The following is a 72,089-nucleotide window of genomic DNA, read 5'->3' as shown; positions in this document are numbered from 1 at the left end:
GACATGGACAGCCTGCCAGTCAATTTTCAACTATCAATAAATAGTTAAAATGATGTTGGAAGCAAGCAGAGCATTACTGCATCTAAATGACTGAGTTAAGTTGTGACAACTCTCCACTGCTTTGTCTGTCTCTGCTGCACGGAGGGTTTAGCTCCGCCCTGCTGAGACAGAGGAGAGGAGCCGCTAACGTTACGCCGGGAACACACCGAAAAGCAGCCTGCGGCGAGTTGCCATGCAACCTCTATGTAAAGTCGAGGCGGCGAAGTGCAGCCACGGCAACGTTATGCTGGTTTTTGTTGGTTCACTGTAAGAAAGCAAAGTTTTAATGAGAGATCTTTATGGCTATGATGATGATCTGTGTATTAAAGAGCCGTATGTTTCACCTGGAGGAGCTGAGCATCAGTGTGTGCTGCTCACACAGACGGTGAACCAGGTGTAAACTACTAGAGTAAACAAACAGGAAGAGTCATTTCATTTAATCCACCCAAAAAAAGAGTGGTCACTTGATATTTGTTTTAAAATACAAAATGTAAAATCTTAAAAGCAATTGTAGTTTTTCCTGATCAAATTCGGGATGCACAGAAATGTAAAAATGGTTTGATTTTCTTTTCATATTTAGAATAATAAAAAATAAAATCACAAAAAATGACCCGTTTTCTCATATTCTGAGACTGGATGTTGTCATCAAGGCAAGAGCTCAATAAATATAAATAAAAAATAAAAATCCTGTCTGATGGACCGTTTGAGTTTTTATAATGTTAACTATTTTCTGAAGCCCATAAGGTGCTAAAATAAAATACAAACACCCCACTGTGGTTATACAGACTGCAGTATGCCTTATTATTGCCTGTAAACTTTTCCATTTCATTTAGAAAAGAGCAGCAATGGTTAGTGGGTGAAATGTAATCTTGTTCAGCAGGAGAACAGTTGGCTGTTTCCACCTTGTTTTACCTTAAATCCTAGGAAGCCACCATAAAGAGGTTTCTATGAAAAGGTAGATGGTGAACAGTTTATGACTTGGTCGGAAAAAAGGTTTCAGTCAGAATATTTTTTTTTTTTTTTGCTTTAATCCCTGACAAAGGCAAAGAGCCATCCATTACTGTAGCAGATAAATGAGACCAGCATCTTTTCTCATTCAGGAAGCTCCTTTTCCTCTACGTTTCGTAGGCATTGTGTGTTAGTCAAGCCTGGTTTCACACCTCCTTCTTCTGTTCTCCTCTTCCAGAATTGTGGAGAACGGTCAGGAGCGGGTGGAGGTGGAGGAGGACGGGCAGCTGCGGTCGTTAACCATTAATGGTAAGGAGCAGCTCCTGCGACTGGAACACAAGTGAAGACAGAAGAGTCTTCAGCTGGAGAAGCGTTACCTCAGCACAAACATACCAACAACCTTGAGCTTGAAGCAAAAGAAGAAAAAAAAGCAACAAAACAATGTAATAATAATAATGCTCTACTATTGTTTGGATGTACATACTTAGGTTGTGTCTATTTCCCTTTATGTCCTTTCCCTGCTAACTCATTTGTTAACCAACCATTCAAATCAGACTTTTCTATGCATTTTGTTTTTATGTATTTCTGAAATTGGAATTGTCCTTATATTTTGGCTCAGGGTGGTGTTATTGTTTCAGTGTATGGGACCACAGTATTGTTCTAATGTATATGACTCCCTCTCTTCTACTACGTTCCATATGTACTCCATTGTGTATCAGCCGGTGTGCGGACAGCACACTGCGTTCAGAAAACAAAGCATGACTTTGCTTTTTCATCTGAATAATAAAAAAAAAATAAAAAAATAATTTGATTTTAAAAAGTGGGTAGGCTTAAGTGAAGCATCTTCCCCCTCTCTGTTTACTGCTTGTCTAACCTGTTCTTAGTAATAATTTTTTTTATTAAAAATACAATGCTGGTAGGAGTTATGCAATTTTGTATGTTCTAATACCAACGTGTTTTGTTTATTTAATGATGCATGTACACCTGTTGATGTTGAGTCTTAATGTTAAAGCTGCATTATGATGCACAAATGACGGAAGTCGTTCTATAAATGATATATGAATATAGAAGGAATTTTGTGTACTTTGTAAACCAATAAATATGAGTTTTGTCCTGTTTTCAGGATGCTGAAGTTTTGGATCATGTCTGCTCTGTTAGTTGCATTGAGGTGTGTTCTGATTTTACATTTCATGGGCTTCATCGTGGATAATATGTCAGTGCTCACAGATTAGATTTGATTGATCTGAATCACAAGGCAAACTTTTTCACATACAGCACTGTGCAAACGTTTTAGGCCCTCATAATGTTTAGATTGTTATCCATCAGAGAAGTGTGATCGCTCTCCAAACACACAGTAACAGTCATAAAGAACTACCTAAAGCCACAATAACGAGTCCTGCAGCAGATCAGTATGCCCCCCACAGAGCTATTGAACTTTGTATGAAATTCTAATAAATCAAAACAATGACACATCTTTTGAAAGGAGCCTAACCTTTAGAGCCTAAAACTTTTGCACAGTACTGTATAAAACTATGACGATGAACATTTGATACAGTGAGATATTAAGAAAATGTTACTGTAGGTCATCACCTGACCCACACAGGCAGAGATTCACATCAGCTGGGTGCTTGCATCACCCTGGGCCTCCTCAGAACCCAGCCTTTGATTTGACAGACTGAAGAACAAAAGAGTTTTGTAATATGTTTAGTCTGACCTGAGGGAGTCCCTAACTCCAAATAATACATGGGAGGATCTGTAGTGTTTGATCATATTCTGAACAGTAAGACAATCTAGCTTTAAGCTGAACAGACAGACATTAGTACAATGAAGTGGAGCCATCACACTTCGTATAGTAGAGTGGGCAAATAATTACAGAATCTGTGTTCAGTCCAAATAACCTCAGTTTCACAAGAAAATCAACATGTCGTACTGTGCTGCAGATATCAAATATATGCATACTCCAAGTTAAACCAGCAGCAACATAGATTTATACTTATTAAAAGGAGAAAACTTCAATCTCTGAAGACCAAAATAAAATGCATTTTGTTTTCCTTGGCTGAATAATGAGAGTGTCTCATACCACTCCAGTAATCTCTCTGTGCAGCACCAGTGAATAGCCAGATCATCTTTATTACCCAAAGAAGAAAAAAGTGCATTATTTTTCTTTGAGTGGAGTATCAGTTTTACAATTATCTTCAGAAAGTGCAAAAGTAGAGGTGAGCTCACACAAACCTGACATGCTCCTGAATAGAATGAAAGATGTCTTCCTCCCCTGTGCTTAGATTCCTGGACAGCTTGAGGACGTCCGATATTAAAAGGGAGCTTGGAGTAGAGCCACTACTCCTGGATGTTGAAAGGAGCCAGTTGATGTGGTCCACCATATGATCAGGATGCCTTTCTATCAAGGTATTCTAGAAACGTACAACTGTTTTGGAGACACCAGGAAAAAAATATCACGCTGACAAGATTGCAAGTGGCTGTACAAGGATTTGAGATCCTCTGTGAAGAGCTAGTGAATGTGATGATGTCTGGGCTTCTTTGTTTAACCCAGACCCTAATCATTTTTAGAGGTAGATAGCTATGACCTGGTAGCTTGTTGCATTCCTATATTGCCTTCTTTCCAAATAAATTGCTCATTGTAACCACGCTGTTTATCAGAAGGTACAGTACTTTGATTTGAAGGTGAGGTCTTGTAAGGTGAGGTTAGTTGTTTGACAGTTATTTGCTTGGTCATTACTGAAAAATCATGTTTCTCTCAAAGAAAAAAGGAAGAACATCTGGAAATAAAAAACCATAACTGTCTCTGCTGTGTTACATCCATGGTTGAAATATATCACTTCCTGTGTGTAGAATGAGTTGGGACAGTGTTACAGCACCCCTGTGTGGCTGACAAAAGCAGTGGATTTTAAATTGTCATGTAGCTTTAAATTCAAATGATGGAAAGACTACTGACACTCTACATTAAATCTGTTAGAGCACTGACTATGCCTGCAGTTGATATCTGGTTAGGGTCCTTTGTTACATGTCACTCCCCTTCTCTGTTCACTTAATTCTTATCACATCTCTACTGTCTGTCTAATAAAGGTAGAAAATGGCCAGAAAATAGAAAGATACAAATCCATGTTTAAGGACAAACAGTATGCAAACATCCAAATGATCTGTTGACTATATATATATATATATATATATATGTCTTCAAACTTGAAGTCAGCAGAAACGCTTTCAAAGCTCAGTTACATTATCAGCTATAGCAGCTCAGACCTGGCCGGTGATTGTTCCACTACTTGGCACAGCGAGGATTCATCCACTTAGTTTGAATGGGGCAGACGTGGTGGAAAGTCTACAGTACAATCCACTTTGTGCCCTATTTAACTGTGTCATCATTGTGAATCATGAAGAATAAAAACAGGCCTCCCCATAGGTCACATGTGTTTTGTCAAATATTACACCATCTCATAGTCACTTCAGACCACTGATATAGAACCTGTTGACTTTCAGCCAAAAGTATGACTTCTCTATCCAACAGGTTGGTCCATGCATACAGACGGAGGACAAGTTAAAAGAAAACCCCGTACAGGTCTGAATGCTTGACTCCTACAGTGAGGGGATGTGGTGGCTCTGTTATACTGTGGGGGGCATTTTGCTAGCATGGTTTGGGCCCACTTATCCCCTTAGAGGGAAGGGTCACTACAAATCAATACAAAGTAGTTGTGAGTGATCAGCTTTATCCCATAATGAAACATTTCTATACTGATGGGAGTGGTCTCTCAAGGATGACAAGGCCCAATCCATAGACACAATGGGTCACTGAATGGTTTGATGAGTATCAAAATGATGTAAATAAGATAAGATAGATTTTATTCATCATGCAGATTAAACACTATACAGTGCACATCCACACGACATTTCGTAGCAATGACTCAAATTAGTACAGAATATTAAAAAAGTGCTGATATTGAAATAATAAAACAGGGTAAATTTAAAACAAAAAAAAACTATGTATATATATATATATATTTACCCTCATTTGGTGTTTTGATGATGGTGGTGGATAGCACTCTTTATGATGTAGGTCCTAAATCTCCCATACTGTAGGTGTTCAAATGGTAACTGTGAAGTTCACAATACATTTATATATAGCTATATTTATATATATATATATATATATATATATATATATATATATATATATACACGTTATGGGGGTTTTCCTTTAATTTATCACCTATCTGTATGAATCCATATTTTATATATATATATATATATATATATATATATAATATATATATATATATATATATATATATTTATATATAAATATAGCTATATATAAATGTATTGTGAACTTCACAGTTACCATTTGAACACCTATGGGAGATTTAGGACCTACATCATAAAGAGTGCTATCCACCACCATCATCAAAACACCAAATGAGGGTAAATCTTTTGGAAGAATGGAATTCATCCCTCCAGTAGAGTTCACACAGTGTAGAATCAATAACAAAGAGCATTGAAGCTATTCTGGCAGCATATGATGGCCCAACACGTTACTAGGACACGTTATGGGGGTTTTCCTTTAATTTATCACCTATCTGTATGAATCCATATTTTAAGGCCAACTACAATCCCCATACAAACTCAACTCAGACTTCTAGTTGATAAATTATGAGAGAAATCAAGTTGAGCTATTAGTGTCCTGGTGTTAAAGGACAGGTTCAGTTTTTCAACTGTCTTAAAACAGCAGTCAGGTGTCCATATGAAAAGTGAAAGAGATTTTCCTCTCTGTAATCATTCCTCCTGTTCATACTGACTATTAAAAGAACTTTCAATGGAAGTGATGGAGGACTAAATCCACAGTGTGTCCACACAGTCATTTAAAAGTAGATGATCAGCTTCTATTGAGCTTCATCAGTGTGAGTTAGTCATATCAAGTGATATCTGACACATTTACAGTCTGTTTAGCATCAAACTCCCTCTTAGTGTTTCCCTGTTGAGCTGTGGTGGAAGTATAGTAACAAAAAGACTTTGCTACTAAAAACCCTGTAACGTTGAAACATAGAAGATGAAGATTTGACTCATTTGGACGCTGAAGCTTCATATTAGCTTCACATCAACTTTTTAATCCATGTTTACACAGAAGGAGGACTGTGGATTTTGTCCTCCATCACTTACATTGTAAGTGCATTATGAAGAGATCTTCTAATGGTCAGTATGAACAGGATGAATCATCATGGTAAGAAAAACATTGTTCAATGTTCATTTGGGCTCCTGGCTGTTGTTTTATGACAGTGAACCCGCAACTGTGAACCAACCCATTAAAGTTTACTAGAAAAGAGAGCATTTGATATACAGATAAAGATGCATTAGCAAAGGTTCGAGCATGTAAAAGTTTTCAGAGGGTCAGAATGGGAGGTTGAGCAGATGTGCAATGAAAAATATAAATGCATCACCAATAAGATCAAATCAAGTCAATTTTGATTTAAAAAAGATGAAGGTGGTGCAGGCCCAAGTGTTAGGACCTGGTGTACTGCTTTCAAAACTACTCCATTGTCTGCTCTTCAGGTTGAGAAGCATCTCAGATGAAAACAGTTAATGATGAATTACTGGGCAAATCTTTATTCACCAGACCGACTTCCATTAACAAAGGTACTCCTCTCATGTTGGGAGAAAGAAATGGACAGGCAGAGTGTTTTGTATGAAGCAGTGAGAAACTAGCTAGAGACTTGACACTAACTCAGAAAAGATCTATCCTTACAGCCCCATGACCAGGAACACCACTTGGGCCGTTCGACTCAATGTCAATTCATTACATTTATCAAGTCATTTCAGTTGGGGAAAAAAGGGAAAAGAAGAAGGTACATAAAGGTTTTGGATGTATTGTAGTTTTGGTTAGAGACACTATATTATAAGCACTATATGCATTTGTTCCAGTACATAGAGATGGATCTAAGGATCCTAATACAGGGATTTGATCATTTATCTCTTTACACAGTCGAGATAATGACGATTACATCAGCATTACAATGGATAGAATAGGATCTGTATTAATGTCAATGCAGTCATATACACGCCTGCAGTAGACAGGTATTAGTAATAAGTTATATGAAACTTTGTGTGATCAAATGTGAATTCCAGTTCACAAAAGAATAAAAGCCAATGAAATAGTGAAAGGCACTGAAGCACCAGGAGATCATGGACAGCCCAGTCAGTAAATATGAGTGAAAGGGTAGGACACACCAGACTCAATAAAATACATTTAATAGGCAGACCTCCCTCAGGTTTATGTGATCACTGTCAAATAGAAAAATCAGTGTAGCATGTAATTTGTCACCGCCACAAATATTCCCGAGAAAGAGAAACACTAAAAGAGGGAACTCAGGAAGCTTGGAGTAGGAGTGTCTGAAAAATGTATTTACCATTCATCGACCATCTATTGTTCAGTGAAATCTAGAATCTTGAAAATAATGTGTTTATGTTTTATTTTATTTAGGTGGGGTAACTAACTCATAATACACCTTAACGCTGGTTGCCACTTGCTGTAAAAGTGAAAGAAGAAGAGGAAGCAAACCCTTTTGCTTGAGGAACAGGAAACAGGTCATTAACCCAGGTAAGGCAATATGTGATAGCAGTACTTAGTGTACTATCAAACAATAGAAAACTGGTATGCCTGGTTGTGGTACTGATGATTATTGTTTCATGCTTTGCGTCGGACTGACTGATACAACACATGAAATGGAGGAGAATGTACACAACAATGGAGCATTTGCTGGCCAAGCCCTATGGTCAATAGAGGCAAAGTAAAGCAGATCACACACAGTTGAAATCATCTGTAAATGCCAATTATCACACAGAAAGCTTTAGGTATGACATGACCAATTTTAAATAATGCCTTCCCAGCAGTAAATGTTCTTTTCGTTCCAACATTGACCTCATGTTGACTGGTCCATTTTCAAGGTTTCAAGGTTTTTAGTTCTCCAGAGTTTACAGACTATATACTGTTTGATGAGCTATTGTCAAGAAGAACACACCAATCTGAAGATAATCATTCTAAAAAATGTTGATGTTAGCTTCTAAAAGCTATTATCATAACAGTCCATGAATACTGTTCATGTAAATAAGATTTAGGAACCTCAGATGGGTTTTAGCTTCCTCTGTATCCATAAATGTAGAGCTGTCATTAGTGGAAACGCGTAGGCCTTCATCCCCCTCCCACTGCTCTGTATGCGGTCCTGTAATAGTGGCCAACTGACTGACAGTAGCGGTATGACAGGGCTCACCACGTGGTGCACCTTAGACAGCGAGCATGTTTCCATGATGCTGAGCATGTTTTAATCTACTGTGGCTTGAATTGGACCTCCTTGGACAAAAGTGGCATGATTGGACAGTTAAAAGCGCCACCTACTGACGCAACTCATAACTACCATACATACATAACATAAGCACCTGGTCACATATGGTCACATATGTTGGCACTGTGTTCCTGTAGTCCAGAGTAACCTCAACACTTCTGTTATGACCATAAGATATCACGTGTGCATTTTTGTCGTAATTTCCTATTTTTTTAAATGACATTTCTTTACATTACAATTACATCATTTGTTGTATGTACCTATTGGTTTTTAATGTGGAACTTGGGCGGAGAAACTAAGACGTAGCAGGAGGCAGGCTGAGACACCTGAAGATCAGGATACTATACTTTCTAACTTACCCTTGTTTAAGCCTTATGAGACAAGATATTTTTTAACACAACAAGACACACCAATCTCCACCCTGTTATATTATGTTGAGGACAGTGCTTCGACCTGTGATGAACCCGCACAGAGTCCTGGGGCACGAATGAACTGTAGTTGTGTTGAAGTAATGCAGCATGACTGCTCTGAGGCGAGTGGGAGTGCAGGTGGAAACAAGCTGTTGATCTGGAGCTGTCCTTGGTGCTGGACGCCTCAATCCAATTAGCGCTCTCTCTCTCTCTCTCTCTCTCTCTCTTTCTCTCTCTCTCTCTCTCTCTCTCTCTCTCTCTCTCTCTCTCTCTCTCTCTCTCTCTCTCTCTCTCTCTCTCTCTCTCTCTCTCTCATCCGTTTATTCTCTCTTCCCCCGGCCGGTAGCTCCCCGGGTATTCTCTTTATCCGCTGTCTGTGTGGGTTTGCTCATGTCGTTCAGCGCTGCAGTCACACTTCTCGGCACGATAGATTTTTAGTTTTAAAGGTTTTTTTCCAGTTTGTTTTGTTTTGTTTTGTTTTGGGGTTTTTTTACCCTAAAATGTGGATCTCCATTGGTCTGTGTGCTCCCGGGAGGCTTCATGAATCCACAACCGGAGGAGAGGTGAAACAGCTGGGATAACTAACTGGGTGCTATGGTGGGACCTCCTGGAAGGGCAACTGTTTGGCTTTACCCAAATATCAGCATTGTCCACAAAGGTATGCTGCACGTACAGTCTTTTACCTAACAGACATGTTTTATGTATTTATTTTGGTAACAGTGAAAGGCAAACAGTGAAATCAAATAGAACAGACCTGGATGTATTTGGTATTGATCCAGACCGTCTCTATCTCTCTATCTACATTGTAGATTTGTTTTTCCTTTTCTTTTTTCTTTTTTTTTCTTCTTTTTTTTAACTTTGTGGCCTCTGGTGCGTAATCACTGGTTAAGCCAGAGTCTCCCTAATCTCTTGACAACGAATTAAAAATGAAAGCTGCCACTTTAGACTCTAATTATGGGTTTTATGTCTGGGATTCAATCCGTCTTTACATTTGATTTGGTTCTGTTTGATAAAGAAAGTGTATAAAACAACAACAATAAACTGTCAGTTGTAATCAAGGTTGTAACAACAATCGTGGTTTGATCAACCCAACATATAAAATATAAATTACAAATGTAAAAACAGTATATTGATCTAAATATTTGTGTGAAAGAAATGTATGGTAAATGTGATTTATTTTGGAGAGGAGAGGGATTTCTTTTTAGTAATGACGTAGCAGCTTGGTTCCTGGCGTAGCCGTGTGTCCTATGAGTGTCCCAGGAGAAGATAGACAGTCTATAATTAACTAAGGCAGACTTGAGCCAGGAGAGACGAAGCCTAATGCCACCACTGGGATTTGTGGAACTCCATTACACAATCAGATAAAGGTCCCGCAGTCAGAGGACTTCTAATGGCAACTTAAGCCTTCATAGTCCAACAGGAGAAAGGCTTCCAAGAAAAAAAAGTGCAGTTTAGATTCATTGTCTGAGAAAGGATTACAATTGATATTCATTACATAACACACTGGTGAAAGAGATGCAGTTTCTGTATTAGGTGCTTTAATTATGATTGAAAATTAATCTTTCTAATTAAAAATACCGAAATTCCGTTCCCCCCGGTTTTTAATCAGTCTCCAAAGTTCGGAGGGGCTGTGTATGAATGTGTCAGAGTGCCAGTATTTCCATACATAATGTGAATGGGAAATGACATTACTTTCAATATTTTAATTGGTTTAAAATTGTGTTATGTAGTCTGATCTAATTCACTATCTGGTAGCTTTTCCATGTGCTGTGAGTTGTAACAGCCACTATCAAACATGTATCATTGATCTGTATTATTATCAATCAATGTCTGGATTATATAACTCTGAAGAAGTGGTGTATACGTCCCTACAGTCAATTCCCCTGCAGACTGTCCACTCATGACAAAATTGTACTTTTTATGACTTTATCAAAAAATGAATTTTAGTAGATTTGACATGTCCAATGACAACCAGTATATTAGCTGACCTCAGATCTGTTCTGCTGTAATAAAACAGGTAGGAATGAGCACCATGTAAATATAATATCAGATCAAATAAAGGCCTTGGAGCCAAATGAACAGTCAGTTTATTTTGTACTTTGGCGGTGCTCATTCTTAAACCAACTGCCACAGTGAACTTGGGGTGTGATATTCTAATATGCAAATTAGTAGAATATTTGTGAGAATTAAAAAAACATTTTCAATACTAACTTTAAGATTAATAAGCGTGTGAACATGTGACACACAGAGTTTCAAAAGCTCCAGCCTCTCTGTATGTCATCTAGTTTATGCTAATGAAAAATGTGTTTGGGATTATGCACCATTGAAGGCCCTTAAGATGTCTCCTGGTTTATTACCTGAACATGGGGCTCTGTCTTACTAGTTCAAAATCTAATTCAAGACCATCATTATTTCAATTTTGTATTTATTAGTTGTATATTCTGCAATGGATGTGTGTATTCCAGCTCTCTGGATTGGAGAGACAGTGTTCTCCTGTTGAAGTGTCCTTGAGTGAGATATTGAACCCCAAACTGTAATGTGATTTGGACAAAAACATTTGCCAAGAAATGAATGTAATGTTATTCATAGGGACTGGGGGTTAAGGAGGTCCCTCTAACAAGTTAGTCAAGCCAGGTCAAACAGGGACATTGTGTCATTTATTGCCTTCACAAATGCTGATAGTAGTACATTGTCTGTAATAAAGTTGAATCAAATTTGATGAAATTAAACAGCTATGCTACAGATGAGTGTCAATTAAGGACAAATGTGTGCAAATATGGCAGATTTGGGAGTGATGTAACAGATCGCTGTCATAAAAATCAGCCAATAAGAGAATATCCATTGGAAGAATGATGTCGGTTCCTCCAGTAGACGTTACACACTGGGAGAATCTCTGACCAGGAGCACTGAAACTGCTGCTTGTGTGGGAACATGCATGTTGGTTTTTCCTTTCCTTTGTAACCTATCTGTATGATCTGTGCATTTGAAACCAATGTTTGAGAATCGTATTTCTTTCACTCGACTCACACTTGTTTAATTAATATATGCTGTCCTGTTTTTACAGTAATGGATCCAGCTTGGACTTCAGTTGTCTGAACACAGCCAGGTGAGCTTGGTGGGCTTGGAACACTTTCTGCCCACCAACCACCACCATAATCATACTGGGAAACATTCACTCCACACACTCACACACATCCTCTGAGGTGACCCTACATTAAGAGAGCAACAGCCCACACAGAGCAATCATGACAGACAGAGGGAGCTTCACCACATCCAAAGTCAACGCCCGGGCTGCTGCGGGTCCTGTACTCCCCCCTGAACCCATTGACATCATTCGCATCAAGGCCCGCTCACGGAGGGTTAGACTCAATGTTGGAGGTCTCACCCATGAAGTCCTGTGGAGAACACTGGACCGGCTTCCCAGAACCCGTCTGGGACGGCTAAGAGACTGCAACACCCACGAATCACTACTGGAGATCTGTGATGATTACAGCCTCACTGAGAGCGAATATTTTTTCGACCGGCATCCCGTGGCCTTCTCCTCCATCCTCAACTTCTACAGAACAGGAAAACTGCACATGATGGAGGAGATGTGTGCCCTGTCCTTTGGCCAGGAGCTGGACTACTGGGGTATTGACGAGATCTACCTGGAGTCGTGCTGCCAGGCGCGGTACCACCAGAAGAAGGAGCAGATGAATGAGGAGCTCAGAAGGGAGGCAGATTCACTGAGGGAAAAGGATGGGGAGGAGGAGGAGCATGGCTGTTGTCCTGACAAGAGACAGAAGCTCTGGGATCTGCTGGAGAAACCCAGCTCATCTGTAGCTGCAAAGGTAACAAAGCAGCACACACTCTGTAAACACTCTGGTAAAGGTGATCCTGTGGTATGATCATTCAAATGTATGAACCAGTTACAAAATTCTTAGTTCACCAGCAGGCTGTGTGAAACTACATGACCCGGTCCTATTCAACCTGCATGGGAAAACTCCCAGATGATGTCCTGGTAATGACACTGGGTTCATTTCCGTTTGGGCTTAGATACTATATATTTATAACATAAAGTCTGTGTTACAAACTGTGGAGTTTCAAAGACATGACCACCTGGCAGGAAGGGGGATAATGAGATTATGCAATTGAGTTGCATTATGGGAAATGTAGGATGCAGTGTTATTGAAGCTTCATACGAGGGACTAAAGGTCACGGTATCACATCTGCTTTAACACAGATTTGAAACATGATTTCATAGTAAAGATGAGATAGGAAATGATGGGAGGGGTGATGTGCAACAAAGGTCTTCAGCTGGACTCAAACTTAAAGACAGTGAAATTACAGTAGTCATAAATGCTAAACTCATGACCCTTCTTTTTTAAATCTCTCTTATGAGACCATTAACTTTAAGGAATTGATACTAAAATCAAGCCTTTAAAGAGATGTATTTATCATATATGTTGGCTGAGTTCAGGTCATTTAGTTATGCCAGTCAGTTCCATTCTATTTCATGCTACATTCTTCTGCATTATGTGTTTCAGAGTAGGAAACTGGACCTAAATGGTACAAAAATGTAATTCACTGTATTGTATATTTGGTTCTACTTTGATACTTCAAAATGAATGTACTTTGTCAACTTTTTAACTGGAGATGTTATTTCCCTCAAGGATTTGGCAGAGCTTCACACCTCTGCTAACATGTTTGGACTTCCAAGCTGGTGGGCAATAATTTGACGTATATGATTTTAAACAACAAGTTGTGTGCCTGAATTTGTCTGGGATACAAAGCCCATTAACAGAGTGAAATGCTGCCACTCTGTTAAATGCCTGTGAATGTGATGAATTCCTGTACAATGATAATGGCAAGTGAGGAAAGTAACTCTTTGCATTTGCTCCGGTGCTTTCTGTTACTTTAACAGATAAACATTTTAATCTAAAATATATGATCAGTTTATACAATATGATGCATCATTATGGAATAAACAACAGTATGTAGTTAGATTCAGTATCAACTCAACCATATACTACATTAGAAAATCTGTGTCAATAATTAAAATGTAATAACCATATAACCAAATAACCCCATGAAACAGTCCATTCTTCAAAATGTGTACTTTTACTTTTGATACTTTAAATACCTTATACTAGTTATACTTTGTCTGCAATACTGTTATAAGTAAAGAGTTGTTTTATATTGGTAGTATCCTAGTATACTATATTTCATCATTGGTATCATTTCTGTGCTTGTGAAGCAGTATATTTATATAGAATATATAATTATACTACATTTATATAGCTTTCTAGTCTTCCAATCAGTCAAAGCGCTTCTACACTACATACCACATTCACCCACTCACACACACTCACATTCATACACTGTTGGCAGAAGCTACCATGAAAAGTGCTTGCTCGTCAGGAGCACTTTCTAATCACACACACACACACACACACACACACACACACACACACACACACACACACACACACACACACACACACACACACACACACACACACACACACACACACACACACACACACACACACACACACACACACACACACACACACACACACACACACACACACACACACACACACACACACACACACACACACACAGCCTTCTGAAGCATTTTGGGCTTCGGTATCTATCCCAAGGACACCCTGATAAGCAGACTGGAGGAGCTGGGAATTGAACCGCTGATCTTTCAATTAGTGGATAACCTGCTCTACCTTCTGAGCCACAGCTGCTGTTGTTCTACACTGAGGTAGTAGTGTTTAGTCTCAATCATTCCTGGAAGAAAGTCAGATCTGTTTCCTCCTGCTCCGTTGTGCTTGTCCCTTTAATTGGCTCAGATCCATTATGTAAAAACATCAGAGGCCATTACAGAACTATCAGGACCATAATCCTCCTTCACCTATAAAGTACTGAGACACAGAGTAGGAGGAGGATGGATTAGAGCTGCGTATTCTCCTGTCTACAGGCTTGTATTGGACTTAAGGCCTCTTAAGAGAAAAGCATGTCAGGTTTATTAATACTGAAAGGATCAATTCCCCCAAATTATAAAAATAATTTTCTATCTTGTAAAGTCAATTTTATTTTTTACAGCCTATTATCATCAGAGGATTTTATAGTTCATCGGAAGCACCTTAAAGTCTGATCTAACATAGCTAGAGAGCTAGTGAAGGGAGGCTAGAACTGCTGTAATATGATCAAATTGTCTTGTTTTTGTTAAGATTCTAGCTGCACCATTTTGAACCAAGACTTTGAGTGTCTCATAGAAGACCTGAAAACAGAACATTACAGTCATCAAGTCTGGGACAACCAACAAAACCAATATCATTTCTCAGCACTGTACTGCTTTTGAGTCTGGGATCAAAATGAACTCCTTTGAGTAGTTAATACTGTGATTCACATTTGCTTTGTGACTCCTTCAAATGTATTTTACAATCCCATTAACCATAGGCCCTTATATGTGTTATTATTATTATTACTCATATATTGAGTAGATACTGTTATCAAGACTACAGCCTTACCTTTATAAAAGAGCTATAATATGATGCATAGTAGAAATAGTCATTTCTTACACATTGATATATCTGAATCTGATGTTTATTTCACCACAGTTCATTCACAAATCATAATTTGATGGAAAGTGAAAAGCTGAGTGTTGAGATAATCTAGCCTATATCATCACACCTTATTCTAACATGTATATGCATGTATATGTGTGTGTTTGACCATTTGTTTAGCTTAATGACCTTACTGTGCTTGTTTTATTGTCTGCAGCAGAGTAGATAGACAGCTCCCAAAAAAACAGGAGAGGAGAGGAGAGGAGAGGAGAGGAGAGGAGAGGAGAGAGAGGAGAGGAGAGGAGAGGAGAGGAGAGGAGAGGAGAGGAGAGGAGAGGAGAGGAGAGGAGAGGACAGGAGAGGAGAGGAGGAGACTTATAAATATCTTGCTTTTTTTTAAATAACCATGACCACAAAGTGTGCAACCCTTGTTGCTAATCACAACTCAGATTTTATGATTTAAGAAAAGCTGGCAGTTAACATTCCAAAACTTTCAGTATCATCTATGGTTTTGCAGAATTGTGTGTGATTACAAGGCTTAATGCAATGTAAAACTTTGACTGTTAAGTCATGTGTTACTAACATGGATAGTGCTCAATTGTGTTGATTGGCTGACTTATGTTTTGATTAATCTGTTTGACATAATTACATCATATGATAAGAAAAAAAAAGAAGTGAAAGGAAAGGAAAGCTACTGTATAAAGAGAGGTGGGTGGTGGTGGTGGTGGGGGGGGGGGGGGGGGGGGGGGGGGTGGATGAAGGGGTTATATAGTTAATTGATTACTTATTTTCAGCTGACTGGTTGCAGAGTTCTGATGCCAACTGCATTGTCAGCAGCATGAGGAGAGGCTATTGAGAGCTGTGGGTTTAATCAAATCCATTCACATAGGACCTGTAGAACACAGGGCTGTAATGGCTGAATCAATAGTCCACATGGACGGAATGCTAGTGGCAGTCATAACACATTCTGTTTTCTTTGTGGCTATATTTCATTCATTTCAGTCAGATGTTCTGACATCAAGGATTTACCATTTATAGCAAATGATTTTACAGTTAGATTTGGTGGAAAATATTTTTTTAAGATTCTTTGAGATGTATCCCGTCTTTAATAAACACACACATTATCTTTTTATGTGTAGCTACAGAGCAGTGCACACATTTTACCCTCTGGACATTATTTCTTTACATTAAGGGGAAGTGAAATTTCGGAGGTGTGACAATGTAAGATCATTAGTCTCTCCAACATACCAAAACAGAAGTGAAATTGTTAAGTTGCACAAACAGGAGCCTGGTCCAATTGAAACTGTCCAAATGGAAATTGTGTTAAAGTTTGTAGCCTTAAAATTGTGAGTTTTCTCAACTTTTTTCCATTTTTTATTGTAAAAATGGACACAATGGTTTATAGTGATAAGCTCTACAACAGTGGTGTCATCTCCAATCTTACAAATTCATCAGATCAGAGGTTTGTATAGAGTGGAGAGGCAGCATGTAGCTCCAGAGACTTTTTGGACAGCTGTGAACCATGTTGGAAGTTTTTCATTTCATTCTAAAGTGTGGATCAGAGCCACCACAGTATATATTTTAGTACAGGCAACAATAGCACCAACTTAACTTATTTGGAGAGTCCAATGTATGACGTGTATGTAATATGGTATATAACATATACAGTATAGTTAGTTTTTCTTGATGAAAGTCCAGTTTATACATACTTCATTAGTCTATAAATATAACAGTATTGGCCTTGAGAGGTCCATGTGACCATGTTGGAACCGTAGTGTCAGCAGGAGGGAAGCTGCTTAGGCCACTGTGCACTGACACCAGCTGTGTGTCACTCTGGCAGTACTGATGCAGCTCAGGTCTGAACCAATAGGAGAGGCTCTTCCTGGTGATATACGGCTCAGTGCTACTGCTGATTAGAGCACAAGTATTACCTGGCCGTTTGGAAAACATGGTGCAACATTTGTTCAGTAGCAGCATACACACACATACACACACGCACACAAAAACCTCACAGAGCGAGCGAGAGAGAGAGAGAGAGAGAGAGAGAGAGAGAGAGAGAGAGAGAGAGAGAGAGAGAGAGAGAGAGAGAGAGAGAGAGAGAGAGTCGATATTGACTACTATCCATAATAATTTTTAGTGCTATTAAATAATTTGAGTATTACATTTTCCAATAATAGAGATTACTTTTCATACACTTAACATAATCTGTGTAATCTTCTTATTTTTGGCTCTGATTAGATTTTTTAAATGTTTTTCTTTACAGTATCTTTTGCAGTGAACACATGCACACACATGCACACAGGATTGTTCATTTTCAGTTTCTCTAAACAGCCTGCCTAATGTTTCTAGTATAATGTCATGTAAAGTAAATAACATAAACAGCACGGGGTAAAATATACATTCTCTTTTCATCTAGTTTCATCCAACTTGTAACATTTTTAAACTCTGAGTGAGTTTAGGCGTCATGACAGTACGTTTGCATGCATGGTCACCTGTTCATAGTCAGGTTAGTCAGGACACACATGCACACACACACACACACACACACACACACACACACACACACACACACACACACACACACACACACACACACACACACACACACGACTGAGGAGTATAGCTTAATCTCCTTTCAGGCTTTTACCGGGACTGCCACTGCTACAAATAGACTAACTGTTGGCAGGTTGGATAGTCTGTCCTGTCCAGTGCCCGACCTGCAGGAGTGGGGCTGAGGGTCAGGTACATGAAGGTGGTAAAAGGAAAGCTTTAAACTGCAAACTGCAATCTATCTAATCGTACCTTGAATTTTATCTAATCGTATTTTTTTTTGTAAGCAGTTAACATTGTTCGGATTCAATTATTACAGAAAAAAATGTCTAAAAGAATTATGAAGAAATGTTTAGAAAATATGGTTCAAGACAATTTTACAGTTGATAAAATTGTAGAATGACAGTGCATGTGCTCTTCATATGGGCTATGTTGATACCTTCATACTTCAGTATTATAGCTAATGGTGTAAATATTGGTTATTAATATGGTTTCCATATCGATTTCAAATATGGAGTATGATATGTGTAGTACATCCTCAATAGGCAGTTAATTGAAACCTCCTCCATCAACAAAAAGCCTGTATCCTCTGTGGCTAAATGAGATATAAGCTGCAACATACAGAGGTGACTGATATTATAGAAAAAGACTGTATATACAATGTTCTCAAGGTTACAACTGAACAAAGTCACCAGTTAAATCATATGAAACTCAAACCTAAGGCATTGTTTTTATTCAAAAAGACTCTTTTGTTGTTTGAGGCTGTCTGCCATCTCTCTGATGAACCATGGTCCATAGCTTACAGAGGAGTCTCACTCCAGCTATAATTGCACTCTTTCACTCTTCTACTCTTTCTCTCATGCTCTGCTCTCTAATGACCCTTCACACATCACTTTTGAGCTCAGGAATACAATATCTTAAATCTTATATCTATGGTTATATATCTGTATGAGCTGTATTTTAATATGTCCATAAAAATGGGGAAAAAGTAAACTATAGATTACATGTTAGAAAGGCTTTACACACATATACAGTGTTGGAGTACACTATTACAGTGCACTTGTAGTTTAAAATGATGGCAGTAAATAATAATCATATTTAGCTCATAGCGCACTGGTTTGAACCCCATGACAGCACCTGCCGATCCATCTAATCACCTGTCAGCTTTATTTCTGAGGTCTGGGGACAGTGATTCTACTAAACACAGCTTTATAATAGAGTGCATGAGGATAACCACGAGTCAGCAATCAAGCTTTTCTAAACCACTTATTTGGTTAAAATGAGGGTGAACGTTTAAGTTATTACTGAGACTGTCTGTTGTAAATGTCCATTAGATTTCAAAAAGCTACATCCTGCTTCACCTTTGACTTCAAACCATTATTTTACGTATCCACAATGGGTGATTATAACAAATAGCTGGTGTGTTACATTCTCATCTCCAAACGAGTAGGTTATATAATATGGTTAAATTAGGGGATTTGTGTCATTATCTGACTTAGTTGTCTTATTAAACTGTGTATGTTATGATGAGATGAGGCTGGCACCAGATTAAGTTAAAAATGTTTTTGTTTTTTTTACCTTACTTTTTAAATTCACTAGTGTAGTTTTATAAATAAATGTTGGCATATATTGTAGTTATGCAGTTGCTTCCGTAGTTTCCCTGATGTATAGCAGTGACTACAAAAGGAATAGTTCCTAACAAGCTGTGAGGTTAAAGAAAACCCATCACATAGTGGCCAGTGACCACCAAAAAAACATTATGTGGGTTGTTTTTTCATAACCAACATGGGCATGGCAGCAGGCATAATATGCTTCTTCATACAGTAGTATTATATTGGCATTGAGCTATTGGATGGATCATCTTTGTTGATAAAATAATTAGAAATCATTTTAACGCTTGCATGGGTTTTGAAATGCATTGTGAAACCCTGAGTGAAATTCTGAACATCATAAATGAAAACAAGTCAATGCCGTCGTATGTATCTCCTTCAGCACTGTGCAGGAGGCATGTTTCCACAGACAGTCCTGACTGTGAAGGCCCTGTGCCTCCGTAGAACAGCAGAAGAATTATATGTATTCACTAATTCACTGTTCCTCTCCAATAACAATGCTTTAGCTGAAATGAGGATGCATTATCCCTCCAGCAGGAGAGCAGCTGATCCAAGGCTGATGGTTAGCCATCTATAGTTCAGTTCTCCTGTCAACTGTAATTCTTTTGTAAGCAAATGTGTACATGTGAGACTGCTCAGTGTCTCCTTGGCTTGTTTGTTTTTCTTTTCATTAACTTGTCCTCAGTGATATTTCCTCCACTGTACACCAACAGATACATACATCTGGATATTAATGAGTGGCTGTGCAGGTAGCACTTTCTAGCTTCAGCTTCAGTCTCTCCCTCTGTGTGCTTCATCTAACAGTGTGGTACACCAAATCTCAACCACTTGTGGTTTCCTGTTGGCAGTGTGGGAACCAGTAGTCTCAACTGACTGAATGTGTGTACTGTATGTACGCTTGCTCCAGCATAACATTGTGGCATAAAAGACCAACAGACATGTTTAACACAGCCTGTGGATCCTGCCAAAGCTGTGGTCAAAGGTCTGAACTGAGCAGGTGGAGGTCCTGCTTACACTGATTAAATCAATGTAAGACTGCACTGATGACTGAGCAGTCTTATTTCACAGATCACGCATTCCCTCCACATGTAGAAAAACATACCCTAACACATACCCATAAAACCATACTCTTTTATTCTGATAACCTAGCAGTTTGTCAAAAACCTGACAAACCAAGTAGAGTGAGTAGGGATAGGGGGGTTGTATTTTGTTTTGTGTGCAGACCATGAGAAATGTTTTAATTTGTGTGATTTCTTTTATAGATATGGATCTATGACATAATGGCATGATAAATGTTTTGAGCCTTGTACGTTGTTTGAGCCTTGTATAAGTACGTTGTTGGAAACGGACATTAGTCTCAACCACAGGTTGGTCAATCAATCAGTCTCAGTTTAGTTCATAGTACTTTGGTGTGTTGGGTGTGGGGAGCAGTGCAGACTCTATGAGCCATTTAGTCCGTCTCAAAAAACAGTCTCTGTGACACATCAATAAAGATCCTTCAAACAGCCTTAAATCAACTGATCCACAGTAACACAGCTTCCATTAGGGTTCAGTGTATGTGCTGTAGTGATCACCCTGCCTGGACGGCTAATGACATACCATTTAATGACGTACCATGCTAATTACAGCTCAGTGCGTCACACAGACCAGTAAGATGCTTCTGTATGGAGTAATTACTATGATTATCACTCTTTCTTTCTTTATTATCCTCTCTTTCTCCCCCCCCCCCTCTCTCTCTCTATCGCTCTCTCTCTCTCTTAGTGTGTGTGTGTGTGTGTGTGGGCGTGTGTGTGTGTGTGTGTGTGCGTGTGCGTGCGTGCGTGCGTGTGTGTGTGTGTGTAGTTGCATGAAGATAAAGATAAACTTTTGTGTTTTGACAGACATTAGTCTACAATACAGTATGTAGTTGAAATAATGTATAACTGACAAGACTATACAGAGGTGCACTAGTGCAAAACGTGCTGCAATCAGCTGCAATCAAAAAATGAGCAAATACAGGACATAATGGATTTGATTCAAATGGCATTCAGATTTGAATGATACTCAGTGTTTGTCTTGTTAAACACTGACTCAAGTCTCAGGTCTTGTGGTCACCACCAGCAATGAAAGCTGTAATATCCCAACATGTCACATTCCCTGACTGTAATTTGTGCACCAGGTAGAACAGTAAAAAGCCAGTGATAAAAATATCAAGTGTGTTTGAAAAGAATGAGGATAAGTCAGAGCTAAGACTTAGAGGTTATTTATGTACTGCCCTCAGCAAGTCAGAGCTGAGGATATGCAACCACAAAGGAAACAAGAACAAGCTTTGTGTCACCTTCAGGTCAAAATTCCATTTTGTTTGCCTACCACTTCTTTCTTAAGATACCATTAAAGCTTTTTATTTGAATGAAAACTTATGATGACTAAATATCTACCAAGTTGAGAAATGGTCCTTACATTGATTTCAATCAAATAACTTGATTTTCATATGAAGATGGTTTCCATGAGTTCCATGGAAACCATCTTCATATGAAAATCAAGTTATTTGACAACTGCTCTTTTCAGCTCTTCTCTGCTGCTACTGCTGTTTCCAAGGTCAATATGAGTCAATGTCAACAACAGAGCCAACATGTATGAGGAAAGAAAAAAAGGACAAAATACTAAAATTAACCTTTTTGTTCTTCTAATTCTTCTAAAGAAGAATGATCTTTGAACCTCATTTATGTCTATTTCGATTTCCATCAGTAGCATAAATGCTGCACATCAATGTTATTTTGGGAAATTAAAAGTTAAATAACCCAGTTATCGTCTGGTATGGAAATGTAACTGCTGCAGAGATCACTGTCCAATTTAATGAAGACTAACAAACATTTCAAATGGGTATAGAAGGGCTAAAAGGCAGGCATTTAGGTTTCAGAATCCCCTCAGAACATAAGCAGATGAAAATAATATGACTGGTGAAAGCAGCAGCTTTATAAATAAACTGTGTTGACCTCTGCAGAAACAGCAGCTTTCCAACAGGTCTATTGATCCAGAAATACCTCCACCTATTGATCACAGCTCGGGTTCCTCTGCCAAGTCACTTCTTCCTCTTTCATTCTCTCTTTTTCCTATATGTTAATTTCTCTCTGATTTCCTTCTTTGCTGTTGGACTGCTCCCTCCCTCTCTGCATGATGTCCAATGAAGACAGAGTCATTACAAGCATCAGTAGTTTAATGATAACGTATAATGATAACGTATAATGATAACGTATAATGATAACGTATAATGATAACGTATAATGATAACGTATAATGATAACGTATAATGATAACGATATGGGCGACTCATCTTACAAGAGCAGCCTGATGGAGAGAGGAATCAACCAGTTTGCCTGGAAGGATGTAATACAAGTTTGAAAACTGATATAGCATACAGCTGGCAGAAATGTGCTGGGGCACTTGATGTTGATTTCTGCTGTTTTTGGTGTGACCCCATGACTGTCAGAGTTTAAAAAAAAAAAAAAAAAAAACTACAGTATGCGCTGGATCACTAATCACATCGCAGCTACTACTACACTGATTGCTCCCAGCAAATTTCGAGTAACTTTTCAATATAACTGAGATCGTCAGGCATTGTCAATTGTCATTTGTTTTTGTTTTTTTTGACAATGCCTGACAAAGATCTCAGTTAGACTGAAAAGTTACTCGAAATTTGCTGGGAGCAATTAGTGCAGTAGTAGCAGCGAGAGTGTAGTTGCAGTTTGAAGTTTGATTGTGACTGAATTGCATTACTAATGAATGAATGTATTATAAAGAGTATCAACAGAAGAAGGTCTAGGTTTTGTAGTTGATGTACTTGAAAATGACTGGTGGTGTTAAAAGGTTAAAGTATTTAAAATGGTAGTAAAAGAAGTTGTGGCAGTAGTGTAGTATTTTATGAATACTATGCAGGATGAAGTCACAGCAATGAAGAATTAGTAGATAAATGCACTGAAGCCTTTGACTGCTTCTGCGGTCAGGGTTAGGATTATTATCTTTACACACAAAATATTTTAATTATCACTTTTATCATAAACTTATTAATGACACTTATTTTGACATCTGTATAAGTTGAGGAAACAGTCTTGTAGATGTGAGAAAATGATTTTTGGATTATGAGTGTTAGGTGATTAGTCAGTGAGCAGCTGGTGTCTGGATAAGACCCTACCCCATAATGCATTGTTGACATATCAGTGATAACGCTGTCTACATCACCTATTGACATCAATATCTAATTTCTTGGGGATTCACTCATTCATTTGTTCTGTTCAGTAAGACATATAATGTCAGCTTTTATGTCTGTGACTTACTGTTTTTCTTCTGAGTTGTGTTGAATTCTTTGTTAGTGACTCACTATGATGCAAACTAAAAATGTTATTAATCAACTGAATCTTAAACGTGGAGCCACCATTAATTCTTCCTCCACTGCATAGCTTTAAAGCAGCTTGTGTGTTCCTGGTACTGCTTTAAATCTGCCCTGGGTGCCAAGGTCACAGCATTTGGCAGCCATTAAGCCATTAAGACGCTGCAGGGTGGACATACTTTGATACACCTGCCCTCTACTTCCCATTGTCCTGTCTCTTTGCATATCAAGCTTTTCTCTCCTGTTTCTTCTTGCCTCCTTTTACTTGCTTAGCTCTACAGTTTTGTCTTAAAACTCAGTTTTTTGTAACAAATAACAAAGTCAGTCTGAATAAGGATTATTAAGCAGTATAAATACTGTACACGCTGTAATACTGTAATGCTCAGTGTCCTTTGACACAACTCTGATAGGCCAGACGGTCCCTCATCCGGAAACAACTGGGACAATCCTTCCATCGTAATGAATTCAAAGCAACTTGAGTTGAGTCATAGGGACAGTTGTCTAAGCAGAATAAAATACTTTGGAAACAACAATTAATGATGAATAACTGATTATTTCTTACATCATACACACAGCACTAACAATCACTGCTGCTCAGCAGTATTTAACTAAATCAGTTTTTGAGTGGTTTATATGTCTTCAAAGAAAATATGTAACAGAAAAAATAGGTTTAAATGAAACAAAGACTTATTTGTTATTAATTAAGACATGATTGTAACTGATCATATGTTCTTTAAATGATTGATTATTTGAATTGGTCATTCATCTCATTTATTCATTTTTAGCTCATATGCTACGCACACACATTTTTGAATTAAAACTAAATGGATACTTAGTAGGAGACAAATGAATTGTGAGATGAAATATGCCACAAAGACACCTGAAAGACATACGATAAGCTCTTAACCATTGATGTTGCTTATTACATCATTACATCATTATTACATTTCAGAACATAACATCTTGTCAGGAAAAACAGATTTTTTTTGGTAGATGATGATGCATCGTTCATTTAATTTACAGCATGTACAGTAAATCATTTCAGAAAAGAGAAGATCATGCTTCATACTTCAACTGATCTGAAAATAGCAATAAATGAAGATACTGACTGTAGAATTTGAATTCCTCTCAGTAGTAACCATGCCCAGCACTCTATGTACAGGATTAAATGTCTTACACGTTAAGACATCTGTCATTTAACACTCTAAAAGGGACTACTCTCACGATGAATACTTCTACTGTAATGGACTCACTAGGTTTCCATAAGGACTTTCTATCTCTGATGATGCACCAGGACACACAGAGCATGAGGCACCATAGATTCTGGTCATTTAGAAATAGGATCTCTCACTGTTCTCTATCAGTCATCTCTTTCTTTATTCTTTTTTGTTCTTTTGACAAAAAGATGTTTTTGGGGGTGTTCAAGTATTGCTTGATTCTTCCTGTTGGGGGAGGAAAGAATGAGTAACCACTTCTAACCTCTCTCTATCCTTTCTATAGATAGCAACTCAATCCTATTACAATTATCCTGAAATGTCCTAGTAAGAGCTACAGTGAGAAGACTCAGACTGCATATGCTTATGCTACCGCACTCAGCTCGCACACTACAGTTCTCCCAGACAGTTTTTTAAACGGAAGTTGAAGGGAGTGATGTTGAATCCCTTCAGTCTTTTCTGGGTGAACCATGTTGTGAGAATTATGACTACTGTAGCTCCAAATCAGTCAGGAGCAGGAATTAACAAAGAGGGAAAATGTTCAAAAAAAACCTGTGAAGTTAAATATTCAACAAAATCTAACTGATTGAATAAAGTGTGACTGTTCACACTTTATTCCACAGTAAACATGCTTTAATGCCTGGCGGCCTTGGAGACCAATTCTTTGGAATGCATTATGGGATAAATTGGGCATAGAGAAAATAGACTGTGGTAGCTTAAGGCTGGGGTGAGACTTTAACATGTTAATGAACATCCATTACATTCAAGCCCTTCCCTTTTTTTGACTGTGTAAAGCATCTGTTCTTTTTAGCAAAGTGTTCCTCACTAACTCATCCAGAATAAGCACCTCATTGTGGCATGTGAATTAAAATGGTCTTGAGTGGCTTGTAATGATTTGGGCCACTTTTTGTGTTGTTTCCCCCAAAGAAAAATGTGGCTAAATTGAAGGGAATCAGGCCCTGCATTCTTAAAGATCACAGGCTCCACATTCTTTTTTTGTGTCTATGTGCTGATATAGACAAATGCATGAAACAAAAATGTGTTCAGTAAATAAAGTAACCCACAATCTTGTCTTTGTGTTGCAGGTCCTAGCTATGATTTCTATCCTGTTCATCGTCATTTCCACCATCTCGTTATCACTCAACACTCTGCCAGAGCTGCAGGTCGTGGATGAATTTGGCCAGTTTAATGACAACCCCAGCCTAGCCCATGTGGAAGCTGTCTGCATTGCCTGGTTTACCATGGAGTACATGCTGCGCCTGCTGTCAGCACCCATCAAGTGGAATTTCATCAAAGCACCGCTGAACATCATTGATTTGCTGGCTATACTGCCTTACTATGTGACCCTCTGCCTAACCGAGTCAAACAAAAGCGTGATGCAGTTCCAGAACGTGCGCCGTGTGGTCCAGATCTTCCGAATCATGAGGATCCTAAGGATCCTGAAGCTAGCCAGGCACTCAACAGGACTTCAGTCTTTAGGCTTCACTTTGCGAAGAAGCTATAATGAGTTGGGTCTGCTGATCCTCTTCCTAGCCATGGGCATTATGATCTTTTCTAGCTTGGTGTTCTTTGCTGAGAAGGATGAGGATGCTACCAAATTCACCAGTATTCCTGCCTCCTTCTGGTGGGCTACCATTACTATGACCACTGTTGGTTACGGAGACATCTACCCACAAACCCTACTGGGGAAGATTGTAGGAGGGCTCTGCTGCATAGCAGGTGTGTTGGTCATTGCCCTACCCATCCCAATCATTGTCAACAATTTCTCAGAGTTTTATCGAGAGCAGAAGAGGCAGGAGAAGGCCATCAAGAGGAGGGAAGCTCTTGAGAGAGCCAAACGCAGTGGAAGCATTATTTCTATCAATCTAAAGGATGCTTTTGCACGTAGTATGGAACTCACAGATGTTCTTGTTGAAAAGAGAGAGGACAGTAAGTGTCCTGTGGACAACCATCTGTCACCAAGCCGCTGGGGTTACCACAAACACTACTCCAATGCAGAGGTAGCTAGCCCAGGCCGGTCCCAACATTCTCATTACCACGAAGTGGCTCAGCTCGGCTCACCTCAACGACTCAAGCTCTCATCTAACAAAACCACTCCTCAACACCTCAGTGTAAAGCGGCTTGAAGATGCTTACAACAAGACAGCAAACTTCCAGGAGCAACAGGACAAAATTAGAGAGGAGCAGATGGAGAAGAAAGCATTGACCTCCACCCAAGCCCGACAAACTTCACCTGAAGCCAGCATTGCCCCAAAATATTCAAATGTGGCTGAAGATTTTCCAGAGGAAAGAGGTGAGAGAAGCACTCTGCTCCCTACTGCTGGAGCGAGTCAAACTGGTGCTAGACACCAGCGTATCCCCCCTCCCTTGGATTTAAGTCAGATCAGCGCCATTGATGCAAACAGGGGCACGGACGGCATCCAGCCAATGACCATCATCAAAGAGGGTCTGTATGAGTTTGTGTCCAGCCCCAAAGGAAGTGGGACTGGAGATGTGGGTTTGGCACAACAGAGCCTTGGGATGACCTATGACAGCTCTTTGAGAGATTCAAAGAGCCCTCAAAAGATGAGAGCCCTCAAGGTTGATTTCATTGGACCCCAGGATGATGTGCTTATGGCAGTGATGACACCTGTGGCAACCCCACTCTCTGCTGGTTCAGCCAAGCTTGCTAACCTACTGTCCGACGACATGGTTTCCAGGTTCTCTCCCAGCTCTGCCATGCAGGAAGCTAAATCTTCATTGGCACTCAGTCCAAGCAACTCCCCGGGGGGAGGTGAGGGCTCAGTAGCCAAGAGCTTAGAAGGTGAAGGGCAGATCACAGGCTTAAGCCACCAAGGAAGGAATCACATGGAGAGGTCTGCTGTCAGCTCAAGCGCCAATGCTAGCCCACTGTCAGCTAAGACTAGCCCACTCAACTGCACTCAGGAGCTAGTAGCTATGGAAGGTGGGGAAGAAGGAGAAGGAGGGGAAGGAGCAGAGCAGAGTGGTGAGAAAAGAGAAAACCACATTGTTCTGGATGGAAGCCTGACACCGCCCTGTGAAACGAGCATGTGAGGCCAAAACTAGAGTAAGATTCACAGAAAGGGACATCAAAGAAGGGACTGAGGAAAAGGTTGATGGGATGGATGACAGCAACTGCCCAGAATAACTCACAACAACTTTTACAACAATTACCTGGTGTGGACTCTGCACCGTTTGAAAAAGACACTGTGGAAACACATTAACCTTTCAACAAAACTATTATAAAAGTTGTTGTAGTTTTTCTGCTAGTATGCAAACGTCATATCCCACAAGACTCCTGGACTCTCTTTTCTTTTTTGACAAGCACTGCTGTTCATAAACAGCCATCTCTGCAGTGTTGTCACATAGGTGTATTACTGGAAATTGAAGGAAGTCAGAAGCATGGTGCTATGACTACTACTGAAAGATATGCCTCATAGCAGTGTCATTTAATGATTAGTTGAAGAACAGTATGATACACTGCAGAGCAAAACAGGGACAACTGATTCATCTTTTTTGTCACTAAGGGCTCATATTTGAGCATAAATAAAGCCTTGTGTGAATGAGAACATTTATGACTTTCATAAAGAGTTTTTGTGGACAGCTCTTACGTATGATTTACAGTTTCCTATTGCTTGCTATTTAGGCCTATTTCTTATGATGGACTAATTACATGAAAGAAAGGCAGAAGGTAGAGGAAAATCATATTTTTATAACTGTCTAAGCAACTTTTGAAAAATTATCTTTTACAAGACTTGAAAAAAAAAAAACGATTAGTCCTTATTGTTACTACTTACTCATTATTCTCCAGTCCAGGTATAATGGTCTTGTAATGGAATGCAGATCAAAGCACAGGATAAAACGTATCACTGTTATCACATCCTTGGACATAAATAGCAATGTGTAGTCCAACAGGAGATATACATCCACTGTATCCTGAACACTGATATTTGTCTCAGTGCTTCCATGCTGCAATAATGTATGTTCTGTTTGATGTATGTTTCTGTTTTTTGTTTTTAATTTTTGTCCCTCCTTTTTCTATAACATCTTAAATGAATGCAGGTTCTTCAAGGTGAAAAGGGAATAGAATAGCGATGTGCAGGCCATTGTATTTACTGCTAGACTACTGTTTGGACTTACTGTTAGAATTAAAGAAAATCCTACTAAAAATGTAACAGCTTAGGAAACAGCACTATATATTCATAAGGAGAGAGGTGACATGAGAAGATATATAAAGACAGAACACAAAGCGCACTCGTACAGTGGACAGAGTCACTGATTTTTTCCATAGGTGGGTCATCACACACTGCCTGGGTCCCAGCTCAGGGGTTTCTCCCTTAGTGTCTGCATCTCTATGCTGAATGTGTCATAACAGCCTAACCCATTCCATAGGAATCTACCAAATGCAGCTGAGAAATTTGAGGCTGAGAACCATTTTTAATGGTGTGATCAGGTAGCTCTCCTAAATTCAGGAAAGATCATGTAAGCATAGAGTATTAAAGTTGACAGGAGTGCCCCAGACACTTTGGTCTCTATGAGACTAGTGTCTTATTACAGGAGAAATCCTGTTTATTAAAACGTGGGTGTCATGTTTATAGTTTTTGCCATCATTTATATCAGTTATAATAACATTATACTCACCAAGTTAACAACTAAGCTCTGGAACATGGTGATATCACTACAAAGAAGTCTAATGGGTCAAGAAACACAAGCAGTTAGATGATGAAACAGGTTGGAAATAAACACTAATGATAACTTTTGATAAATTATTATACAGTTTACAGACATACTGATGCTTTAAGGGTCTTGGTATGCTGGGGGGGGGGTTAACATTCTGAAACAGAGATCAGGTAGTATCCTCTCTGATTCTCTGACTGTTTGTGTTTCTTGCTCTGCTGAACTTTGTTGTAGCTATATTGCCATGTTCTACATTTCAGCAATTAACTTGGTGCATACAATGTTTTCATAACCAATAGCAAAGATTGAAAAAACTAAGACTCAGGGGGTAATAAACCATAACTATCCTTTGAGGGATGAGGTTCAGATTCACCCTACTGACATTCAGTCCTGCTAAAGTGACATCTTGAACACCACTGTGACTCCACAGACAGTTTTTGCTAACTAACCTGAGCATGTGTGTGTATGCTTTCTGACGAAAGATAAAAGGATTGTTTCTGTGACTTATTTTGCATGTTAAAGGTAGTGTAAGAGTGCCCCCTACAGGCACTCTCAAGGCACTTAAATGAAAGGACCTAAAGCCTCTGCGTAATCTTATGTAATACATGTATGTATTAGATTAGCTGTGCATTCATTTTAATGCATGGCTGACACATTCTACCACACACTTGATTGTGTGCACGACAGATGACTCACACACAGAATGCAGAGAGTGTACGTGATGGGACCAGCCACAAAGTGAAACATGAGATCTAACTGTGTTCCTAGGTATGCTTACCCACTCTCTCTGGATTGACATGTTATATTTTTTGTTGTCAGTTAAAACTAATTTATTACATTTTTATAAGAGGAACATGGAGCTGTGTGTTGTTGTTAACATCAGTATATTTTAAAAAGGTGCCTTTTCATAAATAGACAATTTATGAGAAGGTGAAAAAAACCTGTACAATATGGCCAGAATTTATTTTTCTTCTTTGTTCTTTTTCTCTCTCTTGTTTTTCTCAGTTTAGTGGAGATATTATGTTCATGTGCAAAACCTCAGGTTATGCATAACTGTAAAGCTTTGTGTTGTTCTCCAATCAATGTCATTGTCACTCATCTAGTTTTTACGCGACATAGCCTACAGTTTTGACCTCACTGTGCCACAATGTCATTTTTTAAGGAAATGAAACTTTTTGTGGAAAGCAGTGGCTTCGGTTAAGTCTAGTAATGAGTTCAGCTTGTATCACTCTGCTGCTTCAGCAGTACATGGTGTATTTAAAGTGCAGTGCTGTACTGATTGGACTGTAGACATTCAATAGAGGTTGGTTAACCACAGCAAAGAAAGTTGCCACCACAGCATGTGGAAATCATCATGATAGGGACATGTGACAATCAGTCAACATCCGATTTTGTACAGAAGTTTTAGAAGTGCACTGTGAGAAAAAAAAATATGACTCTTTATAGTAAGTCTTGTATGTGGAAGTGATGGGAATATTTAAAGTGTCTCTTGGAGCCAGTTTCCCAGAGGGCCAGTTGAGCGCAGCATGATCTCACAGGAAAACCAGGAGAAAGAAAATCCCACTCCCATAAATTAACTAAATTTGAAGAAATAGGAGTGGTATTTTCTTTTTCTTGTGTACTTAACTAAGAAGACAATAAAAAAGTTGTATTTTTGTTATGAAAAACATCAGTTTACTCCAATATAAAAAAAAATGTGGGTTTTAAGAAAAACAAAACTACGACAATCTGTCGGAGTGTGTCTAGTTAAACTGTGAAAAAGCACAATACTGTAATATCATTCTTGATTGTCAACACCAAAAAGGTGCAAGCTTATTGATTGGCATTAGCTGACTAAAAGGAACAAATCAGAATAAATGTGGCAACTACAACTTAATAACAGCAGAGAATTGTTGTTTATGAGTATTGAAATGGTGCATTGTTTTATTACATCATATATAAACTCTCTCTTAACATTTATTTTAGAATATTTTGACATTGTGCAGCCCAATGCACCTCAATTTAAGAAATGCTTAGCTTGTGGCCCCTTGTGCATTCACAAAACCATTGAAAATAAGCAGAAAATGATATAAACTTCCAAAGCTTGGAAACAGGTTGGTCCTTACTTGCTCTGTTTAAATGACAACAATTAAGTGTTGGAGTAATGATGTGTCTTTGATCACCTCTGTTCACATGTAGAAGGAATGTTCTACTCCAGTACAGCTCTGCTTGGTGTTGATGATCAGATATGGCTCTCTGGTACAGCAAGTGTTGGTTTGTTACTGCTGCATATCAAGGACCATATGAACACTGCTTTGGCTCTGCTGTGCATAACCTTATCTTCTCAACGATGTCACACAAAATCCATTTGTATTTATTGTTGTAATCATTTAGATTTTGTACAGTTAGTTACAAACCAGGCACTGAAAACCTTCTTCCGCTCATTTTATTTTATTGTTTCTTTGATGTTCCATTCTTCCATCCTCATCGACTTTCTTTGTTTAACAGAAGCCTATGTGATGATTAGTCAGATTCATTCTTTGTAAGTCAACATAACTATAGTGAATGATAGGGACTTTATATTCAATAACCAATATGGAAGACAAATAAATGTATTCATGTGACCTACTTTTGTCTTGTGTATATTGTGTTTTGTGTGTATGCGTTTGGATGTGTGTATGTTTGTAGAAAAAGGCGATGACCCATGACCCAATGTTTCCAGACCCACCAGGCCCCTAAAGTCCACCACATATCAAATTATTTTAGTAATTTGGGTATTGCAGATTTGTTACAATAATTCTGTCGTGGCTTCGATGGGGCAGAAAACTTGTTGCTCTACATTATATTATGCTCACACTGTCCTTATTCCTAAATAAAGTTGCATTTAATGAAATTACCACAAACTGACACAGAACAGGAACTTTGAGACAGCACATGTACTGTATACAATGCAGAGAATACACTATGTATGCGGGGGGACTAGGGCTTTACAGACAGTGTATCTAACAGGTAATACACCACCATGTTGAACAAAGTATTTCAACATCTTTAATAAAAAACATGAATAATGACTATATTGGGTGTCTAATCTAACTATTTAAGCATTGTTGCAAGTATTCTAACACTATCATATGCCTGGAAAGAGGTGAGAGAAGCCTGTCAATTAATCTTATAGGCTCTTTAAAGAAATAGTTTAAATTGCCTTACATTGGTTACACACTTACTTTCTTACACATGTGTTTATGTCCTACATCTTAAAAGATTGGTTTACAATCTTTTTACTGTGTCTTAAATAAACAGTCAGGTGTCCATATGAACAGCAAAGAGGTTTTCCTCACTGTATTCATCCTGTTCATACTGACTATTAAAAGATCCTCTTCATATGTGCTTTCAATGGAAGTGATGAGGGGTAAACATGCCAGTATGAACAGGTGGACTGGTTTAGGCAAGAAAAACCTATTTCAGTGTGACAACCTATGTGCTGAACTCCTAGTTCCAGCTCAGTGTGGTCTTGGTATGTTGGTGATGTCCAATCCACTCACCAAAGGTGGTGAAAATCTAAAGCAATTGATGCATTGACTTATAAAAATGAAATGTGTATATAGTTTAGAATATTTTTGCAATATTTCTAATATCTTAAATTGGATGATTAGATTAAATCATATATTTTTCAATTGAACTGGAAAGTCAGCAAAACCATGCCTTGTCTTCACTTTAAATTACGAGTAGTCATAAATTAAATGAGGACAGCAGGAACTTATATTTCAAATGTTCACAACTGAATAGCAGATAGCTCATGGTGGTAGATATTATAGCTTAATCTATCATAATGACATGATGTTATTGAAAGAAAAAATATATTTAGCATTCACTGGCCTACTGAGAGATGAGTATGTCTCAAAAGCTGGCGTTTGAATTGTTGTTATATATGAATGGTGTGACTGAGCTAAGTTTGATAGGTGGCTTATTCCAGTTTTCTGACGTCTGGTCAGAAGCCTAGGGGTGACGTCACACACACGCTGCGTCCATGTTTTGCTCCAACCTGAGCGAAGAGACCGCTGTGTGTTCATTGAAACATACACTGAACATTAAGGCTTACTGTAGTTGTTTACATCACTAGTAGACACATAGAGTCCTGCTGCAACACTGCCCGCCTCACATCACGTCATTTAACAGACGGTTACTCGGTGTTGTCGCGTTATCAGCCAGGAGAGAACGTGTGGATGAAATCACCGCACTGAGGGAGGACCGACAGAAGCAGCACCAGGTAGGAAACCGCTGCTCACATCTTCCGTCAGCATTACATCACATCAGCGACCTGTTTTCTAGCGTCCAGTGACCTGTCTTCGGCTAGGGACACACTTCTAATTCCTCGATTCCTTTCCTCGCCTCCTCTCCTCGCGTCCATTGCTGTGAGGCGCCAAAGCGGACACAAGCAGAGCAGAAATAAGGAGAGGGAAAGGTGACACAGGCCGAGGAAGGGCCACTTACTGCGGGACAGTGTCGGAGTTCTACTGCTCAAATGAGGGGTTCTTCAAAGGAGATCTTAGAATCTTAGAATTACAGACCCCTACTTCTCTGCTTGCCGACAGGTTGATGCGATGAAAAATGTATTAGTCTTCGAATAAAATAAAAAATGTTGAGTCAAGATAAAGTTAAATTAACATAAAGGATCATATCTAAATTTCAGAATTCAAAGGAATAGCTCCATTGTATCCTCATTAACGCTATAGAACAGTGGACATGGTGTTGAAAAATAACATTTCATGGTCTGTAATATTGGAAAGCTTTTAACATTTTTTTGTATAATTTAAAATGATGTATGCTTAAGATCATTAGAACTGCGTGTTCACACAAAGGTTTTCATTTCAATAAACTACTGCTGCTAATCATTGCATCATGTGAAATAGAAAGAGTAAAGACGGTAGATGGCTAGGGTTCAGCTGTTGAACTCTCTAGAACCTCTCTCCTGGACAATCACTCGTGGTAACTCGTGGTTCTCTTTTGCGAACCTTCCACATCCCCCTACATTCGTTTCCTGTCGCAATTTTCGCTCGACTTTTGTTCGCTCTGGCTCTTCATGCATCCCACCTGAGATTTGAGCAGATAAGCAAAGGAAGAGACATGAGGACAGAGGAGTGGAGGCATCATTCAATGAACAAAATAATGCAGCTTTGCTTCAGAGTTGTCATTTAAATATGACGTGATGTACAGCTGCATTGTCCAATGTACTGGATACTGTTGTATTTTATATCAACACTATGCAATCAACACTATGCTACTGGGTTCTGGACTTCTTAACAAACAGGCCCAAGACTGTCAGAGTCCACAACATCTCATCCTCCTCCATCATCCTTAACACTGGTTCACCTCAAGGATGCATCCCGAGCCCTCTGCTGTACACACTGCTGATCTACGACTGCACAGCTCACTATCTAACCAACCACATAGTGAAGATAACAGATGACACGGCAGTAGTGGGACTCATTACTGACAACAATGAGTCAGTGTGTAGGCAGGAATGAACCGGAGAAGTGGTGTAAAGTTAACAACTTCATCATCAATGTTAACAAAACAAAGGAGATGATTGTGGACTTCCGCAGGCCTGCCCACCATCACAGACATCTACATGGACAAATGCAGGGACAGGGCCTCCTGTATCATGAGAGACTCCACCAACCCTGCACATAACCTGTTTGCCCCCCCTTCCCTCAGGCAGGAGGCTGCTCAGCATCCGGGCAAGAACCACAAGGCTGAAGAACAGCTTCTTCCCACGAACTCTGCACCACACTGCCTTGTTATAACACCACATACACACTGAGCTACATTTCATTGCTGGTGTATTGGCAAGCCTCCTCTACTCGTTCCTCTTTTGTCAAGATACATTTTAGGAATTGAGACATCTTTAAACACCAATAGTTAACATTCTGTGCAGCATGGATTTAATCCAGTAAGGTCTTTTAAAATCCGGTATCAAGTTATTTTAAAGAACTGAAACAGAAATGCGTCGGCTGCATTGACATCCATTTTCTGTCAGCTGTTTTCATCTTGAGCTGAGCCCTCACCATATCTTCACCCATCCACACGCTGCTAACATGACTGATGTCTCTCCTATTTACACACCCCATTAGTTAGTTAATATATTTATATGTTTGAGTTTAATAAATTACTTTTTTGACTGAAATGTCACATGTGGCCTCTCTTCATGTTGCCAGCCTTGGGTTACAGTGGGTAAGATTACAATACTACCACCTTTCTGGGAGCCTCTCTCTAATGTACGAGCTATGAGGAATAATTATTTGTTTGAGTTAAATACATTTCCTTTTTGATTGAAAAAAGTTATTATGGTATTTTTTGTTTTCATGGTGATGTCAAGTAGTCACTGGCTGTGTGTGTGTGTGTGTGTGTGTGTGTGTGTGTACATGATTGTGCGCGCGCGCGTGCGTTTGTACTGTATGTACAGGATGCCGTCTCTATCGGAGCAGCTGCAGGAGTTGCGGAGTCGTGCTGAAGTGTGTCTGTACTCTGGTGGCAGGGTAGTGGAGGTGCGGACTGGGGTGATGGCCATGGCTAATCTGCCCTTACCGCCCTGCTCCAAATACCACCATATTACTGCAGAGACCATGGTCATAGAAAACAGCTTTGGCAGCAACAGGAAAGAGGTTAGACAGAACATGTGCACATACAATATCCCCATCAGGAAATACCTATGTAACATTCTGTTACCCAAGGTTGGGTAAATCAGTAATAAATGACATACAAATTGGATGCACTATTAAATAACCACAACTGCTCTGTTTGTTGCATAGTGAATAGTATCCAGTGCCTTTATTTGAAACAGTCTTAAATTAGAGACTGGCCTTTATTTGCCTTAGTTTTTCTGTTTTACAAATATACTGTTCCAGAGATCACCAGTGGAGAAATTATCCAGTTTAAGAAAATGGAAAAGTATTAATTTTTACATTTGAATATGGGCACTGTTTTTATTCACCTCAAGTCATTGTGGTTAGGTCAACAATGTGTTGGGAAGCAAAACTGTTAAGAGTTTAATAGACTATTTCAAATATAATTTCCATTATAAAATCATGTCTTCACATTTGTCTAATATGGTTACTGATGAGGTCCCAAGTTGGTAGAAGAGAAAGATTAACAAAACAGAGAACAGGTGAAGGTGAGATTACCAAATAGAGACCATTCATGTTTCTGATTCAGATTGAACTCAAACCTTACAAATATTTAACTTGGCAAATTTTCCGTTCTCTCTGCTTTTTCTTTAGACTCTTGCATCTCTTCAGCGCTTCTCTACAGCACTGAACATCCTGGAAAAGTATGGCTGTAACCTGACAAATCCCAACAGGCCAAAATACTGGAGGACCGTGAAACACAACAACCCCGTGTTCAGGGCCACTGTTGATGCTATTCAGGTAACAAAAACATACCATTACAAGTTATTACAAACTAAAGGAACAATAAGAAATTAGAAGTAATACAAAAACTTGATCCCTGAGTGATTAATCCATTTGTCACAAAGTAAGCATATAAATAAGGCACATGAAACATGATAAAAACGTTTTCCCACTCAGCCTTGTGGTTCGATTACTGATTGATTGCAGGTCAACATAAAGAACCTTGGATGGTCTACATCTGCCTTAGCTGTCTGTGAAAGTAAAAACAATGTGTAAATGAAGCTAATATATAATTAAATCATGTACATCATATGAAGCCAGTCAGTCTGAGACCATGAGAAAAAATGGACAAATGTGTTGTTCTGTCTGCTTCCAGGGAGGACGGGCAGTACTCTGTCTCTATGGTTACTCCAATCAGCAGCCTGATGGTCTGAGTTTCCCTGATGATGTCACAGATCCTGATGTTGGCAGAGTTGCTGCTGTAACATTAGAAGTGATGAGCCTGAGGATGGAACTAGAAATGCTTATCAAGGTGTGTGTATGTCTGTAATTTCTATATGCCAGTTAGCTAGTTACTTCATGGCAAGGGCATTCCTAATCATTTCTGCTCACTCCAGCATAAATCTTATGTCAGACTTTCCTCACTTTTCTGTGGAGCCAAAGAAGGCTTTAAAACCCCCACATTTTGTATATGTAACAGGCAATTCAAAGTGGAAACAGTGTCCACTGTGCTTCATATTCTTGATGACAAGTGTGCATTAGCACCACAAATTCCAGAATACTATCAATACTAGTAGGTAATGATGTGCTGCTATCATTTATTTCTTATCTATATAAGTAACAGAGGATTGCTGCCGTGTGATGGTTGCAAGTATGAACTGAAAGAAAAAGGACAGGTTCACGATTTTTCAAGTCTGTCAAAATCCAAAGTCCTCCTGTGCAATTGTTTTTAAAAGTTGCTGAAGCTAATATGAAGCTTCAAATTAGTCAAATCAAGTACATATCATTACAGTCTTTTGAGTGCCAAAGTCCCTCTTTTGTTACATTTACAACCAGAGCTTTACAGGTAAAGACCTTCTGAAGGGAATTTGATACAAAAAAGACTGAATGTGTAGCAGATATCCATCAATGTTACTGTCAAACAGGATATATTGTTGTTATCATTGTAGGGCAATGCTTTTGAAGCTTTAATGGTGATGGGGTAGTCATAAACTGGCACTGCTCTGGTATGCAGACGTGGCCAACATTATTGGTATCCTTACATTTTATTAAAATAATGCACCATTTGCCCTCAACAGTGTTGAAATTAAAATATATTATTTTAAATGCATGTCTATGTTTAAACAGGTTTTGAAAAATAAGTAAGCTCATGCTGATACTACAAAGACATTCTAAAATAGCCCAGACAAAATGATTGGTACTTTAGGGGCAGCTGTGGCTCAGGAGGTAGAGCGGTCGTCCACCAAGTGGAAGATAGGCGGTTCGATTCCCGGCTCCTCCAGTCCACATATCAATGTGTCCTTGGGCAAGATACTTACCCCAAATTGCTCCCGTTGCTGAACCAACGGTGTATGAATGTGTATGAATGGTTAGTTTCCTCCTGATGAGCAGGTTGGCACCCTGTGTGGTAGCTTTAGTTAATGAATGCGTGTGATGGGTGAATGTGACATGCAGTGTAAAAGTGCTTTGAGTGGTCATAACGACTAGGAAAGCACTACATAGGTACAGTCCATTTACCATTTATCATTTACTTTAGAAGTTGTAAGAAATAATTGATTTGTAGTGACACTTTAAAGCGACTCTTACCTTTCTTGCCCACCCGCGCAGTCCCTCCACGAACGCGCACTACAATAGTGAAGACCAAATAGTTTTATTTTTCCCCGTGGGAGCGGCTGGAGGTGGAAGCCGTGGCCCGCTTTTATCGCTCATTGTCAGTCACTACTGTCTGTTTACGGCTATCTCCGTGGATCATGGATGTATTATAATGCCGTGGATCCACAACAGACTCTCTTCCGGGTGGGGGTGCGCACGATTACGTAATGCGGAAGTGGAAAACAGGCAGGTCACTCGGCCAGTCAGAGTTTTCACAGAATATTATGAGAATGGAATAATGATTAGTTTCTATACCTGGTGGATCTCTCTTAACATTTAAGAGTTCCATTACCTTATTAATAGCATTTTAACCTAAACAAAAAAATGTGTAAAAATGTAACAAAGGTAAAGGTAGCTTTAAGCAGATTATTGTGTTTTAATTAGTATGATAGGTGTTTTCAATTTAATAATAGAGTTTATATAGAGTTATATAGAATATGCCTTTATTGTCATTGTATAAGTAGTACAATGAAATTGCAGGGGGTTCATCACAGTGGCATAGCAACATACACACAGAACTGGAGAGCCAAAAGCTGCAGCACTCATGCGCGCAGCCATCTGTAGGGGTTACTGATGAGGTCATGCAGCCAGTTTAAAAGGAGAAAATTACTATCTGCTGTTTTGTGCCACTGTGTGCATTACTTTGAACATGGAAAATAGAAGGAAAACTAGAGAGTGGTCTTTAGAGTGGACATCAGTAGAAAGGTAATAGCCAAGCACGGTCAATATCCAGGTTACAAGACCATATCTAAAGAGCTTAATGTTCCTCTGACCACTGTTGCCTATATTAAGACGTTTAAAGCCCATGGAAGTGTAGCCAACATCTCTGGATGTGGTTGCAAGAGGAAAATTGGCCTTCAATACAGATCCAAGCTGATCTTCAAGTTTAAAGGTACAATGGTTTCAAATGAAGCCATCTGTGTCTGTCTGAATAAAAATGGGCTCCATGGTAGAAGACCAGGGAAGAAACCACTTCTAAGAGGGAGACACAAAAAAAGCCAGACTGGCCTTTGTTGAAAATGCATGTTGACAAGCTACAGTCCTTCTGGGAGGAAAAATGTAAAGAGAAGAACACCATGTCTACGATTGAGGAGGGTCAGTGATGTTTTGGGGTTGCTTTGCTGCATGGTGCGTTGAATCTGTGCACGGCACAATGAATGAGAAAACTATCAAAGTATTTTGGAGTGAAACATATAGGCCAGCGTCAGAAAGTTGTGCCTTAGTCACAGGTCATGGGTCTATCAGCAGGATAATGACCCCAAACATACATCAAAAAGCTTTCAAGAGTTGAGAAGAAAATGTTGGACAGTTCTGAATTGGTCTTCCATGAGTCCTGATCTGAATCTCATTAAACATCTGTGGAAAGAGATGAAACTTGCAGTTGGGAGACGGCACCCATAATGCCTTCAAAGGTTGTGCCACAAAATATTAAGTTAAGAGTACAAATAATTTTGGCTATGCCATTTTCATTCGTGTTATCATATTAAATAATCTTAAATTGTAAATCAAAAGCAAAGATATTACTTATAATCAATGTGGAATAAAGAATGATGGATACAATAATATACTTCTGTTAGTTTCAGCTAAATACAGTTTTTTTGTTTTTTTTAAACCAAAGATGGAAAGGTACCGATATTTTCGGCCATGTCTGTATGTATACATGTCACATGACTTTGTTGAAGTAGTATTAAGTAGTAAGACTTAATAATAACTTGTCATTTTGTTTGATCCCAGGAGGCTCATCCCCATCCGGAGTTCTATGAAAGAATAATTCCTACACTGAGACACAAGGTAGAGTCCACCATACTGTCCACATACATTTTCCACTTCTTGGCCAGTCCAAGCTGTTGCTAATTTCTGTCAGATACTTACTAATTAATTATTTAAACACACTAAACCACTGCGGTTTGAATACTTTATTATCCTGGTACTTTTGGTGGTTAGGAGAGCTTTGCCTGATGAAACCATGTTGTCGGGTCAAATGTTGGTATTATCCTGAATGAACCATCATTTATTTTGAGGTTTATGATGACCTGTAGTACAGAGTCTCCAAGTCATCTTTCACCCACTCCTCTCTCCTCTTAGGATGTGGGTCTGAACACAGATGCTGTGGTCTACCACGCCTCCTCTTTCTCCTCTACTTCATGTCACTCAGATGGTCAGACCAAGTCTCTAGCCTTCCCACTCCACCATCACTCGGCTAAGGAAAAAAGCCATGGCCATTCCCTGTCCTCCAACCACCAAAGCCTCAGGTCTATTCAGGTCTTTTACACATCCCCAAACAAACACCCAGGTGAGGAGAGAAACCACAGCTTCACTACATCTATTTGTGTTTATGTCCATTTTTTGACAGACATCATACTGTTGTAACAATCACTGTATAATACATACCTGCTAATTGAGTAGTTTCAGTTCAACACATTGAGACATCATGACTATGGTTGAGTCCTATATTTAACAAATATCTGTATATCATTTAAGGCTGTATTGTGTAGGGTGTTAATATAGTGTACACTGTGAAATACAAGGTGCTGATATATGTTGTATTAGTAGCAGTGTAGTGGAGGAGTTTTTGTTTGTTTATTTGTTTTATTTTTCATTTATTTAATAGTGTCTACTACACCACATCAGGGCATTTCACCCCAAGGAAATTTGAGAGTGTAAAGGATCCAAGAAAAAAAGAAGGGTTACACATGCTCAAAAACACTAGATTCCAATAAAAAAAATAGCAATTTTATGAACAAGATCTTTTTTTAAATAGAAGTCAGGATTTACAAACTTTAAAATACAAACTAGCACTGCAACCAGTGCAATGCAATGTAATTCTGTATATTGCAAGAGGGGTGTATTCACCTGGATGCTTTGAAAGACAGTGAGCCAAGCGCCCTAAAGTCAATCCCATGATTTTGTTGATAAATGGTCTTGAAGATGATGAGGGAGATGATGGCATCATTCAAGGTAAAGACTATGGTGACAGCCTAACTGAGGTCAAAATAGATCTACCTTGATCTACTGGGCAATATGTATCTAGAGCCCTACTGATCACAACCGATCAGACACCAAAAAGAAAAAGTTAGCTGGAGGCCAGATAAAAGTGGCCTAAAGTTAGAAAAATAGAATTAAGCCAGCTGACCTTACCCCACAAATCTGCATTAAGCAAGGGTTTGAAGCAGAGAAACCTTACCCTGGGTCTGCAGCCAGAAGACAAGCAGACTACACTGCAAAGCAAGGAGCAGAAGCAGATATAATGTCACATTTACTTTCTAAATTGACACGTTATGTTGTGTTTTGTTGTGTTATTTTATGTTGGCAGGTTGCTTTGCTTTTCCATCATTGGAAGCCTACCTATCTTGTTGTTTTTTTCTGAAGTAGTTCTGACATAGCAGGGAAGAAGAACTGGATGACTGTTATTGTTGTGTGAAAACTGCATTTCAAATTCCATTAATACTAAACCTCAAAGGGATGGTAAATATAGCATTACATGCAGAGATATCCCTGGACAAAAATAACAACCCCTAATACATCCTAATACAAGTTAGAATTTCAGTTTTGCACATAATAAACATATCAAATGAACTTGGTAACAAAATGTGTGTGTACAGTTGGTGAAAGTGTATGTAGCATGTACGTTGGAGCTTAAACAAGTGTGTTGATGCAACCAGAGTCTACTGTTAAGTATGCTACAGTAACTTACAATACCATACAGTTGTATCCTAGAAATAAATCCACAGCCTTTCGGAATAAATTCAAAGGCTGATGCCAGGAAAGAAAAACATTATGTCACAATGACCTCCTTCTACAGTTGATTTTAATGTGCATTGGTACAGTTTATAGTAGAAAATAATGACTGTGCTGTTCTATTTTTCAGAGAACTGCACTATCTGTGGAATATTCCGTATCTCTGTCCACTGCCTCACTTGTCTCCAAGGACTGTGTTCCGAATGTGACAGACTGTACCACTCCTACCCTGAGAGGGCCAACCACCGTCGAACTGCTGTTGCATCATCGTCGTCGTCATTGTCATCGTCATCATCATCGTCATCATCATCATCCAAAAACAGGAACAGTCAAAGGTCAGGATCAATAGTTCTGGCAATATAAATTGGGGATACATAGTATACAAAATGTGCCAGCTGACTCATATAACTCATATGATGTACAGTATGGATGTATATTCTGTCTACACAAACTGATTCAACAAGCTTTCTTCCCCTGTTTCAGTTCTTCCGCCTGGCATTGCTCTCACTGCCATAAAGTCAACTATATCCAGGATGTGCTGTGTGAGGATTGTGAGCACCCTCGTTTGGAATCAGTCAGTTCTACAGCAGATGAATCTCAGCCTGCCACAATCACTGGTCTGTTGTGTCTGTTGGTGCAACCCAAAGTTTCAGTATCCCACCTTCATTCTACTACCTTCTAGTTTCTTCCAGGATATCAAAGCTCACATAAAACCAATTAAATATGTAAATCTATGGCATCTACCCTTCACTCATTACTCCCACTAACATATTGGAGAAAGTTGTTAGGCCTACCAACATTCAGTTTATTATGTACTCATTGTAGTATCCATCACAACCATCAGTATGTACTGTTAGTAAAATGAGACACTCAGACACCTTTGGGTTCAGGCCAGGTTGCAGACCTCTAGGGGACTCAATTCCTTCACTGTCATGTAAGACTTTTACTGTAAAGCAACTGCTGGATTGTTGAGTTTCAGTGACTTTAAATAGAAAAAAAGACAAAGGTAGAGAGACAAAGCCATGATTTTAATACCAGCTTTTGATCACTTGATCACACTTGATCTTGAATCCTTTCATTGTCACTCAAAAAATTATACTTTTACATAAAATTGAGGACATTATTGGTACCTGAGTAATGTGAAGATAATGAACTGACGTGTGTGTGTGTGTGTGTGTGTGTGTGTGTGTTTATGTGTGTGTGTGTGTGTGTGTGTCTGTGTGTCTGTGTGTGTGTGTGTCTGTGTGTGTGTGTGTATGTTTCCCTCTCAGAGTGGCAGTGTAAGAGCTGCACTATGCTTAATGCAGCTAGCAGTATTTTGTGTGAGGTGTGTGAAAGACCTCGTTTGGCAACACGACCTCCAGTTACCCCCTCACACCCTCCCATCACACCACCCAGACCACCAGCACCTGTCCTGGGCATGCCTGGTGACCCCGACAGCCAGGTTAGTCAATGTGTGTGTGTGAGAGAGATTGAGAGAGGGTGAGAGAGAGAGATGCTCATCGAGTCTGTTGGTTGTTCTGCCACTTTAGTCCGGGCTGAAATAACTCTACAGGATGGGTTGTCATTTAATTTTGTACAGTCATTCATGGTCCCCAGAGGGTGAATCCAAATGATTTTAGTGATACTTTTCCTCTAGCACTACCAACAGGTTAAAATGTTCACTTATCCACTGAAATATCTACTTGCACTGGCACATTTTTCAAGGTTACCCAATTTGTTTTCTTCAAGATCAACATCAGGTCATACTGTCAATTTGTAGAATATTTTGGTTTATAACTAAATATTTGTAAAACGAATAATATTCCCATCGACTTCAGCTTTAAATGTTAGCATGTCAACATGCTAAACTAAGATGGTGACCATCATTATGAGTACTTAACTAGCATCAGCATGTCAGTTGCCTACAACCTCACAGGGCAGTTAGCATGGCTGTAGACTCTAAGGGCCCAATTTTAACGATCTATAGCTCATGGTGTGAAGCGCGTGGTGCAAGTGTCTTTGGGGCGTGTCCAAATCCACTTTTGCTATTTTAATGGCGGAAAAATGGTCACTGTGCCATGGTCTAAAAGGGATGGACTTAAGTCCCCTCAATAATCATAGGGGTGTTTTGGGTGTAACACTCGGTAAACCAATCTAAGTGTCAACTCTCATTCCCTTTAATATCCAGGAGCGCTGTCTCCTTGGCGGATTGTTAGTTTGATGGCGGATTTACCAGGATGGTCACATGACTGCATTGACAGTTTCATTGATAATTACTGCCATTGACTGATTCTGATACATAATGGCACGTCATTGTGACTTTTTTTTAATATGTTGATATTTGTGTGCTGCTGCGCGCCCGTGTGTGCGTAACAGGCACAGTGTCTGTGCGCTGCACACCCGCCTATCTAGGAGCATATTGGGGTCTTGATGATGGGCCCCTTAAATAACAGTGAAATACGCGCCAGTGACTTTAGACTCTTTTTTTTGTCAGTAGCGCAAACGCTTTCCTCTGCCTCAAAATAGCAACGCGCCACCAATGTGCCTGACCACACCTCATTTTGAGACCAACACACCCATAGTCACACAGACTGGTGCAAGTGCATTTGCTATTTAGACAACGTGGGCGCAGGGTGAGAAAATGACAACTGCGCCGGGGGAAACTAACAAAGACATATGCGCCACGCCCGCCATCCACTGTGTGCCGACCGCAAGATGGGGCCCTTAGTAATGTTATCATCAAAAATCATTCAGTAAAGTTAATATTTAAAAGGAAATGAATTATGCGTTGATCATATTTGTTTATAATTTTAATTATCATTTAATATTGAATTAAACAGAAGTGAGATTAGTTCATATCTTAGAGACTGTGTTCAATTTGTCACTGCAAGAATACTCTTTAAAGCCTAACTGGATATGAGAGAAGTGACCCAAAGCCACATTACATACAGTGCCAGTAAAATGTCTTCATCCCTCTGCAGACATGTTTTATTGTTTCTTTGATTCAGGGTGGATTCATCTGGCTTTTTTTGCCACAGATTAAGTGAAAAATAATGTTGTTGTGAGATTTCACAATGAAAATATATTGATTTAAGTTAACTACAGATGTAATGCACAGTCTAACTGCACATACTGCACAACCAATAAAGACAGTCATAATCATTTTTTTTGGGATGATTAAATCTTATTTTGTTTTGTACAAGATAGACAATCTTGTTATGCACCATGTAATTATTACACTTGGTTATAGTCATGGTTTTGGATGTAACATTTCTAATGTAGGTAAAGGTGTGGTCACATTTCCTATTCATTCCCATTGAATGGGTTGGTGTTAACTGACCAATTTATGCATGTGTTTCCTGTTTCAGTGCAATGTCCAGCTTTTCAGCATATTATTAGTAATTTATTAGGAACTTTAGCAAAACATAATCAATGAGATGGGTATGTCTCATAACTTGACAAAGCAAAGCAGCAAAGCTTCTTAACTGTGTATTGGCTTTTAAAGGGTTTGTAGTTTGAAGTGTTCAAACCTTCAAAATGTGAATGTAAATCATTTGGTGGGTTAAACTGCTGCACACTCTTATTTTGTATGATTTTGGTGACTCAGATGTAAATAAGTTTGATCAAAGGTCTGGGTGTGCAGTAAACACAAATCATTGTGTAGTTTGTGACTCTCTTTTCTGTCTGTCTCTCTCCACAGTGGGTGTGTCAGTTCTGTACTTATGTGAACTACTCTCCTGCTATTGTGTGTGAGATGTGCGACCTGGCTCGTCCAGAGCCTGCACCTCTGCCTGTCAAGCTCCGCCCTCCCTCCCCTGTCAGACGGGTCCCCGCCCTGCCAATCAAACCCAAAGAGCCTACCCCTGAAGACTTGGACTCCTGGAGGCAGAGGCTGATGAAGGAGGAGGGGCTGAAGCTGATTCAATTGATTAGGGCAAGTCACATCCCTCACCTGTCACTGTCCTGTGATCTAGACTACCTTAAATCATATGTCCTTTTTAATTCAACCCAGGGTGGGACTGGGAATAAAATGATATGATAAATAAATAGCCAAGAACAGCCTAGTGGAAAAGTCAGCACCTGAAGAAGTGCATTAAGGATTTTAGTCGTTTGATAGTTGATATGGGCAACCCAACTCTTTTCAAGACTTATGCTCCAATCCATAATAATACAAATACTCTCTCTCCTGACGTTTCCTGTTGGCCAATATGCCATGTTTTTTCAAATAGGGGCAAAAATGCCCAAAAATAAATCTTTAAAAAAATTTAAAAAAGTCACACTTGACAAAAGCTTTCCTATGATAACCTGTGTTCGCAGCTGATGTGCTGCAATTCACACATCAGGCTTAACAGTCGGGATTGTATGCTACCGACTCTATTTCAACTGACTAACAGCATAGCACACTTGCCTTAAGAAGTGAGTAGAACAGAATAGCATGTCCTTCCTTAGGCGGTGAGAAGATGTGTCTTCAGTGCACTCTTCTCTGCCATCCTGTTGATTATTTCATCAGTGTCCAAAGCCAAAAGAATGTCTTTTTCTGTAGCCACAAGCTTGATCGCTTCAAGATGTAGTGCTTTGTAATCTATTCATAATGAATTTTGAAATTTTCATTTAATGAAGTTGAAAAGCTGCACTTGCATGCTACGCCACGTCACTACATGAGCCAAAGTTACCAGTGTCACCAGCTGGAGGTTGACACCCACCTTTACTAGTCCTCAGCAGTGGCCTCCTCTTCTTACCCCTGTTCTCCACTGAATCATTCTGCTCACACTCTTTCCTCCTCGTCTTCATTTGGTGGTGGACTGTTAGTGTTATAACTCCAACCTTTCTGTTGTGATTTGATCATTTCCTGCTTGACCTCTGACATTACATGGATTGACACATCAACTGAAGAGGTGGTTTTGAGGATGACAGTAGTGTAACGTGAGATCGTGTAGGCAGAGAGGCTAGCAGGATTAGCAGTTAGCAGAGGCTCCGGTTAGCAAGTTAGCTCAGAGAGTCGACAGACAGAGAAGTGGGAATTTCCACACGACAGCTTTATTCTACAGTATTCAACATCGACCATACAAAGCCACATCTCCACAGCGCTACGTTCATCATACATGAGCAGTAAGACGTAGACAGCACAACCAGCCAACTCGTTACTGAGAGTCCTTGTGGATGTCCGCGGAGCATGAGACATGGCGAACAACAAGGCGGCTCTGTATGCACCACAAAACAAAAGGAGGCGCCACCACCTTGTGGCACTATATAGTATTGCAGAAATAGTACATCTATGGCGCTTTTCCACTATAGAGTTCTAGCACGACTCAACTCGACTCTACTCTGTTTTTTTGCGTTTCCACTAGAGAAAGTACCTGGTACCTGGTACTTTTTTAGTACCTGCTCTTGTGAGGTTCCAAGCGAGCCGAGCCGATACTAAATGTGACGTCAACAGACTGCCGGCCGCTGATTGGTCAGAAGAGTTGTCGCTGGAAGAGTCATGAGCCGTCCCACACAAGAATCAAACCCGGCATTTTTAAATACCGGCAGCAGCGTTACAACCATAGTTACAACCATAGTTACAGCCATACGGCTCAATGTTCTTGCTTTGTGTGAGACAGAAAGCCTCATACAGCAGCAAGTACACCACTGCCTCCATGTCCTCCATTGTTTATGTGTTTTGAGTCGCGTATAAAACAAAGTCACGGCAGTTTCGCTGAGCCGTGCTATGACGACCCCGCCCACGTTGAGTAGGTACTTTTTTGTAATGGAAAAGTTCGTTCCTGGAACCGTACCGAGTCGAGCCAAGTAGTGCTACAAACTGTATAGTGGAAAAGCGCCACTAGACACTGACTGTTAAAGTAGGCCTTTTGGCAATTGGGATCATGTAACCTCCAATGAGAGGGGCTTTTTTTCACCATCAAGTGGGTAGGAGCTGGCGGGTTGGTTGTTTTTTGTTTTTGTTTTTCCATATTGCTGGTGGTGCCCCATCTGGCATTTGCCAGAATTGCTAAATTGCCAGTCCAAGCCTGCTCTGTTTTGGAACATGAATCATTTCAAACATTTGTCTCTGATTCTGAATGAAAGTAAAGACTGAAAGTAGCCACCAGTAGCAGCCATCTTGACTGATCTAGTGTCCACTTTACCAAACCACCCTGAATATTCATCCACACATGTCAGTTTACATGTATGAGGCTTTGACTGCTGATAGACTGCTTTTTAAGAAACTCAAAAGCTAAATGTCTATACAATACACAGAGAGGAGCTAAAACAAATGAATGAGGAAAATGATAGAATGGAGAAGGAAGGAAGGACAGCGTACCTCAGGGAAACTGCTGGTGTTCTTTCAGTCACTGCTCTCCTGACACATGCAGAGGAAAATGTTTGCTGCAGAGTGGGACACACTCAACAAATCTACATGTGTTCATGATGACAGTGATCACAGTTGTGTAACTACAATATATGAATTTGCAACACTAATAAACAGTGTCACCCTGGAGACTGTTTCAACTCCACAAAATCAACTGGAGGAAAGACCAGACCAAACAATCAGCTCTCCACATGATAAGAATATATGAGTATGTATATATGAAGGATCACAGTATTGACCAGCACCGAACCGGTGCAGCTTTCATGGCCTACGAAAGCTGTACACAGTGTATCTTAGGGGTGGAATGGTTAATAAAAAAAATCTGTCCAGTTCGGTACGCTTGTCGCGGTTCGGGGCATGTGTGTATTGTTCGGTTTGTTCGGTTCATGACACGTAAGTCTTGCCAGTAACCCAGTAACGCTTTTGTTTTTTTCATTTGGCACGATGCAAATATCTATAACCTTTTATTATTAGCACGGCAGTTCATCGGTTACGAATAAATGATCCCATTTTATATTGATGTGTGACCTTGATCTCCTAAGGAGATTATGAATGAATAGCTTTATTTGTCACTGTACCGAAATACAACGAAATTACAGCAACCATCCCGTCCGTACATATACAATATACAATACATATAATGAGACAGACATAACCGGATGACTGAGCTTATTTGAAAGAGGAAAAGGAAAGAGACAAGGGGAGAGGAGGAGGAGAAAAAAAGGCAGCTCCCAGACTCTGCTCTGTATGGGAGTACAGTTTGGGAACGGTAAAAAAAACCCAGCAACATGAGCACATATAGGCACATTTTACAACATAGGAACACAGAACAACTTTTGCACGGGGGAGGGGTAAAGGGAGGAGGAGGTGATCCAGCGCAGACAGGCAGCCATAATTAGGCAAAGGCTAATGCACCCTCGTTGCAAATATCAATGTGTGCTAATTGCACTCCAGTACAATTAGGAGTGCATGCTATTTGTACCCTGCTGTAGACAGCTGTGTGTGTGTGTGTGTGTGTGTGTGTGTGTGTGTGTGTGTGTGTGTGTGTGTGTGTGTGTGTGTGTGTGTGTGTGTGTGTGTGTGTGTGTGTGTGTGTGTGTGTGTGTGTGAAAAGAACAACATAAACCGAACCAAACCGAAAAACCGTGACCCCAAAACCGTTGATATGAACCGAACCATGGATTTTGTATACCGTCCCCCCCCCCCTAGTGTATCTTCTCATTTTAGCCTTGCCTTTGCAATTTGCAAACTTTTGTCTTGTCTACTTTTCCAGCATGAACTCACACTACATGGAAAGCTATTCACACACATAAACTTGAAGACAACGTGTCTGTGTTTACTATTATTCAGACTCAGACACAAATATTTTTAACGGTTTGATGTAAAAATCATGTTTATTTGGAAAGCTGTAGGAGGCTCAGCAGCCTGCACAGATATACAGTGCCTATAAAAAGTATTCACCCCCTAGGATGTTTCCCCTTTATTGCTTTTATAAATTGAATCAAGGTCAATATCATTTGGCTTTTTAAAAAAATAATTTACAAAAAACAACTCTTTAATGTCAAAGTGAAAACTGATTTCTACAAAGTCAAGTGATTAAAAATATATAATGTAAAATAGGTGATTGCATAAATATTCACCCCCTTTAAAGTAAATGAAATAATTCAATAGAGGTCCAGCCAATTCTTGCTAGTATTCTCACAAATAGTGAAATAGAGATCACCTGAGTGCAGTAATTGTGTCTCATGTGATTATAGTATAAAACATCTGTGTCTGGAAGGTCCAGTCAGTGGTTAATCATCAGTATTCCTGCTATAATTACACCATGAAGACAAAAGAAAACTCCAAGAAACTCACTCACACTTATTGAAAAGTAGAAGTCAGAGGATGGATACCAAAATAATTCCACTCAGTCACTGAACATCCCCTTCAGTTCAGTTAAATCCATCATTAAGGAATGGAAGGAATATGGCACATGTGTAAATCTGCCTAGAGCCGTCCTCACAAACTGAGAAACCATGCAAGAAGGAGACTGGTGAGGGACTACAATGACTACTCTGCAGGAGTTAAAAGCTTCAGCAGCTGAGGTGGGAGAGACTCTGCATACAACAACTGTTGCTTTATGGGAGAGCGTCCAAAAAAAACACTGTTGAAGAAAACTCATATTAAATCTTAACTAGAGTTCATCCACAGGCGTGTAGGAGACTGTCTGATGAGACCAAAATGGAGCTTTTAGGCCATCAGACTAGACGCTTTGTTTGGCAGACACCAAACACTGCACACCAGTACAAACACACCATCCCCACCATGAAGCATGGTGGTGGCAGCATCATGCTGTGGGGATGCTTCTCAGCAGCAGGCCCTGGAAGGCTTGTAAAGGTAGAAGGTAAAATTAATATAACAAAATATAGAGAAATCCTGGATGACAATCTGATTCAGTCTGCAAGAGAACTACGGCATGGGAGAAGATTTATTTTCCAGAAAGACAATGACCTGAAGCAAACAGCGAAAGCTACACAGAAATGGTTTAAAGACAAGGTGAATGTTCTAGGGTGGCCAAGACAGAGCCAGACCTCAATCCAATAGATTATTTCTGGCTGGACTTGAAAAATGCTGTTCACGTTTGATCCTCTTACAACCTGACAGAGCTTGAGCAGTTTTGTAAAAAAGAATGGAGTAAAATTACAGTGTCCAGATGTGTGAGCCTGATTGAGAACTATCCACACAGACTCGTGGCCAAAGGTGCATCTACTAAATACTGACTTGAAGAGGGGGAATATTTATGCAATCAGTAATTTTACATTATATATTTTTTAATTAATTGACATTACTTTGTAGAAATCTGTTTTCACAACATCAAAGAGTTTTTGTAATAATTTTTGTAAATTATTTTTTTTAAAGCCAAATATATTGACATCGCTTCAATTTATAAAAGCAATAAAAGGGGAAAACATCCAAGGGGGTGAATCATTTTTATAATATTGTTATAGACATTGTACGTAGTTTTGAGTGAGTTCTTGTTTCCCTGAACTTCTATAACAAAGCAAGTGCAAAGTTAGCCTGACCCTTAGAGCCACCAGGGACACATTCATGGAAAATACATCAGGCTGAATATAATATAATGCCTGAATTCTAATGTACAGATTCTGCCGTGTCTGTCTGTGTCAGGATGGGGAGAAGAAAGGAGTCAGTCCAGAGGAGGTGTACACAAGCATGAGGGTGGCTGGAGACAGCAACATCCTGCCCTGCAAGTGGTTAAAGACGGAGCTGCCTCTGCTGTTAGACCACATCAGGATGTTTGTGGCAACATCTTCCCTTCAGTCTATATCTGACAAAACCCCTCCAGAGCACACAGTCAGTATTGTCAGCTTCTGTCAAACACACCCATCAAAGTCTGTTTAATCACACTGTTTATGTTCTTCTGACTGTCACTGTCCGTGGTGTTTTATGCCCTTGATGGACCACAGAGCAGGTCATGTGAAGGTTCTGCTGAGGATTCTGGGAATGAGGTAGACCCTACTAAAACAGAAAGTGTAGTCCAACTGTCCAGAGGAGAGGCCAAGCAGGCATGGCTGACAGCAGGGGGAGACACCGATAGAGCTGCTGGACAAGCTCTGAGAGACAGACTCGCCAAGGTGACAAAGATTTCTTGATAACATTTCTAGTGATGTACAAAAATATCACTGCAGCCTTACTCTTCGCTTTTTCTTCACCCCACCCTCTCAGGTACAGGAGCTGTATTCTCTGGGCTTCAGTGATGAGGCTCACTGTCATGAGGTTTTGAGACAGAGTGGCGGAGACCTGAGAGGGGCCCTGGCCCTCTTACAGCGCCCCCTTCTGGAGCCCTTTCACGAGCACATTTGGAGTGACAAGCCAGAGCCTCCTGTTGACATCCATCACCCTGACAAACAGGTGAGACCAGCATGGACAACCGGCCTGCATCCAAACACAAGACATATTTAATTCTGTTATCAGTCTGGTATTTAGAAACTCATGGACTGTCTCGGTCATCTGTGCTCTATAAGGTCATAATAACACAGGAGTTCTCCACATTAAGGCCAAGAGGGTTCGTATGATAAATGACAGAAATTGTCATTCAGACTCTCATTCCAATTAAGTGAATTCAGCTGAATTGACAAAAATGATAAACAATTAATTATGTGTGGACCTGTGGGGACAGAGCCTTCTGAGTTGCTGCCCCCACCCGCTGAAACTCACTCCCCAAATCCCTCCGTGACTACATTGACCTCATCAAATTCAAGTCACTCCTCAAGACCCACCTTTTCAAATCTGCTTTTAATGTTTGATTGTTTTGATTTATTTATTCTGCATAGTTTTATTGTTTTTAATTGTCTTCTTCCTGTAAAGCGTCTTTGAGTATTCAGGGCTCTAAAGTGCGACCAAATTGGTCGCACTTTAGAGCCCAAATTTAGAGACCAAATTTCTCAATGGTGCGACTAAAAAAATCTGAGGTCGCACTGGTGCGACCAGCTGTTCGAGAAAAAAAAATCTCTGCGACTTTGAAAGTCTCCCTGTGGTTCAACCTTCAACAACAGACACACATTAGGCCCATATCACGGTCTAAACCAATCAGAGATAGTGAAGGGCGGGACCCCCCCCCCCCCCCCCTCTCTGATTGCCGGTGGTCCAGATATTCCTGTGTGTAATGTGTGTGCTGCAGTCAGACAGAGAGAGTGGATGTAGAGTGCATGTAGCCGCGGATGACAAGATGAAAAGAACGATTGACAACTTTTTCGTGAAGAATGTTAAGTTAAGGCCTGATCCGTCCGAAAATCATGAGAAACTATCTCATAATAATGACTTAGTATCTCATAATAATGACTTAGTATCTCATAATGATGACTTAGTATCTAATAATGACTTAGTATCTCATAATAATGACTTAGTATCTCATAATAATGACTTAGTATCTCATAATAATGAAAAAATCTCTCATAATAATAAGAAACTATCTCATAATAATAAGAAACTATCTCATAATAATGACTTAGTATCTCATAATAATGAGAAACTATCTCATAATAATAAGAAACTATCTCATAATAATGACTTAGTATCTAATAATGACTTAGTATCTCATAATAATGACTTAGTATCTCATAATAATGACTTAGTATCTCATAATAATGAAAAAATCTCTCATAATAATAAGAAACTATCTCATAATAATAAGAAACTATCTCATAATAATGACTTAGTATCTCATAATAATGAGAAACTATCTCATAATAATAAGAAACTATCTCATAATAATGACTTAGTATCTCATAATAATGACTTAGTATCTCATAATAATGAGAAACTATCTCATAATAATGAGAAACTCTCTCATAATAATGACTATTTCATTTATCTTGAGATGTTTTAAGTTTAAATTTCAGCTCAGTGAAGCACTTTAAGCACCAACACTTTTCAGTGAAGTGACCTTTCTTGTGGAATTGTTCAAATAAAGAACTTTATGTTGACCAGATTGTTAGTTAATCATTTACAAGTCAATATTGCCTATATGGACAGATATTTAAAAAAACGTGAACCTGTAAAACTGCGGTGTTGAATGCAATATGGTCGAAAATTTGGGTGCACCTAAGAAAAAAAGTCAGGCGCACCAGTGCAACCAGTGAAAAAAGTTAGTTTAGAGCCCTGGTATTGTTAAAAGCTGATGTGTTATTATTATTGATATTTACCCTTAAACAGGCAGGAGTGGAAAATTAGATGTAAAAAAACATTATTTTATGTTACCAGTTATCTCATTTACACCTAAAGTAAAACATTTCCACAAATATTTTAATATATTTTGTATGTTATGAGTTGTATCTCCACCAGGATGCGTTGCCTCTATTAAGGTATAAAAATGGTCATAATGGTAAAACCAAAATGTTTTATTCAGTAAAGAGAATTCTTGCTTTCTCTGGTCAATAATATCACACATACTAGTTTCTAATTTTTATCATTTCTGTCAAAGTACAGGCCTTACACAAACTTCAATTCTACCAATCCAGTTCTACTTAATTCAAGGCACATACAACTGAACAAAGAGTCTGTATCTCCTGGTGCACGTTGCCTGTTTAAGGGTTATTATTATTGTTATCTAAAACTTCTTTGGTTAAAGAAATATATCATTCTTCCTGATATCAATATTTCATAATTTTTTCCCTTTCAGCACATATGTCGGAGGTTACTTGCAGTGTATGATCTTCCTAGCTGGGGCCGCTGTGAGCTGGCACTGTCACTGCTTCTGGAGCATAGCGCCACCTACTCCCTGGAGGACGTAGTACAGGCTGTACGCGAGTCTCATGATAGGGAGTTCATCAAAAGGGTGCTGGCTAAAGAATGTCCAATCTGTCTCTCTGTCTTTCCTCATAGTAAGGTATTGAGTCTATTTTTAGGAGTGGGAACTTATTGGTCAATGTGGAGTGTTTGCACTTTCTAACTTCCTCTCACTGACTTTTCTCTCAGATGCAGTCTCTGACATCCTGCCAGTGTTCAGTGTGTTGTGGTTGTTTCCAGCAGCACTTCACCATCGCTGTAAGGGACAAACACATCAGAGACATGGTGTGTCCAGTCTGCTGGGAGCCCGACATCAATGACCCTGAACACCTCAACAGCTACTTCTCCACCCTGGACATCCAGGTAGGAGAGCAGAGAAGAAAGAACACATTTGGACAGTTGTGGATTGGATTATTTTATGCCAATAAAGGACCACCAGTGTATGTTTTAGCCAATTTATCAAAGAATATCATAAATTGGAAGATTTGCTTTATTACAAGTTTGAATCTTATTTCCCTATGTGTGACAGGAACACAGTTGTAAACAAACAACAAACAGTTAATTCAGATCATTCATGTACAGATTTATTTGGAGATGAAAATGAAAGTGAGCACAGCTGAACATTCATTTTCTCCCTATTTCTCCTGTTATTCAAATAAGTTTGGATAACCCGGTTTGTTTCTGATCATGTGACTGCTCATGTTTGTTTGGCCTGTTGGACTTCTTTTTAGTGATGTCATTGTGTTTCCAGAGCTATTAACTTGGTGAGTACAATGATAATGTCTTTAATAGAAAACTATAAAATAAGTAATAAAACAATTCATTTAATGTATTCAATGTAAGGTTTGAGTGTGATGTTCGTCCATTCCAATTACCTGTTGGTTTCCACACATTTCTTTATGGAAATGTATTCTATAGACTTAAACTTTTCATGATATCCTTTATAAACATTATGGGGCTTATTTCAATCAAGTGTGGGTGTCACCTGCTATTTTGGTTCATGTGTGTGCTGGATGGAAGTGAATATAGATTAGAAGGTGGTGATTATTGAATATTCCTGTGGTGATTATTTATATAGCCAGTCACATCACTGACCTCATAGCTCTGAAACAGCTGAGCCAATCACGGTGAAGCATGACAACAGTAGCTCATCTTCAGGAAATCATATTGCTATCTGGAGGTGTCTGGAGGTGGAGTAGCATGACATGAATACAACACAACAGTGTTGGTATGTTTGTAATGAAGATGACTGTACAGTAGGGGTGTGACGATACACTCACCTCACGAGACGAGACAGGATTTTAAGAAAACTTCAATGAGGAAGTACATGACTGTTCTTTTATTTAAAATTCACAAAATGGAATTTGATTTGAAATGTTTGAACTAATCATCTTGTAATGAATCACTTGTTTCTACTTTCTAAATATATAATTATCATATGCAGTATGCAGCACTGTAAAAGGTTTCCCCATATAGATATTTTATAGATGGATCATTTTGGTATTTATGGAAATAACAACCATAAATACAAAAGTTAGATACAATCACAAATACTAAAATATAAATTATAAAGAGTAGAAACAATTATAATATATAAATATAAATTAAATAAAGAATCAAATTATCACAAATTATAACATATTGCTAGTAAAAAAACACAGAAATAAAAGTAGAACAACATATAAATAGTGTTATAATTTGGTAGTGTGACTCATTTTACTTTTGTCATCATTAGGCTTCCATAGCTGCACTAGATTCCTCCGCTCCTCCTACCTCAGTCTTTCAGTGTAGAGAGCTGAGGTTAACCTACTGCTCCTCTCCTCATCTCCTACTGCTGACTGAGATCTTCTCAGCAGGTAGAAGCTGTAACATGGTTAATGATCCACACGTGACATTATAAAAAGAAGACATGACGTGCGAATGAGCAATAGAAAACCGATCGTCTTTTCTTTTTCTTTTTTTTGGTGCGCCCCTTAATTATAGCTTCACGAGACAAAATTCACGTCGACGAGAAATATCGTCACATTACGAGTTCTCGTCACACCCCTACTGTACAGTAGCCTCAACTAGTGATATCAGCACAAGAACTGTTGAGGAATATGCAACATCATTTAGACAATTGTTTTTGTCATATGTTATAATAACTGACAGACACTATCATTTCAGCCGTTGGAGAGGCTGAACATAGGAGCTCAGCTTCATCTGTCTGGGGATGCTACTGTCGTTGTGGGCGGGTGCGCCTGCAGTTCTAAAACGATTATTAGAATAAAACATTGAAATACGCCGATTCTGATATGTTCATATAGCCTACTCAAAACAGACGGGTCAACATAACGCAGACAAGTTAGCATACCGTTTTTAGGTGATATGCCATGTTCAGACATCCCAACCTGCAGAAAGTCATTTCAGGGAGGTCCATTCCGGGGGTGGGGGGGTGCGATCGGTGTTATAAGCGGCAACACAGAATTATAAGGACGCTTTGCTCTCACACACGCTGCATTTATAGTCACACAAACACACATACACACGCGTGCGCTGTCACTCACTGGTGTGCACTCTTGCTCGTTTACTCCACATTCCGGGAGAATACGTCTCATTTGCGGGCGTCCGTTATCTATTTTTGTAAAATGCTGCCACACTGCTGATGTGTTTGACATGGTAGAGGAGGACGCTCACAATTAAATAAATATTCAGCAAACCACCAGACCAAGGCCTTCTAGTACTTTCTTCCATATGTCTCCAGTGGGTTGGGCTAACCCAAAAAAAGGGGAATTCAATTCTGAAGACAGACTCTTACCTGTTAAACAGGGGTGCTCTGAAAACACCCCCATTAGCAATTAGTGCTTTCCACCTGATGAAATTAACACGGCAAAAAATCAACCAATCAGGATTTTGGTCGAGCCAGAACGTATCGACCAATAAATCGAATAGTCGACTGGGAGATTACAGCCCTAGAAATCAGGTGCAGTCTTTGTACTGCTGTTAGTCCATTCATTTCAGAGTATGTCCATATTAAGCCAGTTAAAAACACTCATTTTTCTCTCTGTTTCAGGTCTCCATCCAGACCACATCTGTGTTTTTCTCCCTCGGAAACGGAGCATTTCCAAAACAGTCCTCAGAGTGTCTTAATCCTAAAACTCCAGCATAGTGTTTCAGACTATTACACAAGCCTGTCCAGTGGGGGCAAGACATTTAGCTATTTTCCCTTTGTTCATGTGTTTGACTGGGCAGAGGTCTCTATAAAAACAACCTGGAAACACTATGTGGATGCAAATCATTTTCATTTGGTGTAGCACCACTGTGAACATCTCATATGTCAACTTTCGAATCATTGGTTGACTATGAACACTGAAAAATGCATTGTCTGTTTTTCTTCTCTTATGAAAAGATGTGTGGTTTCTTTTTTATCAATAAAATTGGTGCATTGAATGTTTCAGCTGCGAGAATGTCTGGAGCCTGAAGTCTATGAGCTCTTCCATAAAAAGCTGACAGAGCAGGCCCTTATCAAGGACCCCAAGTTCCTCTGGTGCTGCCATGTGAGCACATGATAAGTCATTCAGCAATAAGTAAGATGAAGAACTTCAACTTCAATATCTATGAATATATGAAATGACCTCTCCTCTCGTCTCTTCTCCTCAGTGTTCATATGGCTTCATCTACGATGGAGACCAGCTAAAAGTCACCTGTTTTCAGTGTCGTAACAGCTTCTGTGCTCAGTGTAAAAAGCCTGTAAGTATTTTGTGTTGGTTATTTTTTTCCTTCCTCTCTTCCTGTTTTGCACATTTTTAACCTGCTTTTCTCAGCTCCTACTCATTAAAGATCCCCTCCAGCAATGTTTTAAGGCATATAAGAATACTCTGCTTTGACTAATCATTCTTAAAAACACAAATTATATTTTAAAGAGTTCCTAATATTTTGTCACCCCCATGTATATTAATGGGGTTGGACACAATATTGGGAACTCTTTTCAATATAATACACTCCAATACACCACTACCACCAAATATCACCTCAATGATAAACATAAAGTAGAGCTATCACCTTTCTGACAATGTCAACAGACACTGAAACTAAACTAAACTGGGATTCTCATTCAATTCCTAATTGCTCACATACAGTCTGTAAAACATCTGCTGGATGCATTTAGCATAGATTAAAGTTATAATGGATATCACTAGTTTGATTATTACTATGGTTGAACCAGGATTGTTTTTATCCTGTCTTTCCCACACTGTGGGTGGATAATGTACTAGTTACTAATGTAACTAGTGGAACTAGTGTATTCACAGTGTCAGTTTATTTTGTTTAAATGTAGGATATGTGAGATGCATTACAGGGATCTTAATCAGGGAAACAAGAACATTGAATTTCTGTGTAGTTAATTTTGGGCTGCTGTAGTCTTTACATGTATCTGACCGCATTCTGACTTGTGCTATGTTCAAGTGTTACAGAAATGTTTCAGCTGTGTTCTAATCACTTTGCCTTCATGAATTTTGTGTAAAAGTGACTCAGATGTTTATTCAGACATGATATTGTATAATTGCCATCAACTTAAGTAAAAAGGGCTTCGGTCACTACTATGGATCAAGCACCAAAAACACTGGATCCTATGGGTTCTCCTACAGGCTTGGAAGGGGAGTATTCACCATTGCAATGTGCAACCTCACTGCTAGATGTCACTAAATCCTTCACACTGCACCATTAATCATGCAGTTTCATTAAGATTAAGATCTCTTTTTCAAGAGAGACCTGAGAACAAGGAATATTCATAAGACAAGCTCACAATCAGGCAGTCAGGGACAACTAAACTACACAATTAACAAATAATTCATTTAAAAATCAGTTGCATAGTACTTGAAGCCAGTTCGCCATCATTAATGTAAACATAAAGGATATTTAAGCTTGTGTAGTTACTGGATTGTGTATTGTAGTTACTAGATTTAAATAAGAGAAGAGATGTGAGGTCATGTAGAAGCTTTAACAGTAGACTTTAATTAGCTTTAATGAACTATGATAAACATGGTTTAACTGCTGAAGTGTAATGTAATCATGTGTAGAATCAGGGCAATGCTACTTTTGAACATTAATTTCATCAGAGAAAGGCCACAAGTTTATCCCAACAACATGGAGTATACAATATGTACTGTATGTGTTTCTATTATCTGTGTGCAGTGGGAGTCTCAGCATGCAGGTCTGTCCTGTGAGCAATACCAGTCATGGAAGAGAGAGAATGATCCAGAGTATCAGAGACAGGGCCTGGCTGGATACCTCCGAGACAACGGCATCAGTGAGCACATAAACACACACACAGACACACACTCACACACATGCATGCACACAAAGTGCAAATAGTGTTTTTTTATAGCAGCAGTTTTTGAGGGTGATATATGAGTCTACTTAATCTAGGGGTGCACTAATTAATAGAATTGTGATTGCAAAACAAAATGGCACGTAACAATGACAACCACAGTGTCTCCTCCAGTCCACACTTTCATCTAGTTAAACATAAACATAATTACAACAACAGGAACAGTTCTGGGGCAGCACCACCACATCTATGCTTTCCCCAAACTGAACTATTTAAATTCTGTCATCTTTCAAATATGTCTGTCAAATACTGTTCTTCTTGTATGGAACATGATTTGGTTATGACACACCTGTTTGTTTTTTGTTCTTTTTAATCAATGTGACTAATCTGCAGGCACATATATGCATTGCTTACATTTAGAGCGCATTAAACCAAAGACCTGTTGGAAAAGTATAAGCGGAACAACTGTGGGTACAGTGGGGCGACTGGCAGTTGCAGTTTAGATAAAGAAATCTGAAGAAAATGTATTTTGGAAGGTTTCATTACGTCAAGGCTTTTGTCATATGGAAGTGGGTGTGATTTCATCCAAACTGGGTTAGAAAAACGCTCTCAGGGCCCAAGCTCAGTAGGGGCCCCACTGAGAACATAGAGCACGACCTAACTGGGTGAGTGTAACAGATATAGTAGAGCTTAACTCCATAGATGTATTATAATTATATTATAAGCTTCAGCAGACTAACCAGCTTCACTCTGCTGTGTATTGAGTGGGACAAAGTGGTCGGCAGATTTCCCACCATGAAGGAGAAGAGGATGAAGTTTTAAAAAGGGACTGTGATATGTACAAAGTTTGTTAACTTGCTTGGATTATTTTGTTCTGTGGAGGATGGTGAAATACACAGATCATCTACACTAAATTACAGCAGGCTGAGCATTAATAATAATTGGTGACTGAAAAATCCATAATTAGTCTTTATTACTTTAAATGTAGTTCTAAAGAAATGAGTGAGAATGTTCTATGAATCTGTTGTACATGGTACTGAGACAGATCACCTGACCTGAACCGTAGCTCAGTCATTGGTCAACTAGGTGCTGTTCTCAGTGCTGAAACTGTTCAACATGACTAGCAACATCTGTGCTCTTCTGTGTTCTTCACAACAAGTTTGTCTGACAAAGTGACTTCAATGCATGTTTTCTTAGACAGGCTTAGGCTTGCTTGGCTAAATGACTGACAATTTGTGTTTATGGATATATCAGCTATTTTACAGAATTAAAATGACTTCATCAGGAAGGCCCTTCCAGAAAGCTCTGTGCTGAGAGTCTATCTGTGCCCTTGTAGGAGAGGCATTCCACCTGTATCCACTGGTTGATTCTTTGTGCTGAACACAGATCAGATCACTGTGTCATTTGAGTTGAATTCACTACTTATTACTTTCTAAAAGGCAAACACATGAGAACACTGCACATGCTTTCCATACACATTTTATATAAATTATAATGATCTTTTATTTGTACTGTTCTGCCATGTCTGACCATATGGAGTACTGTGCTCAGTGGCCATACACTCTTCTCCACAGTGCCTCTTTCACAGAGGTGAAGCTAGGCAGGTTCTACTCAGGGAAAATGTTAATGTCATTTCACCGACACTGTGATCTTCTCCTTCTCCAGTTCGTTAGTACACAGACATCCAGTCTCACTAGTAAAAGTAAGGCAGCTCACTTCCTTTTTGACCTTCTCACAGGAGTCACAGGGCTAAAACACATGAACTCAGTGAATAAATAATCCATGTACATTCTGCATTTGTGTATATTAGATTCAATTCATTTTCCTTAATATACTGACACTATCCATCTTCTCTCTGTTTCTACTTCCTTCTCTGTCTCACCATTCACATCCTGCCTCTTGTCTCTTTTCTTTCCCTCTCTGTCACTCTCTCTCCTTCCTTCAGCCTGTCCTAACTGTCGCTTTCAGTATGCGCTGTCTAAAGGAGGCTGCATGCATTTCTGCTGCTCTCAGTGTCGTTACCAGTTCTGCAGTGGCTGCAACAACCCTTTCCATACTGTAAGTCTTCTACATCCTCCTAGATGAAAAGTTGGTCCATTACCTTGGATAGATTTGTGCTTCGGACCTCATATTGCATACTATAGTTCAAAGTATAGATATTACTATTATTGTATTACTGTGCAGCTAACAAAGTAGGCACCAGGAGGTATTACTGAAGGATAGTGGACAAATTAAAGGAAAAACATATACTGGTCTGAGTGCTTGACCCTTACAGTGAGGAAAAAGTTATGTTCTTACACCTGTAAACAAACCACTAATATGTGTATGTGTGTACATACATACACACACATATATATATATTTATATATACACTTAACAAAAATATAAAAATATGTGCAGTTTTGCCTAACCCTAACCCTAACCCATCTCCTTGGCATGGAGTTGATCAGGTTGTTGATTGTGGCCTGTGGAATGTTGGTCCACTTCTCTTCAATGGCTGTGCGAAGTTGCTGGATATTGTTAACTGGCCACAATCAACAACCTGATCAACTCTATGCAAAGGAGATAGGTTAGTAGGGTTAGGCAAATGGTGGTCACACCAGATACTGACTGTTTTTCTGACCCCCCCCAGCGCCCTCAATAAAGCTAAACTGCACATTTCAGAGTGGCCAGCCTAAGGGCACACCTGTGCAATATTCATGCTGTCTAATCAGCATCTTGATATGCCACACCTGTGAGGTGGGATGGATTATCTGGGCAGAGGAGAAGTGCTCACTAACACAGATTTAGACAGATTTGTGAACAATATTTGAGAGAAATAGGTCTTTTGTGTATATAGACAATGTTTTAGATCTTTGAGTTCAGCTCATGAAAAATGGGAGCAAAAACAAAAGTGTTGCGTTTATATTTTTGTTCAGTGTATATATGTGTGTGCGTGTGTGTGTGTGTGTACACATACAGATAGATAGATAGATAGATAGATAGATAGATAGATAGATAGATAGATAGATGTGTGTGTGTGTGTGTGTGTGTGTGTGTGTGTGTGTGTGTGTGTGTGTGTGTGTGTGTGTACACATATAGATAGATAGATAGATAGATAGATAGATAGATAGATAGATAGATAGATAGATAGATAGATAGATAGATAGATAGATATGTGTGTGTGTGTGTGTACACATATAGATAGATAGATAGATAGATAGATAGATAGATAGATAGATAGATAGATAGATAGATAGATAGATAGATAGATAGATAGATAGATAGATAGATAGATAGATAGATAGATAGATAGATAGATAGATATTAGTGTGTGGCGTAACATAGAGTTTCCCTCATCTCAGGGTTAACTTACTCTGAGTTTTCACATAACCCACTTTCTGGAATACCCCCCAGGTCTCCTGTAACAACCCTGAGCTGTTAACCTACAGTGGAGCAGGTCACTCACTTTAAATATCTGGGAACAATCACTGACAATAAACTCACCCTTCAGATCAATGCAGACTACATTTATAAAAAGGCAAGGCAGTGGCTGTCTCCTCAGGAGACTGATGAGCTTCAATGACAGCAAACAAACCCTGAGCATGATCTAGAGCAGTTCAATCAATCTTTTTGGTGTTATGGACCCTCAAATTGATACACGTCAGACTATAGATCTGTATTTGGGAAGATGTAGTCTCAGGGATCCAAAGCACTGCAGCCATTGTCACTGTCTGAAGCGCTGAACTTTGGAAACTTTTTTGTGGTCCACAAATCCACACCACGAGGTTAAAAAAACCAAAACAAATACAAATCCCATAATGCATTTTGCCCTCCTCACATGTATTTCAGTGAATGACAATGTATTTCATTGGTCACATGTCTTGAAAACCATGACATCATCTAAAACATTGCATCCGGTCTTAAAGGGGTACACACAAAACACAGGTTAAGTTAACTGTAGAGGTAAATAACATTTGACAGACCAAGTGTTTTCTCTTGTCTTCCTGTCAGACCTGTGCTGTGGATGAGTGCAGTGTTTCTGGACTACATGCCCACCATCCAAGAGACTGTCTCTTCTATCTGAGAGACTGGGAACCGTCCAGACTCCAGGCTTTACTGCAGGTAAGATGTGTGTGTGTGTGTGTGTGTGTGTGTGTGTGTGTGTGTGTGTGTGTGTGTGTGTGTGTGTGTGTGTGTGTGTGTGTGTGTGTGTGTGTGTGTGTGTGTGTTTAAACTGATTGACATGAGTGAATAATGATTACAGCAGCAATAATTAGTGGAATGATGGTTGATCAACAGAAAACTATTCATGCTAAAATTCTTTGGTTACTGCTTCTCTTAGTGCTCTGTGACAGTAAACTGAATTTGGTTTGGTTTGTGGACTGTTGGACTGTTGGACTGGATAACACAAAATGTTTTATATTGCCTTTTGGCCTTTGGGAAACAGTGATTAACATTTTCTGACATTTTAAAGAAACTAATTGACAGATTAATGGATATTGAACATAATAATGAATTGCAGCCTTACCAGAGTCCATCTCTTCTCTGTGACTGACAGAACAAAGGAGTGGCCTTCAATACTGATCCTCCTCCTGGAACACAGACAGGTATGCAAGGGCTGCACACATCTATGATGGGATACCCAAGATTAATTAAGATGAAGCTTTTGTAATTGGTTAAATTCAGAATGACAGTACAGGAAAGCGTATTAGGACCCTGATATTCGTGGAAATCTGTACTGCCAGTTTTCCACCTCAAGACCTAGTAACATTTTAGGGAAAATGCTGTGACTGTTGTGTTGTTAATGAAAGCGATAACATTGCAGGAATAAGCATGTAAAATGTTATGCCCTGTAATTTACTAGGAACTATATGTGATTAAGTCAATGAAGCACTGCAAACTGACTATAAAATGACTACTACTGCTACTACTGAGGCTCCAGTGATATCCTCATATTGAAGTCCAAGCTGAAACTATTGCTCAGTACACTCTACAGTATTGTCATCTCTGTAATGAACACTAAGACACAGAGCTTCAATTACAGACATATTATTTTCTGCTTGTCAGATGAAAAGTATAGGCAGGGTGGTGCGTTGGTGAGGGCATGTTGAAGGATATGACTGTTTTTTAATATTAATTATTATTCTCAACAAATAGTGATGATATTTTTCCTCTGTGCCATAGACTTCCATTGTTTTTCAACAGTCACACCATTGCATGAACATGGTGGTTTCTTTAGGAACAGCTTCAAAGAGTGACAACAGTAATCACATTTTCAGTCTCTGGAGAGTAGTTCTGTGTAAGGCAGACACAGTTCTGTTTACAAATCTACATTAACTTGTTGTGCTTCATAATCACAACCTCTAGACTTTATATTGAAGTGCTTTGAAAAATGAATACTTCAGCAGAAAGTCAGGAGACTATGATATGAAGCACAATAAGCTATTGAAGGTCTGTGCACAGAGCTGCACTCATGCACGTGAGCAGTGGCGTCTGCCGTACACAGAACGACTGTCTTAAAGACTGAAAACGTCCATCTCCAAGCCATCTCTCTTTTTCTCACTGTCTTCACCTTCGTCCTCTTTCTTTCCGTAAGGTCTGTGTGGAGTAATAGAGCAAAAGGATGAGGGAGGCCAACAACCAGACTCAGCCTGTGGAGCTCAGACTCAACCTGGACATGCCGGCCTCTGCGAGTATGATGCCTTTCTTCAGTATTATTTGCTCTTATCTCTAACTAAGGCAACATATTATACACTATGTGCTACAGTATGTTTCTTATACCCCAGAGTAGACTAAGACCGTGTCATGGCATCAGGATATACCAGGATTTAAAAAAATCTTGAATGTTATATTTTCAATACCGTTAAAAATACAGACGCTCTTCTTTCTATTAAACTGTTATAGAGATCCTGTATTGTAGTGCACAATACTACACCAGAGGGCTGTCTCCACTGATAAGACAGGCAGCTGAGCTGAGAAAGATGAAGACTATGGGCCTGATTTACTAAGATCCCAAATAGTGGGTACTAAATTGCGTGCATTATGCAATAGATTGTGCGTGCCGTTTGTGTGCGTTTCGCGGGTGATCTACTAGAATAACTGTGTAAATGAAAACAGGTGCAACAGGGTGGAGACAGCAGTATTTAAATGAGGGTTTTGTGTCTTTATGGAGAGTTTGGACGAGCAGAAAACTGCAAGAACAAAATGAAATGTGATCAAGTTCTAGTGGAAGAGGTTAACTAATATATTGAGTTATAACAAAAACACATATTACCAGAAAACCAACATATGGAGAGTATTAGTGAAGAAGTCAATGCTGTTAGTAAAACCACAAATATTCCACTCCAAAAATATTAACACAGGTGGAAAAACTCTGTCCTGTGTGTATTCTGTCATTGTGCCTCCGTCTCCTCCTCTCTACAGTAACAGCAGGTTAATACCTGTCCTTCAAAGGTATTATTTATAGACACAGTTAGCGTCAGAAATAATACCTTCAGGTTTGGTAAATCACAATGCGTGTGCTAAATAACATATTTACATTTTCTCCTCCCTGTATTTTGCACACTGGGGTTAAAACGTCTCATATTACATATTCATTATGACAAACATACTAAATGGACAGTGTGTATTATCTTGCACATTTGAAAGATGCAAACCTCAGTGTGCTGCGTTAGTAGATCACTTGCACATTTTTTGTGGGTGATGTCAAGTTTGCACACGTTTCTACACACGCAGACCTTTAGTAAATCAGACCCTATGAGTGGTATGAAATCATCAAAATACTGCCACATATAATTATTGCTATCATGATGCAGGTGGTCATATGCGGTAATAGCACCTTTTTTGTTGTGAAAATCAAGGTTTATTGGTCTGATTATGTGTCGGCCGAATGGAGCAGCCGTACCTGACAAACACAGACAACACTTTATATCATGTTGTGGTAGGAAACAACATCAGCCTACAGCCGAGTTCTCTTAAACCTGGGATTAATGAATAGAGTCTGCCTGGACATGCACAAAAATGACTTTACTTTGCAGGTTAAATGGCAGCCTGCCCAAGTGCACAGTGACCCAGTACAGTTTAAACAAGGACAAAATATTTATACAGACATGTTTTTAACCACCGAGCATCAGCACAGACCCCTGGTCAGCTCCCCCCAAGCTTGCTTCTGTTATGATGGCTGAGCTTCTGGCTATCTTGGTATTCTGGATGCTAACTGTGGGAGGCTCTGTGGAGGCCTGCTATTAATATTTATTTTTACGATGTATGTTGAGCATCTTTGGCACAAAAACTTGAATGAAAATGAATTTCTGTCTCTTATTTAAGGTTGGAGCACAGGTTGTGAATATGGATTAGGCCACCAGTCAAAAGAGTTTCTGACCTCACCTGGACATTTCAAATGAATCTTTTGTTGTAATTATTTATAACTATAGTTTCTTCAAGTTGAAAACAAACCTAAAACAAAATCAATAAAGGATTTGAATGGATTCAGATTTGATTTGAAGATTCAATTCTGATGCAGATTCAGTAAGTGGATTTATAGTGGATTCAGATAATAAGCATATTTGATTATGGATTCAAAATAGATAAAATGCTATTAAACCCAATCTCTATATGCAAAATCTTAAACATATCAACAGTCTCCATGCCCTTTTGAAAAGGGATTTATTCATGAATCACAGTGCATCTTTGTCCTTTGTCAGGTCTCAAGTACATACTATTTTTAGAAGTTCTTTAGGAATCTCTCAGTTTAGACAGTTTGCCTCTGCATTATGCATGTATGCTTAATGTTGAAAGGAGATGCAATAATGGGCTATTACTGTGCCCCTGAATGTTGAATTTAGGGGCACAGTGTGTATAAATGTTGAATTTATATATATATATATATATATATATATTACTGACATTGTTACTGTGATGAATATAAATAAAATGAGATTCATGAATATGGAAATGTGAACGTATGAAATTCTGCCTCACTGAAAACTATATAGCTTTCCTTAGGTGATTAGGAAATAAGGCATCCAAACAGCACCACTGTGATACTGACAGTGTTGTTTTTGTTTGAATCAATGAAAGAGTTTGGGATAATTAAAGTAAAAGAGTACAATCCAATGGAAAAGGTGCTAAATGTTGTCCAGACAGGCTGGAGGTGAACATTAAAATGATTATCCAGACTGTTATCTTTTATGTTGTCCATTACATTTTGCAGAGCTGCTGCCTGATTGCTATCTGTTGTTTAGGAGACACTGCAGTGGATGATGATAATGGGCATATCAAATGTGTGCACATTACTTTCACCGACTGCTCTGACTGCTGATGTCTCTACTCTATTGTTTCTAATGATGTCCCTAAATGAATTACCTTCAACAAAGATGAACTGAGGGCTGGTATAATGTACATTTCTACAGCAATAAGAGTCATGTCATACTCACCACTCTCTTGAGAACACAATAACTGTTTTGATTAAATGTATTAAATTCCACCAGCTCCAGGTATTGCAAGTATCAATCAATCATTCTATCAATCTTTATTTATATAGCGCCAAAACACAGCAAAAGTCATTTCAAGGCACTTTACACATAGAGCAGGTCTAAACCGTACTCTTTAATTTAATTTAAAGAGATCCAACATTCCCACATGAGCAGCACTTAACGGCAGTGGCAAGGAGAAACTCCCCTTTAATTAGACACTTACTAAGAGACTGACTGATGTTCAGTCAATGAATGAAAACAGTATAGGGGTTAAAAAAAGAAGAGTGGTGAGTAAGATATGTAGCTGTACTGATGAAATTAGTGCTGTGGAGATTCATGCTGATACAAAGGCTGGTCAAAACTACAAAAAAGACCCATACTACAAAAAGCTAACTATTTTCCTTTGACTCATGCTTTTGTCTGATAGTTAGCAAGAAGCTGCCATAGTCTGCTTTGTGATCCTGCTAACATGGTGGTGTACTGATATCCAGGAAGCATTACCGAGAGTACCTGGTGAGCCTGATCAACAACCACTCCCTTGACCCTGCTCCCCTCTACAGCTCCAATGAGCTGCTGCTGGCCTGCAGGAGGTACAAGGTGGAGGACACAAACAGGGATGGAGAGGATGGTTTCACCTACTACAGCAGACTGCTTGAGGTGTGTGTGTGTGTGTGTATGTGTGTGTGTGTGTGTGTGTGTATGTGTGTATGTGTGTGTGTGTGTGTGTGTGTGTGTGTGTGTGTGTGTGTGTGTGTCTGTTCATTCATTTAAAAGACCTGAATAATTAGATTGGACATCTAACCCACAGAGCAGCAGCAGGAGCTCTGATTGGCCAGCTGTGGGGTGTGTCATGAGTTGGGTCATGCAAATGTAGTTATTTTATAATCATTTCTTTCTTTGTATTAATCAAATATAATTAACGATATAAACGTAGAAGTATTCTGGTGGTTCTGAGCCATGTGTAAGTATGTTCAGATTTACCAGAGGATGACTTGGCTTCACCTGGTTCTGTAGTGATTATTGTGAGGATGTGAACTCTGAGTCCTCAACAGAAGATGCAGCTGTGGTTAGTAACTGTTAGTTGTTTTTCAGTCTTTGCAGGTTTCGTATTTACCTGCATTAGTTATCCTACCGAACATCTGTTCTTTTTTACCCCCTTATTTTTGAGAGCAAAAAATCTGTAACAGAGAACTCATTTAAACCAGTTAAAGTCAGTTAAAGTCCTACTACAGAGACCACACACCCAGCTGATGGACAGACTGTACCAGTTTACACTGTGTGGTTCATTTTATTTTTAATCAGTTATAAGGACTGAAAATATTTTCTTACAGATGAATTTCAAAGTGCAAACAAAATGGCCTAAAAGTTCATTAAGAACACATAAGTGCTTGTTTTCATGTGTCGCCACTACATGTTAAACCACATTACACAATGCCGACATTGATTTCATGAACTCCATATATATATTCTATATGTTCCATTTCATGAATGAATGTTTTCTACATTTTGTTCAATCTCTAATATGTTATTTTGGTTCAGTGATGCTAACATTCCTCTGTGGTGTGTCTGCAGAAACTGATGGAAGAAGTACCGCTTGGTGACAAGGTACCACGCAAGAAGTAATGAACGCTTTACTTCCTGTTTCCTGCAGCTGTGATTATATCAACCATTCAACTGAAAACTCAGCTATGAGAGACGAAATGCCAACAGCTTCCTTTATGTTTTGGATCTGTGTTGTGTTCCTATGAACTGAACTGAGCATGAGTACTAATCACAACATCAACACACAGAAGCAGATGATTTCATATGTGATTAGTTGGGGAAACTGAATAGAACAGAGAGAAATAGAAACTATTTGTTTAGTTGTTTTCCATTTTTATTTGTATAGCACAATTTCACAAATGACAAATTATATATCAATACAACAACTTCTGTCCTTAGACCCTCGATTTGAATAAGGAAAAACTCACACCACCCACACACACACACACACACACAAAAATAGACAGCATGTAAAAAACACTTGAATAAATTCATGCTTAATAAGGTCAATATAAGCAGAATGTTGCAAATATAGTAATTTGCTGGGAAATACAATCATCTTCTCTTTGAGTGTTAAAACTGGTGGTTGCCTCATCTATCCTGAGCTGCAGTTACAACAGTCTCACCACACTTTGTGAAATAGTCATCATCATATCATGCTGCTGCACAGGTATCCTGACTAAAAGTTAAACAGTTTCATGACACCTGAAAACCCGAGTAACACCATGAAATCCAGTGTTAATGTGCATGTTTTACATTTGTATTTGTTGAATAAAAAATAAAATACTAATAGATGATTATACAACACTTGATGTGTGAGTTTTGTAACAATCAGTTTACAGATATTAACAGAATTTACAGGTCATTTTTGTCTTGCATTTATTGTTCTTGATGAGGCATTGCAGATGTCCTACGTTACAAGGTGGAGTTACTATGAAAGTTTATTTCACAACTTGATGCAGGTTAACTCATGTTGAACAGGTTTAGCTCTTTCAATACAGTAACATTTGTTTAATATTCAAATGTTCAATTTGCACATTTGAAACGCAAAATTAAACGGTGTTTGGTAACTAAGATACTTATGTGATTATAGGATTTTTCGAGTTATTTTGATGGAATACAGTTTAGTTTTTAAAATATGAGACAATATTAAAAATTGGTACTTTCAGTCCATTCATCTCCGTGACCTTGGTTTGCCTCATGGTCATTTTATATTTTGTGTATTTTAATATGTGTATTTATATGATGAATGAGTTTAATTATAATTATGTATTATGGTTGTCATCATGTTTACTCTATAAACACACCAAAGTTCCAAAATAAAAACCAACAAGTTGGCAACGCAGTAAGGATTTTCAGTCACCGTATGGCTTTATCAACCAATCAATCAATCTTTATTTGTATAGCGCCAAATCACAACAAAGTTATCTCAAGGCACTTTACA

General features: G+C 39.1%; 3 protein-coding genes across 3 annotated transcripts in view; all 3 read left to right on the top strand.

Moving 5' to 3' along the window:
• Nucleotides 1-2,119, top strand: part of dnajb6a (DnaJ heat shock protein family (Hsp40) member B6a) — a 12,047-nt gene extending 9,928 nt beyond the window's left edge. Inside the window, exon 8 of the mRNA XM_062428634.1 lies at nucleotides 1,226-2,119. Within this exon, the coding sequence (XP_062284618.1) occupies nucleotides 1,226-1,331 (106 nt within the window). The 3' untranslated portion in view covers nucleotides 1,332-2,119. The remainder of the gene's footprint in view (nucleotides 1-1,225) is intronic.
• A 9,872-nt stretch (nucleotides 2,120-11,991) lies between these two features.
• On the top strand, nucleotides 11,992-28,099 carry LOC133990769 (potassium voltage-gated channel subfamily B member 2-like). The gene is made up of 2 exons (XM_062429174.1): nucleotides 11,992-12,576; nucleotides 26,132-28,099. Exons 1-2 carry the CDS (start codon nucleotides 11,992-11,994, stop codon nucleotides 28,097-28,099), a joined length of 2,553 nt encoding a protein of 850 aa, XP_062285158.1.
• An 8,066-nt stretch (nucleotides 28,100-36,165) lies between these two features.
• Nucleotides 36,166-70,726, top strand: rnf31 (ring finger protein 31). Its single transcript, XM_062429319.1, has 23 exons — nucleotides 36,166-36,363; nucleotides 36,979-37,125; nucleotides 37,484-37,639; nucleotides 40,714-40,770; nucleotides 41,065-41,272; nucleotides 42,848-43,009; nucleotides 43,200-43,334; nucleotides 43,989-44,161; nucleotides 46,400-46,633; nucleotides 52,220-52,405; nucleotides 52,546-52,686; nucleotides 52,778-52,963; nucleotides 55,233-55,439; nucleotides 55,529-55,702; nucleotides 58,777-58,875; nucleotides 58,979-59,068; nucleotides 60,512-60,626; nucleotides 62,593-62,705; nucleotides 64,641-64,751; nucleotides 65,188-65,236; nucleotides 66,226-66,322; nucleotides 69,595-69,760; nucleotides 70,676-70,726. Exons 1-23 carry the CDS (start codon nucleotides 36,166-36,168, stop codon nucleotides 70,724-70,726), a joined length of 3,255 nt encoding a protein of 1,084 aa, XP_062285303.1.
• The last annotated feature ends 1,363 nt before the right edge of the window (nucleotides 70,727-72,089 follow it).

This window comes from Scomber scombrus, chromosome 11 (genome assembly GCF_963691925.1).
Source record: "Scomber scombrus chromosome 11, fScoSco1.1, whole genome shotgun sequence".
Lineage (NCBI taxonomy): Eukaryota > Metazoa > Chordata > Actinopteri > Scombriformes > Scombridae > Scomber > Scomber scombrus.
The sequence above is the reverse complement of the archived record's forward strand: the minus strand, read 5'-3'. Positions and strand labels throughout refer to the sequence as shown.

Bases quoted from the DNA above. Each gene is read 5' to 3' on its own strand.
- LOC133990769 (XM_062429174.1), top strand. From the start codon at position 11,992: ATGACAGACAGAGGGAGCTTCACCACATCCAAAGTCAACGCCCGGGCT. The intron at 12,577-26,131 runs GTAACAAAGCAG...TTTGTGTTGCAG, and splicing joins GCTCATCTGTAGCTGCAAAG to GTCCTAGCTATGATTTCTAT.
- rnf31 (XM_062429319.1), top strand. From the start codon at position 36,166: ATGCCGTCTCTATCGGAGCAGCTGCAGGAGTTGCGGAGTCGTGCTGAA. The intron at 43,010-43,199 runs CATCATCGTCAT...TCCCCTGTTTCA, and splicing joins GTCGTCATTGTCATCGTCAT to GTTCTTCCGCCTGGCATTGC. The intron at 69,761-70,675 runs GTGTGTGTGTGT...GTGTGTCTGCAG, and splicing joins ACTACAGCAGACTGCTTGAG to AAACTGATGGAAGAAGTACC.